Genomic DNA, 72,089 nt, shown 5'->3' on the forward strand with positions numbered 1-72,089 from the left:
GAAGAGAGTCTTCCAGAGTTGACTGTGCTGGCACCTTGATCCTGAACTTCTACACAAAACTGTGAGAAATAAGTTTCTACTGTTTATAGGCCACCAAGTCTATAGTACTTTGTTATAGGAGATAAGACTAAGGTAAAAATATCGAGATAGACTCCATATGTAATTATATTGACTCATTATTTTATTCTAGAAGTTAATGTTGATTTCTAAGATCACAATGATTAATTAAACCAAGGAATCAATGAGTAGATAAGAATGTACCTAAGACAAAACTGGCATGGTATTTAATAGATCACCAATAAGATGCCTAAGAAAAAGAGGGTAAATTATGTTTGATTTTAATACACTTCCCAATCTATGTGAAGATGTCAATTATCTTCCTACCTTTGTTCCCCATGACTACACTCAGTGGAATTTACTGACTATGTCATAAAGTCTGTATAAATGTCCATGTGCAGGATTTTTTCCTTGACACAGTTTTCAACATTTTTAAAGGAGCAAAATTATTGGAGCATATGGTAAGAGTGTGCTTAGATTTAAACAGATCTGCCAAACTGTCTTCAAAATGGCTGTGTCACATTTTCACTGTGACCAATAGTGAATGAATTTCCTGTTGCTTCACATTCCTGCAAGTGTCTGGGGTTGTAAGTATTCTGGATTTTGGCTATTTTGATAGATTTGTACAAGGACTTCATTACTGTTTTAATTCGTGTTTCCTTAATTACATGTAATGTAACATGTTATTTTATGTACTTAATGTATGTTCTTTTCTATCTATATGTTTATTGTCTTTGCTAAAGTATCGATTTAGAGCTTTTGCCCATGTTTTAATAAAATAGTTCATTGTTTCATTGTTGATTTTTAAGATTCCTTTTATTTGGATAATATTACTTGGTTGGATAATTTTTTCGAATATTATTTATCAATCTGTTGTTTGTCTTCTCATTATTTGGATTCCAATTTTTTTAAAAAAGAAATTGAACCCTTTCTGGTGACAAAATGTGATCAATATAATAAGGCAGGAGAAAGAGAAAGAATCAAGGTGGTAGAGGCTCTTGTGTGCTGGCTTGCACAATCTCAGCAATCTCAGTATCATTCCTTTTCAGTTAGAGTTGTTAAAAATGAGAAATCATTTTTCAGATTCCATTCAGCTAGAATTTGGTGTACAAAATTGTCTCATCAAAAAACTGCATTCACTTGAGATTTAAAAGCAAAAGTGAATCTGAGGCAACTTTGCCATCATTGGAATGAGCAGTGAGGTCATGATTTGTGTGTAGATTATTGACAGCAGCTGGATGCTGAATGCAAGTGGCTATTCATTGCCTTGCTGGATGGAAATGAGAGACAGTTGTGTCATGACAGACGCGAAGGCAACAACATCTTCCTGAAGGTTGGGTCTTAACTTCTAAGTGGCATTACCTGAACTCACTCTTCCAGTGGAGACCCATTGAAGACCTTACTGCAATTGTTTAAGCATCTAAGACTAATTATCAATAATTGATAATATTTAATTACTTCTATTTTAAATAACTAAAGCAATTGATTTCCTGCCCTCACAAAGATTTAATGTTTAAAAGCAACTTATGTACACAGAAAAATTGTGAACATATGTGGAAGGCAGATAGACTTGTCATATACTTTCTGCCCATACATCACCTCCTTCATTATCAATACTCCATAAGAATGGCATATTTGCTATAATTACTGAATATTTACTGAGACATTACCTATCACCCAAAGTTTATAGTTTGCAGCAGGGTTTATTCTTGGTGTTGTACATTTTATAGATTCATATAAACATGTAAGACCATGTGTATGTAAACATCTATCACATAAGAATATTTTTGTTGCCCGATAATATAGTAAAAGAATATTATATTATCATATAGGATTACTTTCATTGCCCTAAATATCTCCTGTGCTATATTCATTCCTCCTTCCCATGGCGGGGGCTTTGTTTTAAAGGAATTTAAAGTTTTCTGGAGAGATAAAGACATAATTTAAAGCGTTAAGTAATAAAGTTAAAATACGGTGACAGAATCCTAGATTAGAAAATTTGTTTAAATTTATTTAAATTCTAGATTAGAAAATTTGTTTTAACTAACTGCACAAATAGTGGTATGGTTTGGATATGAGGTGTCCCCCAAAAGCTCCTGCTAATGCATGAATATTCAGAGATAAAATGATTAGATTATGAAAGCTGTGATCTAGTCAGTTCATCCTAGTTTATATGGACTATGGGGTAAGTGTTGGCAGGTGAAGCATAAAGTGGGTCACTGGGGGTGATGCCATGGAAAGGTCCATCTTCTCCCCCTGTCTTTCTTGTCCTCACCATAAGCAGGTGAGCAGTTTTTCTTGGCTAGGCCTTTACCCCCATGATGTGCTGCCTCACCTTGGGCCCAGAGCAAGAGAGTGGGCCAACTAAAGACTAAAATCTCCCCATGAGTCCAAAATAAACTTTTATTCTCCAAGTTATTTGTCAGGTATTTTGGTCACAGTGATGCAAAAGTTGACTAAAACAAATAAGAAGGGAATATTTGTTGTAGAAAATTTAGAGCACCTAGACGATGTCTTTTATAATGGCTAGCTGTATTAGTATTCCTTCACTCTGCCTTAACCTTTGAGGGACCATGCAAAATATCAGTGGGGAATTATGGCGCCTGGTTATCAGTACCAAAAAATAAACTTCAATCTATCAGTGTTCTGCACTTAAGTTATTCAACCTCAGCTCTGATTCCCCATCTTCTACCTATCTCGGTTCTGAGTTAAATATCCTCCATTCTAAATGTTAGTTCAGTTTCAGATTAAAATTCCTGGTTAAAATGTAAATAAGTGATAAAACAATTTTCCTCTTGGCCTAGTCTGAAGGTACTTCTCCTTATTAACTGAATAAGACTATATAAAGTAAGCCTTGCACATGTTTTAGGATTCTTCTCTAAACACTACTGATGAAAAGATAGAGTTCAGAGGAAGTCTATTGATCAGCATAGGCCCTGGTGGGAGTGGAAAGGAGTAAGAGTCATTATGATACAGAGGAAAAGCAAATTACAAAGCATATTTTTATTTTATTAGTGGAACTTACTATAATAAAGTTTATTCATTCATCAATGTGATACATATTTATTTGGAAGACTCTGTTAATAAATTTAAAAAATGGATATATTCCATGTGCTGGTGAACTTTAAACTCTAGAGACAATATCTAACTACAAATGAAATAAAGATTAAAAGGGAATGAAACAGTTGAGACATTTGTAGTAGAAAATCTAACCTAGTGTAATCAATCAGAGACAGGCACACTGGGAATCTCCCAGCATTTGTATAAGCCTGGAGTCTGGAGGCAGTGCGCCCTCTTGACAAACTAAAAGATGTCCCCTGTGTATTCAACAGATGGTGTGAGGGAGTACTCAACATAAGATCAGAAAGTATGAAATTAAACCACAAATGGCTTTATAAGCCAAATGTAGGACTTTTACCCAACATTTAGATATAATTAGAAATCATGGAAAGGTATTATTCAAGGAAGTAAGATGATCAAATTTGAGATGATTTTGACATCACTTCTGGAAAAGAACACAGAAATGTCAATTAAGAAACTAAGGAATCAAGGCACATATTGAAATGGTTTTAACAAAGAGAGTGGCAACAGCTATTCAGTAATATGGAACAGATGGGAACATTTTAGGAAGTAAATGCCATAGTTTTTGGTGACTGATGATATATGTTCAGGGAGGAAGAGAAAGGAACAAGGAATCACGAGACTACCACCATAGGATTATTTGATTAAATTTTAAAAATTCAGTTAAATTTGAATTTTAAAACAATGGATTTTTATTATGTGTATGTTCATGTACTATTTAAGACCTAGTTTTGTAAAATGATTCATGTTTCTCTAAAATTCAAATTATTTTGGCAATTTGTATCTATGGAATTAGACATTCATAAAAGGCTGAGTGTTTGGCTTGATGTGACAACTTTAATATTGGAAATGTTGAGTTTGAGGTGCCAGTAGTATATTGAAGTGAAAATTCCTAACAGGTATTTTTAGGTATATGTGTCTGGATTTCATGAGAAAGGATTCCTGTTATAATTTTCTTACTATACCAAATACATCCTAAAATAGTTGAAATATGCAATCTTTTCAAAGTGTATTATATAAAGTGAGAAAAAAAAGAAATTCTGTAACAGAGAAGGAAAAACAATATCTAAAGTTTGGGTAGTATAACAATCATTGAATCCACAAAAGCTCCATATAGCCTAAGAGAAAGTAGGACAAGCTGCAGAACTGGTATCAAAAAAAGTCCAAGAAAATGCATTATTTGAGAAGCAAACTTTTTTTTAAAATATTATTTCTCCTTTACTTCTATCTGTAGGTCTGTACAAGTAGATGTTGCTTATTTCCTGTCTTATCATTCTCATTTCAGTGCAGAAGAGTTGGATTCCTAACTGCTACCATCTTCTTTGTCTATTCCTGGGCAAAGTATATGTGAATCCCCAGATTTCATTTGTTCGAGGTTCACAGAAGATCAAAAGTACTGAGGAAGAAATCCACCTTGCCCCACTTGCCACACCAAGCCTCCATCCAATGACTACTAGAGGATGGTTTGTAAACACAGTGGCACTTCCATTACTTCTGAAGCCCATATTCTTTTTGGTGTTGTTCTTCACAACACCTTTTGTATTGGTGCGTTACATTGATACAAATTAGTAGGATTTGGTATGTCATGGATCATACATTCACATAACATAATTTGATCAATCTCATTCCCCAGTATCTTCTCTCTCCCTCCCTTTCACCCTGTCCCTTTCCCACTTGTTCTACCTTACTGATTACCTTTATAGTATTATTATAATTATTATTTTAATTGGTATATCATAATTATTTATGTGCAAGTGGGATTTATTGTGGCATATTCATACATGTGCATAACTTAGTAGGTTTCATTCCCCATTGTTTTTCATGCCATTCCCTTTTCCCTCCCTCTAGATATTTTTGATCTGATCTCTTGGGCTTCTTTCTACTTTTGTGAGAACCCCCCTTTTAAAAATTCTTCATATTCATTCTCTCTCTCTCTCTCTCTCTCAGATTTCACTTGAGAGAAACACTTGAACCTTGACTTTGTGAGTCTGCTTATTTCTCTTAGCATGATGGTCTCCAGTTCTTTAACCAGAGAATGACATAATTTCATTCTTCTATTATACTAAGTAAAACTCCATTGTGTACATATATCACATTTTCTTTATTTATCTGTTTCTGGGAACCTAGGCTGGTGTACTAACTTGGTTATTGTGAATTGCACTACTATAAACATTGTTATATGTATATCACTGTAATATATTGATTATATTTAGTTCTTTTGGGTAAAAATCAAGAAATGGGATAGCTGGATTATGCAAAGTGTCCATTTCTAGTATTTTGAGTAACCATATTGCTTTTCAAAGTGGTTGTATTAATTTGAATTCCCACTAACAATGCATGAGTTTACCTTTTCCCCCATATCCTTGTCAGCATTTATTGTTATTTGTGTTCTTGATGATTGCTCTTCTAACTGAAGTGAAATGAAATCTCGGCATAGTTTTTGCACAGACTGAATTACTAAGAATGTTGAACATTTTTTTTTCACATATTTCTTGCACAGAGAACAATCCCATAGAATCCAGTGACTCATTTGTGGAAGGGCTATTAAGATCTTCTGCCCAAATCAACATGGTAAAAAATAAAAAAGTACAATCTCAGAAAATGTTAAGGATTAATTTGATGTTGGTACCTTTGGGCAAGGTTCTAAAGCATTTTTACACAACTAGATTATGTTTGTTTTTCCAAGATCAGGCAATGAGAATTATTATCTTAATAACATTTTGTCATTGTCAAGATTGTTTGATGAGGCTATTTTAAAATGAAGAGGCATAATAAGTACCTAAGCATTTCCAGACTTGTTAGTTCTATTATCTAAATGGAGTATGCTGCCCTAAAAGACAATTCAAGAGAATGTTACAAGAACAGAGTGGAGAATTCTAGTAAATACTTCTGAGAGATTCAATTAAGTAACAACAACAACAAAAAAAAATTCAGGTTTGACTCTAGGAATACTAGAAATTTCAGAGAAAGAACCAAAAAGAAACAACTAAATGTTTCCAGAGAAAAATATAGGTAAAATGAAAGGTAAATAAAACAGGGATGAGAATCCAACAGGAACGTAATAACTCATCAGCAATATTGAGTACTAGGATACAGTGGATGTTACAATATGGTCTTAGACATTCTAAGGAAAATAATTTTAATGCTTAAATTCCATAATTATAAGGTTTTTAATTAGTTTTTCTTGTATATACAGATACTCAGAGTTGTAGAATTCATCTTTTTTTAGAGAAGGTGCTTAAGTAAGTTTGGAAACAAAGCAAGTTGACAATCAAGAAAAATATAAAGATGGCACTTTTCAATTGACCTAGGAAAGAAGAGGTACAGTTTGGAACAGACAATCAGTAAATTTTCAAAATAGATATATTTAAAAAGATCATTGTGAATTTCAGTACACAAAGATAATAAGCAGGCACTAAAAATTATTGGTCATATAGAAGAGGAGGTGTATGTATAAAATATTTTTCATCATTAAAACAAAAACTGGTGAATATTTGGATGTGAGAGGGGGGACTTGGGAAAAAAGCCCTGGTACAAATATAAATAAAATATATATTTGAGCAATTAGGGGCCTATAACTAGTTAGAATATTTTCTTTGATGAATCAGATGTAGTATTGCTTGATAATTAGCACAATAAATGAGTGTAACTGTAATCAACAATATTTTTGTAATTATAACAAAGTAAATATTTTTCAAACTTTAGATTCAACCTATCAGTAGAGTGCATAAAAACTGATTATGGTCTTACAATATAAATATTAATTTTAAATGTATAAAATAATAATAATAAATAATTAGTAAAAGATATTCAAAGCTGAAAATAAGTGGAGAAATAGAAGATGTGAAGGTATAATCCTTCTTTAAAAGTAATAGAAAAGTAAGGAAATAGTGAATGCATGTATTAACAACATTTTAAGTTTAATTCTGAAAGTATTGAAAAATACTTATGAGTGCAGCTAAAAGAAGATCACTGAGGAAGGATCTTCTAAGAGTGCTTTTTATAACATTGTCCATATGAGTTACATGCTCTCTATCATCATTGATGATATCATCATTAGTCCCATTGACTATGTAGATTTATAACTTATATTTTCTTGATTTTATATAGAACTCAATTATCTAGGACTAAATTAAATATCCTTCATTTCTTACAGAAAGCTTAATATTGAACTATGTTTGGGTTCATGGATAATGATATGGTGGCTTAATATCAGATTTTCTTTACTATAGCAACATGGTAGCCACCTATTTGTCTTTCAGCAACAATCTAATTCATAATGAGGACATTACTATGTAATCCGCAACACACTTGACATGTCTCCATATTGCCTATTAGAATATATTATTGTTTTTTTCTTTGTAAAAGCAGAATAATGTCTTGATCTTTGCTAACTTGTGTTGCATTCTCTGTTCAGAAGAATGCTTGTAATATCTCAATGTTATGGTTTAGATATGAGTTGTCCTCCAAAAACTCAGGTGTAAGACAATGCAAGAATTTTCAGAAGTGAAATGATTAGATTATGAGAGGTATAATTTAATTGGTGGATTAATCCATTAATATGGATTAAATGGACAGTGACTGAAGGCAGGTAGGGTGTGGTTGGAAGAAGAAGGTCACTGAGTATGTGCCTTTGGGGATTATATTTTGTCTTTGGTGAGGGAAGTACTGTTTTCTGGTTGGCATGTCCTGAGGCACTTAAAAAATAAAAACACTAAGAAAGATGTTTTAGAGGAAAGAGGGAATTTAGTACAGTATAAAAATCAACAAATATATTTTATGTAATTGAAGGACAGAAGTAAAGTTGATATCAATTTCATTACATATATGAATTTTCTGGGCTTTGAAAGGATGCAGCTAAAATATTCTTGCATTCTAGATTTCCATCATCTGTAGGCTGATATACAACTGTGAAACACAGTAGGTCGGTTTTTCAGGGTTGTCCAAGCTGAGGTGTGGAAGAAATGTCCATATAACTAGTCTGTAATGGTTGTGTAGACTCGGTGCTCACAAGTAGGATCATAGATGAGGAAAATAAGAACCACCCGTGGCCAAATAACAAGCAGAAAGTCCACTGATGCATATGAATTCTCTTCTTAGGAGATAGAAGAAGGAATTAAATTACTTATTCCAGAGAAAGGAAATTACAGATAAAATTTATTGATCTTAAAATGCTAATCAAGGGTTATCAGAATAGAGATTGTCAGACTAGTTTAAAAATCCTCAGCTATATTCTGGTTATGAGAAATGCATAGTTGCCCTTCTAACGAATATAAATTATTCATTTGCCAGATGGTTCAATAGTTGTGTTCTATATCCAAATGTAAGAAAAATATTGGATGTAATATGATTTGAGGAAGCTATTTGGAACAGATAGGCCTAACTTAAAATATAATGGTATAGATAAAATTTTGTAAATTGTGATATAACTAATATTGCTGTTACAATCCACAGAGACACTACCCCTCAAAAAGTTTTATTTAAAATTATTCCACTTTTTTAATTATAATATTTCAGAAACATAACACACATAGGAAAAAGTGCACAAATATGCAAACAATGTTATGTATAATTTTCATGTATTATGAAATATGACTATTCTTTTTATATAATTGATATAACTTCTTTTTTAAAAAGTCAGAATTCTCCAGTGAATCCATCTCAACCTAACAGACTTTATTATGAGAAAGTTTTAAATTATGAATTCAGAATACTTAAAAGAGGCTGGGGTTGTGGCTCAATGGTCAGGTGCCCCTGAGTTTAATCCCCAGTACCAAAAAAAGAAAAGAAAGAAAGAAAGAATTGGTATGGAGGAATGAGATTTCTCAAATTATGGTATGTACATGTATGAACATGGCATAATCCATCCCACTATCATATATAATTATAATGCACCAAAAAAAATAAAATAAGTAAATGAATAAAATAGATGAAGCAATTCAAGTTATTTTTTCTATTATCTCTTTTGGGACTTTATTTTAGTAGACATGTAGACATATACATTTAATATTCACTTTTATAAATTAAATAATAAATTCATCTTTTGTCCATTTCAAAAAAATTGCCAAATAGACTGTCATAGAGTTTTTCATGTTATTTATTTGTTAATATTGAGTTGCCTGTAAGACCCGTAGGCATTACTTTTCCTTAATTCCTGATATTGATTTATCATCTTCTTTCAGTAATCAAATTTGTTGATTTTTTTTTCATGAATTTCTCTTTTGCTTAATTTCCCTTTTGAGGATCTGTGCTTTGGCTTTATTATTTCTTTCTCTTTTACTTTGACTTCAATGTCCCATTTTGATTTTTCTATTTTAAACTAAGCTTAAATAATTGATTTTAGACATTCTTCACCAGTGTAACTCATATCACTCAAAGCTATACATTCATTTCCAATAACTTCTGTGGGGATTTATCCATTTTGATAATTGTATCTTTGTTTTTCCTCAGTTTAAAATATTTTCTAATTGGCCTAGTTATGTATTCTTGATCTAAATGTTATTTAGAGAAATGTTTATGGATTTTCTAGATATCTGTCCATTTAGGATTTCTAATTTATCTCAAAATAGTTCTGTTATTTTCAAAGCACATGCTTTGAATTATTTCCATTATTTGCAATTTGTTGTTTTATGACTTAGAATATGGGCTGTATTGGTTAGTGTTTCACTAGTGCTGAAAATAAATGGCTTCTGGTACTCTTGGATGTAGCACTCTGCTGAAATGTCCATGAGGGCTACCAGCACAATCGTGTTTATTAAATTACTCTTTGAACTGATTTTCTCTCTGCACCCCAGCATTAGCACTGTTAATTGGAATTTAAATTTATGCGTTTCTCCTTTTTATTCTGTCAGTTTTTGCTTTGTGCATTCACATTTATGGTTGGTTTGGCTTTTTGATGAATTGTTGTCTTTTTTTAGAATATATTCCTTTTTTTCAGTCAGTATTGCTTGTCCTGGAGTCTATTGTATCTGGTATTAACATAGTCACAAAAGAATTCTTCATCTTGGTGGTTATCCATTTTTTTTCAATGGGTTTAACTTTAACCTTTTTATGTGTTTATATTTAAGATGCATTTCTCATAACAAGAATATAGCTGGGGATTTTTAAACTAGTCTGACAATCTGTATTCTGATAACCCCTGTCTTTTCATCTACTGACTTTCAATACTTCATATTGTTTTATGTTTTTAGATGATTATTATGTCCTCTGTCCTATTTTTTTTGATGTTAGTTAGAGTGAGCATCTGTTAGTATTTTGGATTAATTGAACATTTTCTCATTATTAGATATTTGATGTACATATTAGTTTTATTTATCCTGGTTAATCTCAGGTTTATATTATGCATCTTATCAAATTTAGCTTCAAAGTTTTATACAGTGCTTTACCTATAAATTGAGATTCCCATATTAGCAGAATTTCATTTCTTCCCCACTATCCTTCGTGTTATGTACCTTCTTACATTTTTCTTCTACAAGTTTATAAACATAAGAAAGAAATACCATTATATTTGCTTGAAAATCAATGATATTCTTTAGAAATCAAAATTTTATATATTTGCCCACACAGTCACAAATTTTAATTCCCTTCAGCGTTTTGTGCAGAGGCAAGTTTCTATCCGCACTTTTCTTTCCCCTGAAGAATTTATTATAATAGTTTCTTCAATACGGAGATGGTAATGAATTCAGTTTTTCTGTCTGAAAATTAATTTTTACTTAGCCTTTATCTCTGAATAATATTTTCGTTAAAGATACCATTCCACTGTATTTTAGCTTATTTATGCATGCAATATCTTTTATTATTCCTCTAGCTGCTTTTAAGAATTTCCTCTTAACACAAACTTTAGCAATTTAATTACAATGTGTATGAGTGTATGTGTATTGAGTCTCATTCTTGTGTAGCTATTTATCATATTTGAAATTTATTGAGATTTTTTGATCTATGATGTATATTTCCATTAAGTCTTGTAAAATTTTGTTTAATATTTTTTAAAAAACACTTCTTTGGTCTTCTCCATTACTTTTCTCTGGGATAACATATTCATATGTTAGACCACTTATTGAAAGCTTATTCTATATTACATTTCATATATATTCTATAATGATTTAATTATTTCAGGTATTATATTTTTGGTTTGGAATTTCCACTTTGTTCTTTTTATTGGTTCTACTTGTTTTTTCATTATATTTCCCTTTGAATATAAGTATGCAATCATAGTACCTATTTTAACATTCTTTTTTAGTGTTTCCATTATCTCTTTTAGTCCAGTTAGTGTTACTGTTGAATAATGTTTTCCTTTCATTTTGGGTTAGATTTCCATGTTTACTGGTAAGACTAGTAATTTTTATTTGATGCTGGAGAAAGTAGATATTTCACAAAAAGTATGGATTTTATGTCCCTTAAAATTGCTTTATTTTGTTTTGGCAGACATATATGCATTAAAAGTAATCCTTTGAGTCAAGTTTCATGCTACATGAGGATATAATTTGGCTATCCTTCACTAACTGCTAAGTCCAGATTCATCTGGGATCTTTACTGAATGATAATTTCACATTGCTGGGTTATTTTACATTTGTTTTTGTAAATGAGATTGTTATATACCTCTAATATTCTGCTTCTCTAGGATGATATTTTAGCCACTCTATATATGGAAATGTTGGTGAAATATTTCTGCAATACCATAATTTGAAAGTAGTTACATAAAAATGATCATTTTCTCTTCTTTGGGAACTTGTCAATTGTTGTCTATGAAAACTATAGGATTGGAGTGTTTATGAATACACTTTTAATATCTATGTTGATTAGTGCTATATGATTATTCTAATTTTTGTTCTACATTTATTAATACACATCTAGACAAATCTACTTTTGTGTTTAGAGATATCAACTTATACACACGTGTACTTTCTATACTCTAATTCTATCCTATTGACTTATGTTATGCCTTCTTGTTTTTATCCTACTCTCTTGATTACTGTAGCTTTAAACTATTGTTATATTGAGATTATGGATAGCTGGAGTTTTTCAACTAAGTTCTTTTCAAAATAATTTTTAAAATTCAATGTATTTACTTTTCAATTTTTGTTTTATATATAAAGTGTCATTCTATTATTTGGAAATAGGCTGATTAATGAAAAATATAGATTATACATCTTCAAACAGTCACTAAAATTTTTAATGAGGTATGAATAATAGGTCAATAAGACACCTTACATGGAACCATCCAAACACACATTAAATGCAAATCCAGGCAATGAACTTGGAAAAAAAATGTAGGCATTAAATCTCCATCTAACCATATAAAACTGCTTTAAATATTAATAACTAAAGTCATCTATTAAAAAAACAAAGAATGAAAGTTTTATATAAAGTCAATGTGTTTTGTCTGTGTAGTCAACAGAAAGCTCTCTCAAAATATATGGAGAGATTCAGGGCAAAATTATTAAGAAAAAAGAAATCATGCAAATATTAACAGGAAGAAAACTAGCAGGACTCCATTTATATTAGACCAAGCAGAATTTAGAAAAATGACTAGAACCAGGAATAAAGAAGGACATTGCAGAATGTTGACATAATTGATATATTGAGAAGAGATAATAATCTTAAATGTCTGTATACAAATAGCAAAATTCATGAAAAATTAGTTGTACTAAAAGGAAAGCTAGACACATCGACATTATTGATGGTTCTATATATTCCAAGTGTACAATATAAGGCTCCACCAGGTTACTCTATTTCTCTCTGAAGTAGTTACACACATTACTGATAATGACCAAGACCTTCACCTCATTTATCAGAGAACAAGATTCAGGGCTCTTGATAAAGGTGTTTAGTGGAAGTCCATCTAAAATTTAGACCCTAGGCAGTTGGTTTAGTTGAGAGGTATAATAGATTCCTTAAAGAACTTCTATTTCAGTTACAAAGTAGCAAACTGATCCCCCATGTATATTACTATTGCCACAGGCACTGATCAGTATAAACTCATGCCCTCAAAGGACATGCATTCTCTATACCAATGCCACACAGACTTCTCAAATGTTTTCAAGGAGTTTAAACAAGCACCTATAAAGTTCATTTTTAATGATCACTTTACCATGTTACAATCTCCCTCCTGGTCAAGTGTGTACTTCACTTCCTGGGGAGTTATTTCTCTTTTTTCTTAAAGCTGTCAATTCATTTTAAGGCAGGGAAATGTAGTGTGGTTTGAGGGTTGAATTTAAGATTCAACATTTTGTGCTGACTCCATATTTGGTAAAAATTAGGAGAGCCTTTAACTGAAGGTCACCCTCTCCATTCTGTGCCTGTCAATAAAGTCTTCTAACCAAACACCTACTCTATTTATTGTGGGGTCTAGTTCTAGTTCCTGGAGCAGCAGGCTTAAGGAGCCTATCAGTTCATAGAATTATTTGAACAAGCCAAACATCTTCCAACAGGAGCGTGAATCATTCCATCCCCTCATTACTATAGCCTACCTGATAAACATATCAAGGTCTTTCTTGAGCTAATACAGTTAATTGGCTAATACACCCTAGTTTACCATACTAATACAAATGTTTTATTTATTTCATTTTATCTTTTCTAGTTGCACCTTTTATTTTTGGCTTGATAGATATTTGTGGTTAGTAAAAATTTGACACTTTTTTTCCTGTTTTTGCTTACTTCCTCAATCCTGACTTAATAAAAAAAATCAACTTTAGTTTAGGCCATCAATTTTTTGTAACTTTTTAAAGGTATCTGACTCTTGCATGTCTGAAAAAGATATTTTATTGTCTTCTTATAAACAAAGACAGCATAAATTCTTGAATTACTGAAACTCTTCTAAGATATGTACATTTTCCTTCATTTTATTCTGAAATTTGCTATTATAAATAAATCTGAGGCCAACAGGTTTGTATATAACTATTAATCTTCCCTGAATTGAGTCTTATACATATGTAAGTTAAGCAATTTAGTCAATCTGGGAAATGATTTTTTTCTATCACACATTATTAACTCTATGAATTTATTTTATTCTTCAGAAATACCAACAATCCATAATTTGAATTTATATGACTTCTACATATGAATACTTTTCTTTCCTTTTGTATTATTTTTGACCTTTCCTTGTACTGTAAAAGCCTTCCGGAATTTGGCCTTTTATATAATAATATAATATTTAAAATGATTATGCAATTTTGAATCTAAAGACCTGAAGTACCTTATCACCTACTTTTGTTTGTTTCTTTCTTTCTTTCCTCCTTCCTTCCTTCCTTCTTTCCTTCTTTTTTCACTTTTCTTCATTGCCTTAGTCACAAAATAGTCTCATTTTTTTCCTGATGCTTCTCATCTATTTCCCTTTTTGTGACTGTTTGAATGGCTCTTTTGCTTTCTGTTCATGTCTTTTGTGGTAGTTTTACGGATTTCAAGACTTCTTGAATTGTATTATAAATTTAGAATGTCTACTTCCTAACTATGTCTGTAACATTCTCTTCAAAAACACGTTTTCTCTTCCTCACCAAGGCTGTGGTCTCTTTATTTTTAGGATATTCCATTACCTTTGTGTAGTAAGATGTTTGCTCAGCCCTGAGAGGTCTCTGTATGCACCACAGCTTTCTTTTCATTGCTTCCTTATTTGATATTGTTTCAGGGAGCTTTCATTTATGTGGAAAGGAATACTCAACTCTGTTTTTGTTGGTGATTTGTTTAATCTTCCATTTATTAGACATGATTCTATTGAAAAACTTCCTACTAAAATGTGTTACTAATCCCATAGCTAGAAAAATAAAAGCTTCCACTGTTTATAAATTAATTATCTCAAATACTGAAACATTGATCACAAATTCATCTGACAAAATTCTTCTAAAATTTGATCAAATCATTAAGCTTTAATGCCCAAACATAATTCTTATTATCAAAATATTTAAATTATAATAAATATACAGGTCATTGCAGCAATAAAACATTATATATATATATATATATATATATATATATATATATATATATATATATATGTTTTAAAATATAACAATTGTGGAATTATTTCAATTTTTTTTCTTTAGTTCCTTTCTATTCCTTGTATCTTCCTGGGAAGAGAGTAATATTATCAAACCTACAAGAAAAAACGTATATTTTTAGGCTGATAGAGACTGAAAATTTTGTCTCAGGTCATGAGGCTTAGTTACACCTTCCCCATGATTCAATTCAAAGACAATTATTAGGTTTACATCTTCTCTCTATATTACATTAACATGAAACCTTCCACTTGGTTTACTGTTTTACTTGGTTTTTGGTTTTGGTATTTGGTCAGAGTGACTGCAGCATGTTGTCATGTTATTATCCCATATTGGCCTTTTCTGTTAACCTTCTGAAATCCCATGTGTATGGAGATGGTTGGCTGACACTACAACAGTTATACAATCAGAAGGGGAAATGAAAAAGTACAGTCCTAGCCCACACAGAATAGCAGTTTTTTTTTTTTGCAATGGCTAATTTTTACCACTGCTATCACATCCACAAATACAAGGTACATACACCCATCCATTTCAATTCCAATTGCATAGCATTTATGGAAATGATATTTTGGAATTAAACAACAGATATTCCATTCTCTCCAGAAAATTAGTAAGTGGCACCTCTGTTTAATTATGGGATATAGAAGCTTCACAAACCATAATAATGTATATATAACCTCAAACTGTGCAAAAGCACATGGCTCATTTTTCACCATTGTTGCTCATTTAAAAATCATATTTATGTGATGGAAGAGTAGTGCAGTGGTAGAGTGCTTACTTAGCATGCCTGAGACCTTGGTTTGGATCCTCAGCACCATACTCACACATACAAAGAAAAATCATATTTTAGAATAACGGCTGATTAAGGTTCTAAGACCTTTAGTGTATAATAAATATAAATGTTCTAATTGAGGAAGTAATTTCCACAAATTTACAAATTTTGAAAGCTTTACTTACTTACTTTATACAGGTTCCATTCTTTCACAGAATTAGGTTGACATTCTTGCAATTGGCTTTGTAATATGCATATGCACTGAATCACTTATTAGTTCCACTAACTTTTTGCCCCTTTTTCTAAGTATTTTAGATATTCTCATGGATGCTACAAAACAGTTCAATTAATTTTAGCTAAACAATATCAGTGCTTGCTAGGAAAATGTTAAAATTTTAATTAAAATTCAATTTGATTAAAAATTGTGTTTCATATTTCCTACTATTTGCTCGAATATTTATAGTTCTTAACTATGCAAAATAATCAATAGCATTGATTTGATTAATAGTTTCACAATAACAATAGACCACGATTGTGATTGATTAGATAGCATATAGTAGATTCTAAAATTCTGTAACATGAATGCTCCTGTGAGTGTAGGGAGATACTTTATACTTCTCCAAGCTTAAGTTGCTTTCCATGTCTGATGGATGCTGTGCAAACACACACATGCATGTGTGTGCATACACAAAAACACCACAACTCTATAATATTTAGCTTAGAAAGTGAATAAAATTCAGTTACACTTTTGCTTAATATTAATTAATGTATAGTAATTCCCTAATTTTGTGGGGTGGGGTGCAGTGAAATTTATTGATACACAACAGTAAGGATTCCTAAGATTTTCTTAGTGTGTTGGGAAATGATTTGGGGGCTCCCAAGTGGATGAGAGCCTCTCTCTTCTCTTCGTGTTCTTGTTGGAGGTGGTCCATGGGCTTTTTCTTCTTGAGTAATTGGTAGCCATGATGACTTTAAGGTTTACTACGTGTTACTATAGCCAAGTTCATTGTCATACCTGGAAATGAGCTTTACAGTGTGGCTGTTGAAGGCAATGCCAGCCTTAACATCAAAGGTGGAAGGGGCAGAGTGTTAAAGTTTCAGGAGACTACCTGGACCTCCGTGTAGCCCAGGATGCACTTGGTGAGCAGCCAATACATGCTTCATCACCTTCTTAATGTCATATTAGGTAGCTTTCTACAGGTAGCAGGTCAGATCTATGACTGACACATCAGCGGTGGGACAAGAAAGGCTAGGACAGTGAGTTTCCCATTCAGGTCAGGGATGACTTTGCTTCTGGTCTTGTCAGAGCCACTGAACCACAGGGATGATGTTCTTGGCATCATGTAGCCATCATGTAGTTTTCCAGAGAGGCTTTCCACAATCTTCTGAGTGGCAGTGATGGCAAGAACTGTGGTCATGGGTCCTTCCTCTATGTCAAAATTATGGATGACCTTGGGCAGGGGGATTCAGCAGTTGAGGGCATTGCTGATGATCTTGAGGGAGTTGTACTTCTCATGGTGCACATGCATCACAAACATGCCATCAGCAGCAGAAGGGACATAAATGATTATTATTTTGGTACTTTCCTTCAAATCAGACACCAGTGGACTCCACAACATATGCACCAACTTCAGCATTGCACCATTTGTAGTTGGCATGATCTCACTCCTGGAAGATGGAAATGGAGTTTCCATTGATGACAAGCTTCCCATTTTTAGCCTTGACTGTATCATGTGTGGAATCATACTGGAACATATGGACCATGTAGTTGAGATCAATGTAGAAGTTACTGATGGCAACAATATTCACTTTGCCAGTGTTGAAAGCAGGCTGTTGACTATGGAGCCAATATGGCCAAATCTGTTCACTTCCACCTTCACCATCCTGTCTCAGTGATGTGACTGGCACTACACAAGGACTGATGAGAATATGTCGTCTGTCAAACACTAAGGAGCAGACAGCTGCATTCCCTGATTTCTTAAAAATTAAAAATATTTTACCTTGCATACATTAAATCCCTTTGCACTGCCCTGTGAGTATAGATGGGATGAATAAGCAAACAAAAGGGAAAACAAAAACCAACAAGATTATGTCAATTCCATATTTAGTGAAGCCATTGTGAAAAATTCAAAGGATATTTACAGTTTCTCTTTAGTAGATCAAGGTCAGAAGTAACATAGGTATCTGAACAACATAATTTGATGGTGAATAAACCACAAAGTACTTCATAGTTATTCTTCTGAAAATATATTTCCATTTCCACAAGGTTGGTAAGGAAATTTTACATGTTTAATTTTTATTAGCAGATTATCAAGTATCTGTAGTTTGGTTTCAAGAAATAAATAATACACGTCCATAGGGTTCCTAAGAAATTTTGACTTTTTTTTCCTAAGCCTTAGTTATTTTCTTCTAAAAAAAGTGTTTCAGTTGAGTAAATCTTTGCAAATCTGAACTGCAATTGTATTTGCTAGTTACATTGGCATCCATTAGTCTGTCAGTGTTGAAAATAAAGTCAGCAGCAGAGATTCTTGAATAAAAATACATTTGAAAAGGTTGATTTGTTTCAACTGATTTTTTCCCATGTGAAAAAATTGAAAGCATTTCAACAGAACAGCTGGACACATGATGCTCCTCCAACGCTCATTGATCACTCAGTCAAGTAGCAGGTATTGAACAGACCATCAGAGAACCTTTTGTATCTAGGAAACTGAAATGTTGATAGTGAGTTGAAATATGCTATAAGGGGAGCAAATGCAAAGCACACAACTAGCAGAGACTTTTCAAAACTTAATTGGTTGAGAAAATAACTACTGCTTGTTGGTAGTTCATTTTTTTAAACATCTAGAACATTCTTATTTGGAAATGCCAGATAAAGGGAAGATTCATTAACTTATTTTTACTATACTGTCAAATTTTTCCAAACTAGAACTCTTTTTAAAAATTAAAAAATAATTGTTCTAATGACAACGAAATGATTCAATTTTTCATTAACACACACACACACACACACACACTTTTAATTCATTTCTGAATGTCTTAAGGTTGAAAACAGGCATTTAAAGCACTCAGTAATGAGATAAGCATATTTTTCTTGTCTACTGCATATGGTGATAGTGTTGTTATGATTTGCTAATACCAAAGCAACTCAGTAATATGTTTTAGAAAAAATTGCTCAAGTCTTACATTCAGATTATAAATTAAAAACTTTTCATAGTATATTTTAAGCATTGGGTCTTTGATGGCTTTTGCATGTACTTTGCAGAAAATGAAATAGTTGGATTTTCCAATTGAGGAAAGAAAAAGTCATATGTTGTTAAATGAGAGAACAAAATAAACAACAACAAAAAATCTCAAAAGCCTACTAATTACCACAATGCAAAGAAAAGCTGATGGGATGGGGTTGTAGCTCAGTGGAAGAGTGCTTGCCTCACACACGTGAGGCCCTGGGTTCAATCCTCAGCACTTCATAAAAATAAGTAAATAAAGATATTGTGTACATCTACAATTCAAAAATATTTTTTAAAAAAGAAGAAAAACTAGGGTAACGCTATTCTTTTTTTCTCACATCTTCATACATATATTTTGTATAACAATGAGGGTCTCCTTCCACCATCCATGCAATTCCTTTTCTCCCTCCCTTTCCCTCCCCCCCCCTTCCCTATGTAGAGGTAATCTTCTTCCCATGCTCTTCCTCTCTTCCCCATTTTGAATCACCTCCCTTGTCATGTGTAACTAAGCAAAACAAATTTTAAAAAAAAGAAGAAGAAAAACTGATATAAAGAGTTCCTTAAGTGTAGAATCTCAAATAAAACCTCTCATAGGTATTGGTTAATATTATTTTCTGTGATTTAGGTCTGAAGTATGAAAAGTTGGAAAATGGAAACAAATTGACTCAGTGTGTGTTAGTTCATTTGCCACATTAAAACATTGCAATTGCACTACTTCCTACAAACATTACGTAGTTATGCTTTAATATTTTTAGTTTAGATTAAAAAAAAATCTTGGAACCAAAAAGTCCTTAACTATTAACTTTTCTATGTCTGTATACATCAAGTGGGTTTCTTTTAGATTGCATGTGTTAGGGTGTGGCTTTTATCCAATCAGATAATCTCCGCCTCTGGTGTCTTCATATCATTCACATTTAAAGTGATTATTGATATGATTGGATTTAAATCCATAATATTGCTTGCTTTAAAAATTTATTCTGATGGTGCTTTGTTTCTTTTTTTCAGATTTTTTCCTACAAATACATATCACTTTAGATCATTGTGACTGGTGTAGGTAGCTTAGCATAATATAATTCAGTTTATCCTGGATTGTTGTGGTTAAAATATGAGATGTCCCCCAAAATCTCCTGTGAGACAATGCAAAAATTTTCAGTAGTAAAATGAATATATTATGAGAGGTATATCCTAATCTGTAGATTAATTCATTCATATGGATTAAAAGCTGGGTGGTAACGGTATGCAGGTAGAGTGTGATTAGAGGAAGTAGGTCCCTGGGTGTGTGCCTTTGGGGTTTTTATTTGTCCCTAGTGAGAGCAGCTCTTTGTTTCCTGGCTCTCCTGTGTTTTAAAGCTGCTTTTCTTTGTCATGCCCTTCAGCCGTGATACTCAGCCTCACCTTGGTCCCAGAGCTACAGAGTTGACTGACTGTGGACTGAGCCAAACTGGAGTATTCCTCATCTGTGTTGTTCTTGTCAGAAATGTTGATCACAGTGATGAAACGCTGACTAAAACATTGCTGTATCAGGGATAAATAAATACTTCATTTTTTAATTACAGAATGTTATTGCATTGTAAGGATGTTTCACATATTATTTAATCATTTGTTAGTTGATATTTTGATTTTTTCTACATTTTTGCTCTTATGAAGGATACTGCTATGCATTTTGATGTATTTCCTTATGGCCGTCTGTGTCTGTTATTTTGGATATATCCCACTGTCATTCCTGGTTCATACTGTTGACTCTCTATTTGACTTTCTGAGGAACTACCAATCTGCATTCCAAAGTGGCTGCACCATTTTTTATTTCCACCATCTATCTATAAAGGTTCCAATTTCTCCATATTCTAGCCAGCATTTGTTACTCTCTCTTTGTTTTCTGTCACAACCATTCTAGGGGGTATGAAACGGAATCTCTTTGTGGTTTTGATTACGTTTCCTTAATGACTAATGATGTTGAACATCTTTTAATGGGCTTTTGGCTATGTGTATTATTTTCTTTTGAGAAATCTCTGCTCAAATCTGTTGTCCACTTTTTATCAGTTTGTCTTATTAATGATTTTTAAAAGTTCTTTATTCTGGAAATAAATTTTCATCACAAATTTGGGCAAATATTTTCTCCCATTTTGAAGAATGTCTATTGGCTTTGTTGTGTTTGCAGAAGTTTTTAAATTTGAAGTTCAATCTATGTCTTTTTCCTTCTTGTTGCGGTGTTTTGCTTTCATATAGGAGGAATTGTTATTTAATCCAACATCATAGAGATATAGTCCTATGTTTCCTTTGAAGAGAGTTATAGTTTTAGCTTTATTGTTTGGATGTAAGATTCATTTTGAATTATTTTTTATTCGACTTAAAGAAGCAGTTCAACTTTAAATTTTTTATATGAATATTGTGTTGTCTGAGCACAGTTTGTTGAAAGATTAGTTTTCCCCATTGTGTTAACTTGGCACCTTTGTCAATATATATTAACCATTAATATAAAGATTCTTTTCTAGACTTTAAAATCTATTTATTTCATTGACACATACATCTATCCTTTTGCCATTACCACACTTAATTAATTAATATAGCTTTGTAGTAACAAAATTTTTTATTAAAATTACAAGGATTTTTTTTCACAGAAGAAATCATCTTAAATTTCAGATAATTTTTTCTCAACTCAGTCACTTGTCTTAAGGCTCTACATTATGTATAATACAAAAAGTATAATTTATTTTGATTCATTGTTTTCTTTAGGCACTAGTAATATAAAACCTAATTCTGTTACCCACAACCAACAACTTTGTAGAAAATTTGGGTTTTAAGTGCATAGGAATTTTCTTTTTTATATTCAAATAATTTAATGTATAAATTTTGTGTCCATGTTGTGTATATTTTTGTTGTTTGAAAATACAGTACTATTATTTTGTGAAATGATTTAACAGCATTTAAATTCAAGTTAATTTTATGACTCTGTTAATGAGTCTGATTCTTTCTTCATATTAATTAAACAACAATAAAAAAATGAACAACCAAGGAGTAAACACACCATCGATTTCAAAATGTACATTAGTGACTAATATACAGCATTTTTAGGAACAATTATGCTTTCTGATCAGAAGAGGTCCTTCTGTAATACGCTTAGCGATTATAGAAGCCACTTAATCTCTGTAACTGGTGTATCCATCAATCCATGCATTCAAAACAACAAGCATTTACTAAGCATTGCCTCCAACATGAAATAGATATCCAATAGATATGGTTAGAAACAATTTACACTCAAGTATGGACACCCATAATTAAACAGGTATTCTTTGTGGACATAAGTGCTAAGATATAGAAAACCAAAGAGAAGAGGCTCCTATACCAGTTGAGAGAGTCAGTAAAGGCTGTAAGAAGCAAAATTTAAATAAATTCATCAAAAATAAGTAGAGCTAGTATGATGGAACCTTCTGGAGAGTTCTGCTGCCAAGCGAACTTTAAAATTCCTATCTGCTTCAGTAAAATAATGTGTTTCTGTTCCTGGAATCATATTTTAATGGTATCTGAGAACAGAGTGATATTTATGAAAGAAGAGGTTGTGACAAAAGTAGAGATTATGGAAATCAGTAGAGATATTGAGACAAAAACATTTTAAATATAATATTTAATAATATTTAAGATTAATCTTAAATATTAGCTGTGAAATTTTTGTTGAAGAAATCAACAAAATAGATAATTCATTAAGTTGTAAGATCTCTTTTTGATGACATTGCTTTGAAGACTGTTGGCGAGTCCTTTTTTTATATATTTATTTTTTAGGTTTTTTTTTTTTGGTGGACACATATCTTTATTTTTTATTTTTATGTGATGCTGAGAATCAAACCCAGTGCCTCATGCCAGGTGAGCGCGCTACCACTTGAGTCACATCCCTAACCAAGAGTCATTCTTGGAGAAGATCAATGTTGCTGTTATCTTCTACTCAAATCCTATGCTATATTTTGGGAAGAATGAAAGTAGATATAGCTGTTTCTCTAATTCCTAAATTATGTTGTTATATTGTCTATATTTGCAAATACATGATGAAAATTCTACCATTTGTATAATTATAATACACTAATTTATAAAATAAAATAAAACATAAAATTTTACAAAAGCACTTTCAACAATAGTTTGAGAATGAAAGTCTACGGACTGAGGTGAGTCTAGGACATTCTGAGATCTACATGACTTCTGAGATCTATGGTTCTTCTCTTCTAGACCAGGTTATATAATGTACCTACATACAATTCTGCTTTGTAACAGTGTGATCTCTCCTTATACAAAGTAATCTAATCTAACTCTAGAAAATTTCAGTTGATGTAATTGAATACCAATTCTCACTATGTGAGAACATAATCTGAATATATTTTTAAAAGAAAATTCTCATAATAAAAGTCGTATATTTATTTGTTTAAAAATTGTGAAACAGAACTAAATTAATCACTCTTCTACCAGTAGCAGTATATTTTTCTTTATGAAAAATGAGGTCATACCAATATCTGAAAGAAAGTAATACAATAGCACTAAATTCCATATTAATTCTGTTATTACCTAATACCTTGGAGAAAATCAACTACTGTCAGAAAATAAAATACTTTGATTTGAAAATAAATTTCCATATGGGGTCTGAGTTAAATATTATGTTCCAGTGAGATTGGCAAACAATGATAGCAACAATGAAGAAAAAGCCACTGAAATTTTTAAGAGGAAACAATCTGCCATTCTATATTTCTGTATCTGAACATTATCTGCTCCAGGTATGAGGGAAGTGCTGTCAATCAGCTCTATGCAGGAGTGAAGGAGTAGATAGTGTGGTTTAATTTTATTATGGAAATTGATTTGCATCTTTTATATTTCTTGATTGAAATCTTTCCAGGTAATGGCATTGAAGAATACTCATAAAACTGCCATGACTGGGGTAATAACTATTATTATGATCAAATTTAATAAAAAAAAAAACTTGCCTGCAATATGGGAACTATGAATAATTCATGTAAATTGTTGCTTAAAATGTGATATAGAGGAAAAGACTTGTACAAAAAATCTTAATGTATCTAGACAGGGATGATAATTGGTTTTTGCAAATAATGAATACTTCATGTACAAGCCAAGACTAACAAGGATAGAGAAAACTCCACACACAGCAGACAGTTCAATGTATGTGATTTTTGAAGGATAAATAGGATAGATAAATATTTTAAAAAGAACTGTCAGAAAATACATATTCCAAAATTATATTTAGAACACTACAATGCTTTTTTAAAAAAAAATAAAGACTAGAGGAATATTTTAAATAAGTATGTATTCATATATTTGTGAGTGATGTATAAAAAAGGGAACATTGACTCAAATGCTCACATATATTATTCTACTGTCTAGTTTTAGAGGCCTAGAATTTCAAGCTAATCAAAGAATTTGCACAAGTTTCAATATGAGAGCAATATTTTTCTTGAAAGTTTAAGTTTTATTTATCTGACGTGTAAAATTTTTCTGTGATAGTTATTTCTGTAGCTATAATCAATTTTTTTGTTCAAGTTTTGTTTCAATTTAATTTATTTCTTTTAACTCTGTTAATCTCTTTGCTTCCTGCTTTTATTGGCTACCATCTGGTGGAAAAAAATTGCAATAGCAGAGGAAGGTTGACATATATGTAGTAAGGCAAAGGTTTTTAATTGTAAATATGATCATCACATTATGCTGCTGACACAGATAGCAAGTCTGATGCTAAAATCTTGGTCCTATCAATCAGGTTCCATATCTTGGTTCTTAAGCAATTTGAAAGTGCATATTTTTAATGTACAAAATAGCTATTATACAATAAGAATTTCAAAGAAAGTAGAGGCCAGTTTGATGTAATTATTTCAATGTAACTAGGATGTCTGGTTGCCCTGTATAGACTTGTTTTATATCCATTGTTTCAATATAATTATAAGTAGTTCCTATTTTCACTTTTAAACTATATCAGACAATGAATCGTACAACCATTATATATAAAGTCAACAATTAGCATCATGCATGTGGACACAATATACATTAAATATTTTTAATTATTTCGGTATTATTATTAAGATTTCCCCATTTACATTGGATAGACTCTCATATTTTGGGATTCTTTTTGAACAAAGCATCAAGAAAGTAAATCTTTAACTATGGATCAAAAATGTTAATAGTTGACTGGTCACTTCAAACATCCTTATTTTAGAAAAATATTTAATGGCCCATTGCTTACAAAAACTGTATTTTCTAAGTAGTTAATAAGTGCCATATGAAAAAACAAAATTCTTTGGTGATTTTATTCTGGTGTCTTAATATTGACCTTCTGCACTTTGAGTCAGTGGGCTGAGACAATGACTAGGTAATGCACTGCTGTAGCTTATTACATTATACAGTGCATTAGTACATATAATATACCTCACAATCAAGTGAAGGCAAAAAAGGTATATAACATACCCATATGTGGTGTGTATATCATCTGAGTACAATTAACACATTATCATTTTGATAACTAATTGATTCTTAACATCCATGCATGCAAAACTATTTAATATTCTTCTATATTTTTCAAAGGTCATTTTGTATTTAAACTGTTCTGAATTTTACCTTTAATCTTTAAAAATAACTTTGACAATGTTACTTTATTGTCATTTTATTTAACATATCTTAATGTTCCTAGAAACTGTATAACCAAATTTCTTGATTAAAATCAATAATAGTCATATTGAACACTTTTGTATACATATTTCCTTTTAATGTATAGTAAATATCTTTAAATATTTTAAAGTAATATGGCAACAAAAATAAACAAAATGCAGTATTAAAATCTGTTACAGCTTGAAGTAAGCATTAAGGTACACCTGAATCACAAATCTGTTGTTCAGATAGGATTAGTAATTTTCAATTTTTCCTTAAGTGAATTGTTACCTTTGATTGTCAAGTGATAGATTAATGTGGGGATCCTTACAAGAGTTTAATTCTTTTCTGTATTTTGGAGTTTGAAACCAAGAATCAACCTAATAGAAAAATATCTATAAAATATTCTTGTTTTTGAATAAATAAATATTTACTTAATGATGCTAAATGGTAAAGATAAAATGTGTTTCTTTTTGTTCACACATATAAACATTTCTTCCTTGTAATATAAATTCTAAATATTTTATATTTGTTATTAAGATTTATATTAATATGTAATGTTTGTAGTTGTTATATATATACATATATATATATATATATTTCAGATTCCACATATTTTTTGTAATATGCATTCAAGTATTGTTCTAGTATTGTCTTTTAACATTTTTTTAAATAAAAAGTGTCATATTTTTCAACGTAAATATTTATGTATTTGGTAGGAAGGTTTTGCAAAATAATATTTGATGCAAGAAAATTAAAATTATATTAAAAATCAATTGCAAAACTCATAAAACTCTACATAATAGTTTATCAAAAGGAAAAACACAGGGTCTTACCCATTCATAATTGAGTTCCCAAAAGAATGTCTTAGATTGATACTTAAATATTCTTTAAATCTCTTATATGACTGTAATAGCTTATAATAATAAGCTATTATTAAGATATAAATTTGTGAAGCACTTTGAACATGAAAGATATAAATAATAGCTACGGTTTAATGTTAAATATTTGTATATATATATACACACAAGCACACAGAGTTATTAGTTTTCTTTGAGGGTACTAGGAAAATGATTTATTATTTTGAAACAATTTAAAAAAATCAAACATTTATTCCTTCTTTCCTATGTAAACTGTATTCTTCATTAATCACATAGTTCATAAGAAAAACTTTCTTTTATGGAAATGTCCCTATCAATGGAACAAATAAGGAGCTAGAATTAAAATGTCACTAATTTGCAAATGTAAATTAATTAATGTATATAGATAGTTATCTTCAATGCCTTCTATGATAGTATAACCAGAAGAAGTGTTCTTATGTCCTCCTAAAGCAATTATTTCCGTGAATAACTGACATTATTTCAGTGAATAACTGAAAATTAGGAAAATTCATTGGGCATTTGATGATATCAAGGATATAATGTTAACACTTTAATATAGCTTTTGATATTGTGATTATATTTATGAAAGATTGTTTATGTCTAGATATTAATATATACAGACTGATATAATGTCTTGAGTTTAGCTCCCTACTGTGAGCTGGGGTTGTGTGGTTGAGATATAAGTAAAGGAAAATTGGTTTTGAATTTTTATTCATTAAATCTGAGTGATAGATACATGGTGTGTAATTCTCTTTCTCTCCCTTTATGTCTCTGAATGTGCACATATACATCTATATTCATATAAGTATGTAAGCACATGTATATATCTTTCACACAAATACATGTGTATGCAATGTATATGGAACTATACACACACACACACATATAAATGTATGTATCTTGCATAGATATTCTTTCCTGTATGATTTTCTTCAATGTTGAGTACATGTGTTTTACTATAAACTTAGTAATCTTATATTAAAATAGAAATGATGCTTTCTTTGGATTATAATTTTTATGTCTTGATGTCACTAATTCAAGCATAGGAAAAGAATTTATGAAAAAGCATTTTATGTTCAATATTGACTCAGAAGTTTCTCCTAATGGCTTATATATGAAATCTTTGAATGACAAAATAGTTCATTGACAGGATCTCTAATATTTGCACAGAACACTCTGCTTAGTTGTTTCAAGGTTCCAATTATATCCTTCTCTATTCCTCAGAAATTACATTTTAAATCCTTAAGATGATGCAGTTCAGTGAATCCCAATGTTGGATTTTGCAAATCTTTTCATTCCCCAAATTATTACTGTGAGGTAATGATGGGAATAGCTAAAGATCAGAGGCAAGAGCAACTCAATTGCTCAGGATGTCATATTGATATATTATTTCATCTGGAATGACATGGGATGATGGAATTCTTTCCTTATTAAAGAACTACTGAATATCATTCCTCAAAGCACATCCTTTATCTACTCATTTCAGTTTTATATATGCATTTTGGTTTGATTTCAAAGAAGATATGGCTCATCAGATAAAATATAGAACAATAATGAAAGTTGTGGTAAACATATATAATTAGGCTCCTTTCTAAACTTTAGTACATTAATCATTTATGCGTTAAATGTGTTGCATTAACATGCCTGCTACAATCAGTTTCTATGACAACTGAGAAGCTGGCAGATTCATACAGGATGGTTTCCTAGGTTATGACCAATTTATTAGACTTAATTATTGTATTAAAATGACTGGCAATAGTAGCTGTAAAAGTGATAGTTCGCCATTTAAAATATCCTTACATTTCAAAGGATATTAACATGTTTAAATAATCTTTATGCTAATAATTGGGGAAAGTGAAGTTGAAGAGTGAAGTACATACTAACTAATGAAACTAGAAAAATATAATTATAATTTAAGTTGGAGATAACAGATTTATTTTTATCTAAGGGACAGAAGTATATTTTTACTCATATAAATAATATTGAAAATCGTTTCAATTCCCTTCAGATAGAGGCAGCCTAAAATAAATACTTTTGTAATGTTGTTACTAGTAATGCCTAATAATTTGTAATATCTTTAACATAAGTGATTATTATTTTCTTAATTTAATTACTATCATAATTTTTTTAATTTCTTATTTTTTCCAGAGTTTTGTCAATATTGTCAGTTTTTTTAAAATCAGAGAACATCTTATGGATTTGTTGATCTTATCTATTTAAGGTAGGGTTCCTGTTTTATTCATTTCTTCTATTAAGTGTTTCCTTCATGGGCTGGGGTTGTGGCTCAGTGGTAGAGTGCTTGCCTCACATTTGTGAGTCACTGGGTTCAATTCTCAGCATCACATATAAATAAATGAATAAAATAAAGGCCCATCAACACTAAAAAATATTTTTTAAAAAGTGTTTCCTTCCCTTTCATGTTGGTGCACTGTTCCTATTATCAAATCAGTATTAAAATTTGATAATTAGCCATATTTATAGAACTTTATTCCCTGTTATAAAGATATTTAGCACTTACATTTTTTTCTGAGTATTTCCATAACCATGCAGTATTAAATAATTGGTTTTGAAATTATAATTTTAGAACATATATTTGCTTATGTATTTTTACTGTACTAAGAACACTTGACATACACTATTTCACCAGTTTTTTAAATGCACAATACAGTATTGTTAAGTACTGTACCGTGGGGTATAGCAGATCTCAATAACTTAATAATCTTACATAAATGAAACATCACATCCATTTGATGAGGCAACACCCTCAACATCTTCCTCTCGTATCCAGTTCGACAACCAGAGTTCCGCTCACTATTTCATTGAGTTTGACCATTTTTTGATACTTCATATAAATGGTATCATGGTGTAAGGAAAATAAAAAGGAGACACAGAGACAAGATGCAGAGTCAGGAAAGAAAGATGGCAGAGTGGCAGAGCGGCCAAGCTGCCAGCTTTATTTATATCAATAGGTTACTTTAGGTCATTGGCATAATTAGTATATAATTTGTTCATTGTATTACTAGGCAGGTTACAGAATGCAACATTATGCAGCTTATTCCTCAATTACTTACTAAGTTACAGTGTGCAACGTTAGGAGTTTTGTGTAGCTCTTAAGAAAGTCCATTGCATAAAGTTACTGTTATGTGGACAGATTTAGGCTCAGTGAAATATTGTGGTTGTCTAACAGGAGAGTTCCTTTATTCCCAGGAGCTGTGTGCCTCAGATCAAGGTCTAGGCTGATAAGACTCTAGAAGCTTGCCACAGCATCTATACATAGCACATGCATTAGTTATCTTACTAGTTCCTAGGAGAAAGTGCAGGCCATTCTAAGGGTGGGAGACAGTGTGCCAGTTACCCATCGGGAGTTTGCTCACCAGAGGAACACTTCCCTGTATATTTCTATGGTCAGAATCCCTACATCATTGTGGTTTTATTCCTCTGTAACTAGCTTATTTCACTTAATGTAAAGTCCTCCAGGTTCAGCAACATTATCACAAATGGCAGAATTTTCTCATTTTTAAAGGGTAAATAACATCCCATTGTATGTATATACAGAGTTTTCTTCATGCATTTATCCATTATTTAAGTTTTGTCCCTATCCTGGAAATTGTGCATAATGCTGTGATGAGTGTAAAACAATACACCATTTTAGCATTTTAATTTTAGTTCTTTTGGATTATTTATCCAGAAACGCTAAGTAACATGGTAATTGTTTTTAATTTTTTGAGCAATATTCATACTGTTTTCCATAGCGGTGGCACCAATTTGCATTTGAACCAAACACATATAAAGTAATTTATTGATATTCTGACCAATACTTGTTCTTTTGCTGTTGTACTTATTTAAATTTTTAAAATAGCCATTCTAACAGGTGAGAGATGATATCTCATTGTGGGTTTGATGTGTGTTTCCCTGATGAACATTTTATATACTTGTTAGTCTTCTCTGAGAAATGTTTACTCAATTTCCAATTTCTTTGCCCATTTTTTAATCACTTTTTTTTTTTTTTTTGCAAATATTTTCTCCCATTCTACTGCATACCTTATCGCACCATGAATGCAGTCTTAGCTATATAGAACCTTTCAGTATGATGCAGGTCCACTTGTCTATTTTTGCTTGTGCTTTTGGTGTCACATCCACGTAGTCATCACAAAGAACAGTATCATAAAGATTTTCTACTATGTTTTCTTCTAGTTTTATTATATTACATTCTGTGTAGGATACTAGCTTCCAGTTTCATTCTGTTGCACGTGGTCCTCTAGTCTCTAGTTTTGTCAACAACATTTGTTGAAGAGAATGTCATTTCCCTACTGTGTATTCTTGCTTTTGACCCATAGGTATGGATTTATTGGGGGGGGGGGTTTCTATTTTGTTTCATTGGTCTATATGTCTGTTCTTATGACAGAACTTTGCTGAGTTTTTAAAATTTCCCTTTGCAATAGATTCTCAAATCTGGTTGGGCAGTCCATCCAGATTGGCTCTTTCTCAATATTGCTTTGGCTATTGTTTTGTTTGTTTGTTTTGTCATTTTGTATGACTTTTAAATTGTTTTTATCTATCCCTACAAGATATATCACTGGTATTTTGATGGAAATTACACTGAATCTGTACATCATTCTGTATAGTATGAACATATCACTGATACTTTCATTAAGAACATGGAATAGCTTTCCCTTTATTTCTGTCTTCATTATTTTCTTGCATCAGTGTTTTGTCATTTATATTCTATGACTCTTTCACCTTCCTATTTGTTTATTCTGAAATATTTTTCTTTAAAATCATTTTATCTTCAATAAAGTGGCAATAATTCAAAATATGAAAAAACCTGTTCCCTTTAAAGAGGATGCCTCCATGAGGTCTCCATACAAGTATTATCCAAGGTAAGGAGGAGACTGGGTTCCAAAAGGCATGGGGTAAGAAGGCTTCACATGGCACAAATTGGTGCATTGGTTGTTTGGTTACGGATTCTCTGAAATGGAGAAGGCGACTGAAGAGACCTGAAATTTCAGGTACTCTCAGAGAACAGGGTGTGGCTTCTGGGTCTTGAGTACCTTGAAGCATTTCCTGATGGTGATTTGGAGTCCTCGGTAATTGTAGTCTGGGGAGAACCCAGCAGGATGGGCTGATCAGGTCTGTTGTCTCAAAGGGTCAAATTTCTTTTAGAAATTTTCTATAGACCCTCTCTTCTTGTTAGTTGAGGTAATGCTGGAGAAACATGACCACACTTAAACCTGAGGCTCCAAGTCTGAAATATTTTCTTGATATTATTAAAATGTGATTACTTTCTTTAGGATAGTTTGTGGCTAGTGTACAGAAACAGAACAAATCATATATCAATTTTGTGCCCTGCAGCTTCATTGGATTTAATAGTTCTAACCATTTTTCTTTTGTAGGGTCATTAGGGTTTGTTACTTAGTAAGATCATATTGCCAATAAGCAGAGATCATTTTCCTTCCTGTTTGAATGTCTGTTCTTCCATCCCTCATATCTTCTCTCTTACCCTCCTTTCTCCTTCCCTCCCCCTCTCCCTCTCCCTCGCCCTCTCCCTCTCCCTCTCCCTCGCCCTCTCCCTCTCCCTCTCCCTCTTCCTCTTCCTCTCTCTCTCCCTCTCTTCCTCTTCATCTCCCTTGCTCCTGATCTTAGTGGAAACACATTCAGTTGTTCTTTCTTGAGTAGTTGGTAGCTATGGGCTTTTCATTTATGGACTTTATCTTGTTGCTGTACATTTCTTTTATACCTGTTGGGTTGAAATTGTTTGACATTATCAAAGTTTCTTCCTCTACCTATTGAGGTGATCACATTATTTACATCCTTCATTCTGTTAATGTGGTGTATCACATTAATTGATTTGTACATACATGTTGAACCATCCTTGTGTCCTAGAGATAAATCCTATTTGTTCATGGTATATGATCCTTTTAGGTGCTATTGATTTTCATTTGATTGCATTTTGTTCAGATTTTTGTATCTATGAATTCATATTTATCAGAGATATTGGTCTGTAGTTTTTATGTCTTTTACTATGGTGTCTCTGTCTGGCTTTGGTATCAGGATAAGTTTGTCTCATAAAATGAATTTGGAAGTATTACCCTTTGAAAATTTTGGAATTATTGGTATTGATTCTCTTTAAATATTTGATAGGGTAACTAAGAGGTACAAAGAGAAGCTAGTTACTCTAGCTGACAACTTTTCAATTTTATTACCCTTTCAGAAAAGCTACTCTTGTTTTCATTATTTTTTTTCCACTGTTTTATTCTCTACTTTTCTTATTTCTGATCTTTGTTATTTTCTTCCTTTGTTAAATTCAGGATTAGTTTGTTCTTTGTTTGTATTCTCTTTACATGAGAAGTTAGATTTGTTCAGTTGAGATCTTTCTTCTTTTTTGACATAGGTACTTATTGCTATAAACTTTATTCTTAGTACAGCTTCTCCTGAATCTCATATATATTAGTATGTTCTGTTTTCATTTTCATTTGTCTTGAGATATTTTGTAATTTCTTTGTTTATTTCTTCTTTGACTAAGTGGTTATTCAGAAGTGTCTTGTCAATTTCCTTTTATTTGTGAATTTTCAGTTTTCCTTTGTAATTAGTTTGTAATTTTCTTTCATTTTATTCAGAAAAAGATACTTAGTATGATTTCTTTCTCTTAAAATCAATAAAACTGATTTGTGATCTAATGTGTAATATGTTCTGGAAAATGTTCTCTGTGCACTTGAGAAGGGTGCATATTCTGCTGCCATTGGGTGGGATGTTTATATACACATGTTAAGTCCATTTGATCTACAGTCTTGACAGTATTCACTATTAACATTGATTTTTATGTCTAGATTTTCTCTCCATTATTGAGGGTGAGCTATTGAAGTTTCCTATTATTATTATACTACTATCTAGTACTACCTTTGGATATGTCAATATTTGCTTCAGGTATTTATGTGTTCTGATAGTAAGTACATATATATTTATAATTGCTAGGTTTTCCAGTGAATTGACCCCTTTATCATTATATTATTACCTTTTTTGTCTTCTGTTATTGCAATTGTTCTGTATTTGTCTGCGCATTTACCTGCATCAGTAGTTTGACACTTACATAAACCTTTGAGTTGATTTTTGCCTCCTTCTGTTTCAACTTGAAGAACTCTGTTTAGTATGTCTTATAAGGTAGGTCTAGTAGAGATAACTCCCTAAAAGTTTGTTTGAGCAAGTCTTTATCTTTCCTTCACTTCTGCAAGACAGTTTTGCCACATATAGTATTTTTGGTAAGCCAGAATATTTTTGTTTTTCTGGGGTTTTTTTTTTGGTTTGGTTTTGTGTTTATTTGGTTATTTCCCCCCTTTACTTTAAATAATGTATCATTCCATTCTCTTATGGCCTGAAAGGTTTCTGTTGAGAAACTTGCAGATTTCTTATCAAAGTTACATTACACATGATAAATCACTTATTTTATACTTTTGAAATTATGCTTATTTTTGATAATTTGAATGTTTTCTTAATTTAACTCTTTGCTTTCTGACTTAAGAATAGTTATGTATCAAATTTATGCACATTTTTACTAGTTTACCAATTGGATTTTTACTTTAAGTATCTTTTGGCCACAGAACATAGTTAGTATGAACCTAATCCTTTATATTGGTTGAGATTTTTTATTACTTATATGTGTTGTTCTTAGGAATCTTAGGAATCCATGACTGTTTGAGAAGAATATTTATTCTCATCTAGTTTGATGCAATAGTTTTTGAACATTAGTTGGATGTTAATAATTTTATTTTCAATTATTCTCTATATTTAATGATTTATAAATTATTAAAAGAAGTATGACAATCTGTCCCTGTTTCTTTTCCACCTGATGTTTGTTTTCTCTATTCAATTCTGTGAATATCTGAGGTTTTGACATCAGAGGTATGTAATTCTTTGTTCTCTTACTTAAGAATAATTATAGTGAGAGATAGGGATTTAATTTTATTTTGTTGCATATGGGTTTCCAGTTTTCCCAGCACCATTTGTTGAAGAGGCTATCTTTTCTCCATTGCATGTTTTTGGCACCTTGCCTAATATAAAATAATTGTAATTTTGTGGGTTAGTCTCTGTGCCCTCTATTCTGTACCATTGATCTACCAGTCTGTTTTGGTGCCAAATACCATGCTGTTTTTGCTACAATTGCACTGTAGCATAGTTTAAGGTCTTGTATAGTGATGCCACCTGCTTCACTCTTCCTGCTAAGGATTGCATAAGCTTCTGGGTCTCTTATTTTTCCAGATGAATTCCATGATTGCTTTTTCTATTTCTATGAGAAATGCCATTGGGATTTTGATCAGAATTGCATTAAATCTGTATGGTGCTTTTGGTAGTATGGTTATTTTGATAATATTAATTTTGCATATCTAAGAACAAGGTAGATCTTTCTATCTTCTAAGGTTTTCTTTGATTTAGCAAATGTTTACTCTCCATACCTCAGATAGAGCAATAATCTCTATGGTATATAAAGAACTAAAAAAGCTAAACACCATAAAAACAAATAACCCAATCAATAAATGGGCCAAGGAACTGAACAGACACTTCTCAGAAGAGGATATACAACCAACAAACAAATATATGAAAAAATGTTCATCATTTCTAGCAATTAGAGAAATGCAAATCAAAACTACTCTAAGATTTTATGTCACTCCTATTAGAATGGCAGCTATTATGATGACAAACAACAATAAGTGGTGGTGAGGATGTGGGGAAAAAAGAACACTCACACATTGCTGCTGGGCCTGAAAATTGGTGCAGCCAAAATGGAAATCAGTATGGAGATTCCTTGGAAAACAGGGAATAAAACCACCATTTGACCCAACTATCCCACTCCTCAGTCTATATCCAAAAAAGTTAAAAATATACCACTTATATTTTTTTGTTTACTTTTATGATCCATGCTTTGAAGTTTTGCTTGGTGGGTTTTCATGGCTACCACCTTTACATATTTATTGCAAATACAATCTCTTTCATTTTATTACATAAACTTTAAAACTTGATTTTAACATGCTTTCTTTAAATTTCTCTGGTGTTCCTCTGAGGAATTAAAGAATTAGTTTTTACTTTTCCCAATAGTGAAACATTTTACCCTTGAAATTTAGGGACAATATTTCATTTTAACCTTAATGTTGACTGTAGTATTTATCTCTTATTAACTTCTTCGTATAAGTATATAAACCTTTCTTTGGTGTTTCAATTTTGTCTCATTAATATGTTTTTGTGTTATTGAGAAAGCACTTGTAATTTTGATCTCTATGGCTGTGCACTATGTCTGGAATGGATTTCAGTGTTAGGAAGACTCAGTCTTCTTTTGCTTCACATTTGTTTATACACAGGACCCACAAGTAATTGCATTAGGCTTTTTATCAACATGGAATTTTAAATTTCTGAGCTTGCTGCTTCAATGCAACTCCTACTATGTTTGAGACTATTCTGTTCCTGTACTCTGTTAGTTAGCAAGATAAGAATAGTGAGATATATTAAGCAAGGTACAAATCCATCCTAGCTATGATGTTGGCATGAATTATCAAAGGACTTCATGCTCAATATAATACAGGTCCAGATATGTTACATTATATTTCTATGTAGCTGGAAAAATAAAAATTATTTCATTAAAAGTCACCAGTTATTAAGTCTACCAGGAAATGTGCTAATTATCTATTGTCTAATTATTTGTTTCATTAATTCTTTTGGCAAGTGTTATACCCCCATTTTACCAAGTTGGAAATTGAAGCTTAGAGAAATTATTTAATTTTAATATCAACACAATTATTTTGTGGCAAATTTGGGATTCATAGACACATCTATCTGACATCAAAGCCATTATGATATGATGAACTCTAATTATATATGAAAGTAGGCAATTAAGAGATTCTCTTAAAAATTAGAGTATTGGAAGTAAATCAGGTTTCCTAAGAGACACATGTCATGGTTTTCACTCTGTTCATGACATATTTTAAAAAGGCAATCAAGTAAAATAGGAATGTGTATCCTGAAGAAAGTCTTAGGGGAAAATAAACTGTCTTTAAATCATTTAACAGTCTACAATATTGACAAGGCAACACCCTTCATTATTCTTTACCAGCTCAAGAATAAAAAATCGGGAAACAAGATCAACAGATTTTTGTTACAAGGAAGTTGTGTTTTGGTGTTGTTGTTTGATTTTTGTAATTCTGAGCTATCTACTGATAAAACCAATAACATCTCTGTCATCTCTAACTTCACCAGAAATATGTAAACTCTGTTGTATAGAGTTTTCCTGTGTCATATTAATGCATGGTTGGTCTAAATGCATTGGCATATTTCTATGGTGAGATTAATCGTGTCTTCCAAAGCAATATGTGGAAATTCTAGCCATCTTTATCCATGAGTGTGACCTTATGTGAACACAGGATTTTTGCCAATGAGAGTGCACTAGAATAGACGGGCCTTAAGTCCAACGACTGGTGTTCTAACAGGAAGAGAGAGTTTTGGAGTCACACAAATACACAGAGGAAAGACAACCATAGGAAAACACAGGTAGAAATTGTACTGATAGAGCAACAAGTCAAAGAATGCTAAGAATTTACAGCAATTAGCACAAGTTGGGAAGGATGAAAAAAGGATTCTTCAGTGGAGCCATTAGAAGATGCATTTTGAAGTCCACATGTTAATTTCAGACTTCTGGTCTCAAGAACAGAAAATTCAAATTCATCTGATATATTGTTCTTTATTATAGTAATCCTGAGAAAGTAGTACAGAACCTTTTAAACCTGGAATTCTAGTCTGCTTGGGCAAGACTGAAGGCCTTGGGCTGGTGTTGTGGCTCAGCGATACAGTCTAGCACATGCGATACGCTGGGTTGGATCCTCAGCACCACATTAAAATAAATAAAGGCATTGTGCTCAACTACAACTTAAAAAAAAAAAAAAGACTGTAGGCCTCAGAGAAGACAGTCCTGAGATGGAGAAGAATGTAAGGAGTCAGCAATCTTAGGTTGATTCATTAAAAAAAGAAAAAAAAAGAAGTGATATTTTATATTATGTAGAAAGGAAAAATGTGGGCCCATGCCGAAAGATAGAATAGCATAGAATACAAACAAATAAGCTATGATAGGGTCTTGCATCTAAGAACTGTGAGAGCTAGTGTGTATTTATTTTGAACTAAGCTTGGGATGATTAATTGTGGAAGACTATAGCATTGTACAGTCCACCACAGGGAATTTGGAGGACAGAACAGAGAATTAGAACAAAAATTGTGTACAGGATGAGTCTAGAGATGCCTGGAAATTTGACTAAGGAACAGTCAGTCAGTCAGTCATCTAAGATTTTTCTGTTACCATCAAGGCTTTGGGAATGGTGTGGTAGGGGAGACTAGAAGTATTCAGGAGAAGGGAAATGACAAGAAGCATTAATTAAAAAAATAAACTGAAAGAGGCAGAGGAGAAGTGGGAGGAGAACAGGATTAAAGAAAGAATACATACAGAATGCAAGTGCCAACATATATATGTTCTGAATTTTCTAAGACAAAACAGTGAGATTTCTGTTTAGATATGTTGCCTCTATGAAAGTTTTGAGAACTAAATATTCTAGGTTGTATAGCATCTCTTCACAAATTCTTTCCTCTACAATTATATACAATGGCAAAGAAATCTGGGTTTTCAGCTTTAATTTCTCTGGATGACCTGGTAATTTTCCATTTCTTTGTGGAAGTAGAATTTACAGATCCACATTTGATGTCCAAAAATCTTGAAGTAAATAGTGTTGATTTGCCATTATTCCAATTTTTTCAAATATTTTTATACCCAAATAAAATTTCATTTTATCTCACTGTGTTATTATGGTATTTTGGTAAGTGATAAATCACATTTTGAGGAGTTATCATATATTAATGTAAATAGAGGAGAACATTCTTTCTGTCTTTTTTTTTTTTTTTTTTAAGAAAATGTAACCGTTTCATGGAGGAGAATGTCAAACTGTGTAAGTCAGAGAGAATGTGTCTGTTCCTCCCATTCAGTAATAGGTTTGCATTTTTAACACCTTTTACATGATTCAGTGTCATCTCATTGCAGATGATTGCTTATATGCAAGCACTTCTGATTTAATCTAGATCATTTCTGATGCAGGGCATTGTGAAGGACTCAATTAAGAATGAAACTGTGCTATTCTATTTTCACATTTTCCATACTAAATTTAAATCCAACTTTATAACTACCTGCTGGGTCCATAATGTATTATTGTTCACTTAACATTTTTCTCAAGAATAGTATGTAATGTCTATTATGATGTGTGTTTATTAATGATTCGTGTATAGTATTAAGATCACCATACTCTTTTTTATATAAGAACATTAGAAAATTCTCTTCCCCAGTCTAATAAATGCTCTTTATTCTTTATTATGGTTTAAATAGATAATGTTTCAAAAATATTTTACTTTGTAACTTTGTAGAAAGGTTATATTACTTGGTAATTCAAAAGCAAATGAATATGAACAGTCTGCTAATAAAGAATTATAAAACACAGGCTATAAATAATTCACCATTTGAATTACTGTATTTATATTTAATTTCAAAATCTTCTTCCAGGCTAGTAACAAGAGACTCAATGAAGTTGTGAGAAAGGGATATGTCTAGATCTCCTACATCATTATACATATTTGACAAAACATTTGGAAACTTCATTAATTTATGTCAACTTTGTAGAGAGGATTTAACTGGATTAGTGTACACTTCAACTTGAAGTTGAATTCAAGTGTATCAAGTTGACTCTTTCTCTTGGCAAGAAATTACACTGTTAATGAAGCTGAGAAGGGAAGAATTCCACTGTATTCTCTGCTATAAATGTAAGGATTAAAAATGTGAAAAAGGCTTTTGAGAATTAAATGACAAATATGAATTGTTTGGAGTATACAGCAGTATTCTAAAATAATTAGATAAACCAATCATTGGTTTAAAATTACTTTTTTCTCACATTGAGAAAGGGTATATTTAAATTATTATTATTTTTAAAGTAGAATAGTTGATATTTGACTTTGTTGCTTTGTCCGAATACCTGATTTTCATTATATCAAAATAAATATCATTCTAGCTCTATGATGGGGAAGATTCTGGACTGTGTTCTTCATCTTTCCATTGCTATAGCAAAGTACCTGAGAGAGTCAATTTATCTAGGTTTGTTTTTGCCCAAGTTTTGGAGCTTTCACTTTATACTTGGTTGGCACCATTGTTTTTGGTCTGGGATAAGGAAACGCAACAGGGAGGGAATGCAGTGTAGAGCAAATTCACTTATATCATGGCCAGGAAGCAAAGAAAGGAAAGGGAAGGGATGGGGGTTCCCTAGTCTCCTTCTAAGTTATGCTCCCAGTGGCCTTTAAGAGGTGATGGCCTCCTAAAAGTTCCACCACCTCCTGATAACACCACCCTAGGGATCAAGCCTTTAACACATGGGCATTTGGGGGACATTCAAGTTCTAAACTATAGCACGGATCTTGAATTAAACAATGGAATTATAGGAGTTAGGGTTGTTTCATAAAACATGTTAAAATGACTGGGGTGCAAGTACATCATTTCCCTGACCAAAAATATTTTCTTGTAAATTCCGCATCCACTGTACATGTGACTGAAGATATCATGTATTTTATTGGATTAAGAAGAGAACCTGATATCTTCTAGATATGCTCTATGATGGTCATTCTGAGCTTCAAATTTCAAAGTCATTAATCCAAAATACAGGATCACTTAAATGGAAACACATGTAGTTTTAGTCTAGTGTTACGTGAAAGATACAAGCAAGTGATCAAAGGTCTTTATTTTTCCTTCATTCAACTAGACATTAAGTGTTAATTTATTAATTAACCAAATATTTATGGAGTGTTCATTATATGTTGTAGATTGCCATGGAAATGACAACAGAAGCAAAAAAATCTTTGATAGCAAGGATCATGTAGACTAGTTAAGACACAGATGCATAATTGGGTCATTACAAACCAACACAGTGCTTCGATGGAAAGAAGCAGAGGACATTGGATGTTACATCAGAGCTGGTTCTGGGAATATTTTCATTTCACCATTTTTTTAAAGGAAGTATTTATTTTGCTCAGAGAGGAGCATAGGGAGATCACCATGAAACCAATTACTCAAGTTCAGCACCAAATTCTTGGAAATAAAATCATTTAGCTTTCTTGCTAAGATGGATGTTTTCTTTTCTTTTTTTGTTTTTTAGTTGTAGATGGACCCAATACCTTCATTTTATTTTTATGTGGTACTGAAGATCAAACGCAGTGCCATACACAGGTGAGGAGAGCACTCTACCACTGAGCTACAACCCCAGTTCATTTCACCACAGCTTTAATTATCTTTTCATGACACAAATGGGTTATGCTATTTTCTGTAATGTAACATTCCCAGCTACCATATTTTCCATCATTAATCCCAAGCTCTGCTCTAGGACCCAAAGACCTGTTTTGCTGGCAATTTGCAGTAAGAGAAAGAAAATAGGCAATATATACTTAATTAAAAATGTAATTTCTACAGATAATAACTTAGTCTAGGCCCCATCAAAGGATAAAGGAATAATATGCAGTTAGTGGCAGTTTAAGAAAGAAACAGAGGGAGGTTTCTGTATAGAATCCTTCCTTGAGATCCTCACAATACCGCTGGAAGAACCATTAACTTCCCTAAATGAAGGAATGACCCAGTGTTTCAGTTTCCTTGACAATTTCAACTTATAATGTACCTGTAAGGAGACATTATCCCAGGGATTTTGAGGCACTTCATTTTGAAGTTCATTTTATCCAGCTTTCTCCTTACATGCACTGCTCTGGTAGCTTTCTATTGTCTTATTAAAATACCAGTAATTAGGAAAATAAGCAATAGAAAAACATGTACATTATTTTAAATATATTAGAAAGCCACCCATACATAATCAATAGTATTATAGGAGAAAAAGAATGAACAATCATTTCTAAATAATGTTGTAGTAAAAAGTATACCTAATAGTGGCACTTAATCAGTCCAAATTGGATCATAAACACTAATTCTCTTGATTTTTGTTTGTATCATGAGCTTAAATTTCCAGATAAAATTTAGTTTGAGGATTGGAAATATGTAAAAATTCATCCTTTTTAATTTCACTGAGTGCAGAGAGCATATTGTAAAAGGAAGATTTCATAAGATGTTGTCTCCAGAGATTAGTGATAATTTTTTTTGTGATTATGGATCAGACAGTGTAGGGAAATCAGATTGACAATCTAAATGGTATCACTTCATTTTATGATCTATGAGGGGTGCAAATTATGGCTTGCCATTTCTCATTCAAGAGACCAACAATTTAGAATTTTAGATCTTCATAGATCCCTGGAATTCCTGGAATGACTAGTGTGTTCACTAAAGCCCCTAAATACTGTAATTTGTCAAAGGTCAAAACTTACTATGACTTCTACAATGTTAATTGTCACAATAAACAAAAATCTTGTGACCAATTATTGTCCACAGTATAAACAGTAATTTTGCAAAAGGATTTACAATTTTGAATGGTAAACAGGGATAAAACAGAAGGGATGTAGGATATGATGATTATGAGGAGGGAGGATAGAAAATAGAAGTAAAAAATTAAAGGAAGAGTGAAAGAACAATAGAGATTGACTGTTAGCAGATGAAATGAGAAAGAGAATCAAGGAAAACAGAAATGAGATAAAAGATACATAAAGTAAAAATTTTAAAATTAGAAATTAAAATTAAAATAAGAAAGTACAAAACAAAATGGATATATATTAATCAAACATCCTAGTCCTTAAAACACTTATCCATGAAAAATAACTGGCTTCAAACATGCCAGAAATGAGAAAAAATATGAATATGTATAAATGTCCATGAACCAGTTAGGTTATGATTAAATAGAGAAAAGATAAAAAAAAAAAGTTTTTTTAAAGTTCTTGATGAAAATCTAAAGAATTGTTTCTGTTGAAGTTCAAAACATTCTCAGCTTCCCTTCTTAGCAGTGTTGGGTGGGGTGGGGTGGACTAGCTGGGTTGCATACTCCACCCTCATGGTAGGATTGTTGGAATGTGAGGGGAAATCACATAGGCACAACCACCCAAGGCAGGGTTTAGGCTTAGCTAAGCTCAAGGTTCTTTGTGGAACTGTCACTGGCCTAAAGATTTTAAATCTGTGTACCTCTAAGACCCAGCAGTTGCTGGTCTACACTGGAAGACCTCATTAAAGGACCTTCCCTGAGTTCTACTCTTGCAGTGAAAGAGCCAATTTTTAGTCCTCTCCATGAGATGTGGCTTCTTTCTAGCACAAGGATATTGTACAGCACATATCAGTTTAGTTAGGTAGTATCCTTGAACTCTGATCTTTCCATAACCCCTGTCCTCCTAAAAATGTAGATTCCTTTAATTACCTTATCCCTCCACTTTGCTCTTGGAAGGACCACTCTGGCTGGTGCCTCCAGTGGTGGAAGTGGCATTGGGGATTTCTTACTTATTTTATTATACTCAACCTCCTGAGTCCCTGATCTGCTTTGAATGCCCCTCACTCTTTCCCCACCCACATTACAGAGAAGCCACCTATCTGCTTTCTTGGTTTCACAGCATAAAGCAGCCAAAAAAGCAACCCTCTCTCTTTTGCCGTCTTGAAACTTTCCTAACTAAGGTCAAAAACAGCAGTTGGGCTGAGACAAATTCCTAATTCCTGAGCCCAATTTGTGCTTTTAGAAATGCATCAATCAATCTACTTTATATGATTACATTTAACTGGCTGAAAAGTCACCTCTCCTATTTTTTCAATACAGAGAAGCATCTCTTTCCTTGGTGCTGGGTTTTAACATTGGCTGTGAAAGAGACATAACTGTCTTTCTTTTTATAGAGCATATGAAAGATGGCAATGTTCAAAAAATTTAGATAACTTCTTGAATCTACCTTGGGCAACAAATCCTATGAACAGCTAGAAGAAAGTTTGGAACCCTCTAAAACCTAGTTTCCACATATGTTTTGATAATTCATTGAAAGACTAATACTTCCATATCCGAATCCAAAATTTCAGGGAGAGGACATTCAATGTGAGAAAAGGGAAATATCTAGAAAAGATAAAGTAGAAATTATATTTGGAAAAGCAAAGCAAAATTTACTCCTCACTGAAAATAACCTTGGGTGATGATAGGCTTCAAATATTTTAAAAGCTCATTGTAATTGCATGCAAATATCACCTACACTTATATGTGTCCAATTACAGAGTTTTACAATTTTTGTACAGTTTTCCTTTATATAAAGTGCAGGAATCTTTTAAGGAGACAGGAAATACACTTAATTAACATTCTCAGCATTGTAAAATACAGGCATTTTAGACAGCTGTGATTAATTTCAATGGTGTTATAAAGAAAACATCTGTGAGGGACAATCATATTCTGATGAAGAGTGAAAGGGTTAAATGCCCTTTAATTTCTTGAATTTGGCAAATCTCCCAAGGCTTTTACTAGGAGACTGTTTATGTTTTCTGCCAGGTGGATGCAAATTCACTCCATAAAAAGGAATTAATTTACCAAGGTATGATGCATCTTTTCTCTTTTCTATTCTGGTAATTGAATATTCATCACATAACAAGTGCTGCTAATTAGCCGATTATTCCATTTGCTGGCAAAAAATGAACTTGCTATTCCTATCAAATGAAGCAAGAGTTTTAAAAAATCAAATTTTTATTTAGTTACTACTGCTTCAATAATTTAAAAAATCTTCAAATCATACAATGCATTTCCTTGTGATGAATCCTTAATTAGTAACTACAGGATTTAAGCTTTAATATTTTCAAGAAATACAAGTTTTAGGTTAATAAATAGTGTAACAAAAATCTCTGATCTTGATTAAGTGTGTGTGTTGGCCTGAATTTAATAGTTCATCAAAACTAACAACAAGTTATTTCCTCAAATTTTAAACTTATTTAAGTTGCTTCTTTTTTGGGAGTTGTTTTAGCATTTTAAGATTTTTAATTATTTACATTGATATTTTCCAATGGGGCTATTTAAATAATCTTTTGAAAGGCTAAGTGGTAAAGTGATGTACATACATATTAAAATATTTCTTATTTGATGTAATTATGTATTCTTTATTACTTTATGTTCTATGTTGAATAATATTTCTGTCAAAAATTCATGACATGATTGACAACAAAGAGCATCTTTTTGAACATCCTTTTGACAAAATTTGCCCTTTACAGATCCTCAGCATGCTCAAAGAGAGAGGGGTTGGGACTCAGTCCTATAAACAGGTAGATTAAGTAAAATTCTGGATGTTTAACAGTGAGACCACAATTTCCATCACTCTTTGGTCTCGAACTTTTCTTCTGAGGCAAGAAATTGGAAAGTATGAAGGCTTGGCCTAAGATAAAAGTTTTTTCAATTCCCTCATTTCAAAACGTGTGAATAAAATGATCAGTCCCATGGACATGTCCTTTAGTGAGGTTCATCACAAAAAAACAAGATTAGCAAGGGCTTCCAGCCACTAATTTCATGACCATAAACAGAGACTACAGGGTAACCAAAAAGCAAAGAAATAATCTAAAATTATAAATGAAGATAAAACCAATAAAGAATAAGAATGATACAGGGAAGAAACAGAAAAAAAATAAAAGATACAGTAGATGATAGCAAAGGCAGGTGACATGTATGTATCTGTTTGATTGGGGGTGGTGTTTAAGAGAAGGTCAAGTTCTTAGAATGCTAAATTCTAATTGTCCATATAGGATATACATTATTGATATTTAAAAATTAAAAAAAAAAACAGTAAGAAACTTTATAAGTATATTCTTCAGAAATATGAGTGCAAATATTAGAAAAATAAATAAAGCAAGTTAGGATATTTGAGAGTGAATATTTTAGAAAGATAGGCCAGGAACTAAAGGTGTGTGTGTGGGGGGGGCATACTTATTAATATAAAAAGAAATTCTTATAATTAGATAACTTATACACTCTCTAATGGAAAATGGTAAGAATGAATCATTCAAATAAAGTCTTAGAAACAGATCAGTTGTTGTAGATGTATTTTGTTGGTTTTCGGGTTGTATGGGGGACATTGTCTGACAGTCACTTTGTTCTATGAGGAAGGCTGGACTGGGAGAGAAATCTGCACAACTAGCTTGCTAAGTGTCACAGGAGACTGTCATTGAAAGCCGGAACACTACACTGAAAGAGCAATCGAATAGTACTCTTAGAACAGTGTCATCTATCCAAGGCTGAATTCATCACCAGCAAAGTGAATGGAGTCATGGGACAGATAAAATGTAGGCTACCCAAAACTTGCTGCTGTGGCTAGGAGGGAAGCTGTCTTTTCCAGAAAGAGGTGTTTTGCACTGAAGAAAGGATGGAGCTTTGAAAAGAGTCTGCTCCTCTTCCATATGTAAATTGTTACAAGTTTGTCTCCCACTTTTATTTATTTAGTTACTATGATCACATGAAACTGGGTTAAATATTTAGGACTCTATTAGAAAATAGTAGAGATATTACCGGTATTTCTGCTTCTTATTTCTGAACATGAGATATCTATTTGAGGTTAGTATTTTTCCCATTGAAAGCAATAAATTATAATGTTTTTCTTAATAAGCATTATTTCAAGTTAATATTAGTATTGAATTTCATTATTATTTTACTTGTCACATTACTTTGCAAGTTTTCTACTCTATGACTTGTTTTTGTTCTAATGGTATGAAAGGACTATAGATATATTTCATTGAGACAGTCTAATCCTTATTGGACAATTATTTATCAGTCATGATGTATTATTTTATGCACCTAAGTTACTATAATGTTATATCTATGATTTAGGGTTTATATTGATACAAAAGAAGGGTTAGAACTTTTTTTAAGATACATAGTTTATGGGTTTTTTTAGTATTGAAGTGATCCTAGTTTTACAAAATAATAATTATTCTATGTATGAAAAAGTTTTTATGACAAAAGACTCAAAAAAGATGAGTGTTACTATAAGCTGTTCAAAGTTCCAACAGCTCTTATGCAGACTTTTGAGCTATTTCTCTGAAAATTTCAATGATTTCTTTTATAATTACTATCTTATTGATGTTAATTTTTATTGAATTATGCTATTATGCAGTCTCCTACAATAAGACATTTTATCTAGATTTTAATGTATCCATGTGAGTTTATTGCTACAGCTGTTTGTACTCAACTTTTCAGGATGGGGCTGTGAGAGGACTTTGCACTCCACCTGATCAGATTCCCTTGAAGTCTGATTATCCTCCCTCTTGCTCTAAGTGAGTGCAGCAGGTCCACCATTTGCCGTTTCTTTCATCCATAATGACTGACTTGCTTTTGGAAATCTGAACGACAAAAAAAATTTTAAAATGCAGTGAAGAATCTCATGTATATTTTGTAACCTAAAAAATAAAATTATGATAGCCTAATCATTAAGCAATATACAAGTTGTATTATACTAGAATCATCAAAATTAAATTGTATAATTTTTAATGACTGGACTAATTTAGTACACTAAAATAATATCACTACATTCTTTATTTCTTTGACATACATAATTTATAACAGAGTAGCAGGAAAGCAGCAAAAAATATATCAAATTTTAGAGATCATGAAAAAATAAGGAAAGTGTGAGAAATTCACAATCTAGAGGCTTCTAAGAAGAAATGTCAAATAAATGTAATGTGGTGTGCTAGATGGAATCCTGAAACAGAAAAGGGTGTTAAGAAAGGCTAATGAGGTCTGAATAAAGTACAGCATTTAATTAATAAGAAACTTCCAATACTGTTTCATGAGTTGTGACAAATATTCCTTTAGGTTCACAGTCGAAGAAACTAAAAATGAGATGTTTGTGAATTCCTTGTAATATTCTGGAAATGTTTTTATAAATTAAAAAATATTCTATACTATATTAAAATTTTATTGAGAGAGGCATCGTTCAATTTTTCTTCCAGATATGATACAATAATGAAGAGTTGACATATTCTGCATTAGCAGGTACAAAATTAGAAAAAAATACATGACAAAACTCTCATCAAACATTCAAAATAGGTGGTCCCCCAAAGGGCGGCAACCAAGGAAAACCGTGGTTCCCTCACTTTTCTGCCTCTAAGCAACTTCTGAACTCCAGGCTCATGAAGAACATCAACAGAGCCCTGTGGCCTCACTGAAGTGAGCTTGAACTTTGGGGAAATCCAAGCAGCAGATTTACGGGATATTGTGACAGAACAGAGAAATCTCTGCAGAAAATCAAGGCCTAGAAAACAAAGCAGGTTCCTCTTTTAGTCATTCTTCTAAAAGGTGTAAAAAGCAAAAGTCCAAATAGTCAAAAAACGATTCCATTCTCCAGTGGGTGGAGAAGTAAACTCAGTTCTCAGAGTTCACCACGTGCAGGAAATATTTGAGCTGCAATCAGCTAGAGCAGAGAATCCTCACTGATCACTGATCACCTAGAATTGAGAAGAAGCTCCAAGGGGATTGAACCTTAGGGGTAGTGTCAAAAATTCCTGGAGTGGAGGCTGCTCCAGGATCTCCCTAAGTGCTTGTAAAACAGACCTGAACAGAATCAAACTCATCTGCCAACCACCACCTGCCAAAATAATGCTGAATATCCTAAAATGGAAGTCAGATTTTAAAAAGACACTCAACAGTACACTGTTCACAAAGTTTAGCACCCAATGAAAAACTCTAACCATTATAAGCAAGAAATTTTAACTCAAAACCAGGCATTTTTTTTTTTAAAGAGCCAGCATGCCCTAAAATGTTGCATTTGATGGAACTAGCAAACAAGAATTTAAAAATTGCTGTATTACTTTTGTACAGATATTTAAATTTTAAAAAATGAACATAGAAAATAAAAAGTGGAATTTAACAAAAGAACTGATTTATTCCCCTCTATTATTGAGAAAAAAGGCAAAGTTTTTACTTTTTTAAAAATTTCTATTCAATATTGAACTGAAAATTTTAGCTAGTATAATAGAAATCCAGGCATACAGCTGGAAAAGAAAGAAACATACTGCCTTTATTTTCAAAATCCATAATTGTATTTGTAGAAATTCTAAAGAATCTAATAAAAGTTACTTAAATTCATTACTGTCTAGCAAGACCTCGGAACTCAGGGTCAATTAAAAAAAAATCACTTTCATGACTTATATACCAGCTATAACTACCTTTTTCAAAATTAAACATTTTCAAAAGCTTCATACACAAAGTATTTTAGGATATCTTTAATAAAATATGTTTAACAGTTTTAGAATGCGAACTATATAACATTATTCAGAGTCAGATAAAGAAAATCTTAACTAAATATTTACTAAATAGATATTTTTACCATGCCTCTCTGTTGGAAGACTCAATATTTTTAAATGTGACAATTTGACACAAGTTGGATCTGTAGAACCAACACAATTAAAATCAATACCTAAGCAAGTATTTTGTTTATTTGTAGAAATGAATAAACAGACTCTAAAATATATGTGACACAGCAAACTGCTTTAGAAGAGCCAAATCCATTTTAAAATAAACAAATAAAAATGACAGACCAGATTTGTAAGACATAAATTACCTGATTTCACTTCCAGAAAGCTACTTGATGGAAAGAAAAATATAAAGAAAACATCAATTATAAAGAATTTTTCATAAATGTTCATTGCAGCTTATTTATAATACCCAAGAATTGGAAATGACCCAAACCTTCATCAGTAGTGAATGGTTAAACAAATTGTGTCACACAATGAAATTCATAATTAGAAGCAATGAATTACAAACACATGAAAAGATATGATTGAGTCATAAAAATAAGGTAAAAAGTAAAAAAAAATCATACAAATCGGAACAAAAATAATCTCTATGAAATTTTTGAAAAGACACGTCTAATCTATATTTACGAAAAGCAGACCAGTGATTGCCTACAGCCAAGGATGTAGGCGTTTAAAGTATGTTTTTAGGTAATGAAAATGTTCTGTATCTTGATTATACTGGTGATTACCAATGCACCTAAACTTGTCAAACTTATGAAAATATACACATAACTCAGTGAATATTAGCATGTATTAAGCACCAATAAGTTTTTTTTTTTCCAAACATAGAGTCAAATAATAGCAAAGACTTATGTTAGTAACTATTGTGGAAGGTAATGTGACAATGTGTACTAGGATCTGAACTGTCTTCATGCACATTTATGCAGTAAGTAAAATTCTAGGAAAGTACCTTAAGGAAGTAAAGTGAATGCAATAGAAGGCCACTTATTATTCTATTAACGAAATGAAAAAAAAATGCACATACATATGTGTGTATGTGTATATCTATTCATGAAAACCCAATTTTGATATATTTTAATGAAGACTAATTTAAATATGGAATGATATATTTTAAAATATTGTGTATTTATAATTTCATTATTATATTAAAAAGTACTTATTTGAGGAAATTGGCAAGATTAAAAATTACCTATAATACCATCATGTGGATAGTAAGATTGCTAATAATTTTGTGAGGTTTCTTTCAGCAGTTTATATAAATGATACAATATATGTATGTTGTGTATGTATGATTCTCATACTACATATCTTGAGCTATAAATAATACTATGAAAAATCACTAAGGTGCATCTTTGGGAGATGGGAATCTAGGAGATTCTTAGAAATTTTCTATTTCTTTTCATTAAAAACCACAAAATATGTGTATAGTAATTTAGAAAAATTGAGACAAATTAAATTTAACCTTTTCATTAAAGAATAGCATAGAACAATTTTATCAGTTATATATGGTTCATATTTTGGGTGGTATTGTAAATGGTATTTCTTATTAATTTCTAATTTGAGTTGTTCATTTTTGCAAAATGAGAATATGATTGACTTATTCATATTGGCCTTTTATACTATGTTCCTTTTAAGCAAATTTATATAGTTCTAGGAACTTTCTTATAGCTGCCTGGTGATGTTCTTCCTGGAAAATCTCATCATATTTGAATGGGGAAGTTCTATTTTGTTCTTTTCAGTACTGATGCAAATGACATCTATGCTTGGAGAAGAAGGAGTGTACCATTCCTCCTGCTAGGTCTTTATTTTCTTAGCCATTTAGGTGTGTTGGTCCAGTGAATATCCTTGGTGCAGCACAGTATTCAAGTTCCTTTTCTGGATACTTTGTGTTTAGGGTGTGACCTGGTTTTTCAGAGGTCATTTTCACAATCCTCCCTGGGTTCAGAACTTCCCTGTTTCCTAGAGTCGATCCATTTCTTCCAACTCTCCTAGCTATATTCTGTTACTATTTTTACACCATTGCTTGTTGGCCCAATGGTGGGACCAAGTCAGAGGGTGTACTTTTCTGCTCTGATTAAGTGTCAGTGTTAGGTACTGTGTCTCTGGAACGGAGGACATACTCACAAAAGTCCCCCATCCCAACCTTTGCACTAGTAATATTAAATATTCCTGACCCTCCCTAAGGTAGGTGATTTTTTTTTTCACTTTCCTTTTCCCACTACAGTTATTTTCTGTCTATGCCTCAAGGTTTTACACACATATACACATTCCTTCCCCCTGCAGGTGAAGTCATGTGGTCCATAGAAGAACCAGGGGAGGCAGGTCTCCGATGGCTAATGTACTCATTGCTCTTCCCTCCTTCAACTAACCCTAAGAGTATCTGGTGAGGCTATGGGGAAAACCTTGGAAGGAGGTGGAGTCCTCCTCCTAGCTGTGGCCACCAGGGGCTCTATACTCATTATTTACCCATTTAAAAAAGAAATTCCATCGTGTGTGTGTATGTGTGTGTGTTTGTGTCGCCTGCGCACACCTGTGCAAGGCAAGTGATCTACAATTGAGCTTTTTTAAAAAGTTATTTTAAGGCAGATCTCTGTAAGTGGCCCACGTTGGTCTCAAATTTGCAATCCTCCTGCCTCATTCTCTCAAGACACTGGGATTACCAGCGTGCACTACCATACACTGATACATACCATATCAGTCATTTGGAGTTTCTCAAGGTTTTTCCTGTGATAAAATAGGACCAACATTCTACACTCTTTGTATCTCTGAAATTCATTTCCTTTTTTGTTGTTGTTATGTTCATTGTCGGGAGCCATTCTGGACAGAAGCTATGTGCACACCTTTAAGTCCTGAGTAAAGGGGTACTGAACAGTTATTGCACCCCACAATACATTGGACTTTACCCTATGCTCAGATAAGGAAGGTGAGGCTCCAGGAGTGGGTGTCACCTGATGGGGTTTAATTATACCCACCTGTTCCTTTGTAATCCTACCCCTTTGCCCTTTTGAGATAGAATGTTCCATGAGACCTCCCCATGTGTGTCCCTTATATAAGAATAAAGAAATCCAGTGGCTTGCTCTCTTTCCATAGATCCTTAAGGTCATGGAGCCATCCTGATTTTGAAAAGGTGCTTCTGTGCGTTTGCATGTTTTCTTTGGCGTTTTCTTTCTTTTTTTTTTTTTTTTAATTTTTATTGTTGGTTGTTCAAAACATTACATAGTTCTTGATATATCATATTTCACATTTTGATTCAAGTGGGTTATGAACTCCCATTTTTCCCCGTATACAGATTGCAGAATCACATTGGTTACACATCCAGTGATTTACATATTGCCATACTAGTGTCTGTTGTATTCTGCTGCCTTTCCTATCCTCTACTATCCCCCCTCCCCTCCCCTCCCCTCCCCTCTTCTCTCTCTACCCCATCTACTGCAATTCATTTCTTCCCCTTGTTATTTTGTTTCCCTTTCCCCTCACTTCCTCTTGTATGTAATTTTGTATAACCCTGAGGGTCTCCTTCCATTTCCATGCAATTTCCCTTCTCTCTCCCTTTCCCTCCCACCTCTCATCCCTGTTTAATGTTAATCTTCTTCTCATGCTCTTCCTCCCTACTCTGTTCTTAGTTACTCTCCTTATATCAAAGAAGACATTTGGCATTTGTTTTTTAGGGTTTGGCTAGCTTCACTTAGCATAATCTGCTTTAATGCCATCCATTTCCCTGCAAATTCTATGATTTTGTCATTATTTAATGCAGAGTAATACTCCATTGTGTATAAATGCCACATTTTTTTATCCATTCGTCTATTGAAGGGCATCTAGGTTGGTTCCACAGTCTTGCTATTGTGAATTATGCTGCTATGAACATCGATGTAGCAGTGTCCCTGTAGTATGTTCTTTTTAGGTCTTTAGGGAATAGACCGAGAAGGGGAATAGCTGGGTCAAATGGTGGTTCCATTCCCAGCTTTCCAAGAAATCTCCATACTGCTTTCCAAATCGGCCACACCAATTTGCAGTCCCACCAGCAATGTACAAGAGTACCCTTTTCCCCACATCCTCGCCAGCACTTGTTGTTGTTTGACTTCATAATGGCTGCCAATCTTACTGGAGTGAGATGGTATCTTAGGGTGGTTTTGATTTGCATTTCTATGACTGCTAGAGATGGTGAGCATTTTTTCATGTACTTATTGATTGATTTTATGTCCTCCTCTGAGAAGTGTCTGTTCAGGTCCTTGGCCCATTTGTTGATTGGGTTATTTGTTTTCTTATTGTTTAATTTTTTGAGTTATTCGTATACTCTGGATATTAGGGCTCTATCTGAAGTGTGAGGAGTAAAGATTTGTTCCCAGGATGTAGGCTCCCTATTTACCTCTCTTATTGTTTCTTTTGCTGAGAAAAAGCTTTTTAGTTTGAGTAAGTCCCGTTTGTTGATTCTAGCTATTAACTCTTGTGCTATGGGTGTCCTATTGAGGAATTTGGAGCCCGACCCCACAGTATGTAGATCATAGCCAACTTTTTCTTCTATCAGACACCGTGTCTCTGATTTGATATCAAGCTCCTTGATCCATTTTGAGTTAACTTTTGTGCATGGCGAGAGAAAGGGATTCACTTTCATTTTGTTGCAAACGGATTTCCAGTTTTCCCAGAACCATTTGTTGAAGATGCTATCCTCCTCCATTGCATGCTTTTAGCCCCTTTATCAAATATAAGATAGTTGTAATATTGTGGATTGGTTTCTGTGTCCTCTATTCTGTACCATTGGTCCACACGCCTGTTTTGGTACCAGTACCATGCTGTTTTTGTTACTATTGCTCTGTAGTATAGTTTGAAGTCTGATATTGCTATACCGCCTGATTCACACTTCCTGCTTAGAGTTATTTTTGCTATTCTGGGTATTTTATTTTTCCATATGAATTTCATGATTGCTTTATCTATTTCTACAAGAAATGCCATTGGGATTTTGATTGGCATTGCATTAAACCTATAGAGAACTTTTGGTAATATCGCCATTTTGATGATGTTAGTTCTGCCTATCTATGAACAGGGAATATTTTTCCATCTTCTAAGGTCTTCTTCTATTTCTCTCTTTAGGGTTCTGTAGTTTTCATTGTATAAGTCTTTCACCTCTTTTGTTAGGTTGATTCCCAAGCATTTTATATTTTTTGAGGATATTGTGAATAGAGTGGTTGTCCTCATTTCCATTTCAGAGGATTTGTCACTGATATACAGGAATGCCTTTGATTTATGCATGTTGATTTTATATCCTGCCACTTTGCTGAATTCATTTATTAGCTCTAATAGTTTCTTTGTAGACCCTTTTGGGTCTGCTAGGTATAGAATCATGTCATCTGCAAATAGTGATAATTTAAGTTCTTCTTTTCCTATTTTTATGCCTTTAATTTCTTTCGTCTGTCTAATTGCTCTGGCCAGTGTTTCGAGAACTATGTTGAACAGAAGTGGTGAGAGAGGGCATCCCTGTCTTGTTCCAGATTTTATAGGGAATGTCTTCAATTTTTCTCCTTTCAGAATGATGCTAGCCTGAGGCTTAGCATAGATTGCTTTTACAATATTGAGGTATGTTCCTGTTATCCCTAGTTTTTCTAGAGATTTGAACATAAAGGGATGCTGTACTTTGTCGAATGCTTTTTCCGCATCTATCGAGATGATCATATGGTTCTTATCTTTAAGTCTATTGATGTGGTGAATAACATTTATTGATTTCCGTATATTGAACCAGCCTTGCATCCCAGGGATGAATCCTACTTGATCATGGTGCACAATTTTTTTGATATGTTTTTGTATCTGATTCGCCAGAATTTTATTGAGGCTTTTTGCATCTAGATTCATTACAGATATTGGTCTGTAGTTTTCTTTCTTTGAAGTATCTTTGTCTGGTTTAGGAATCAGGGTGATGTTGGCCTCGTAGAATTAATTTGGAAGTGCTCCCTCTTTTTCTATTTCCTGTAATAGCTTGAAAAGTATTGGTATTAGTTCTTCTTTAAAAGTTTTGTAAAACTCTGCTGTATACCCATCCGGTCCTGGGCTTTTCTTAGTTGGTAGTCTTTTGATGGTTTCTTCTATTTCCTCAATTGATATTGGTCTGTTTAGGTTGTCTATATCCTCCTGACTCAATCCGGGTAGATCATATGACTTAAGAAATTTATCGATGCCTTCACTATCTTCTATTTTATTGGAGTATAAGACTTCAAAATAATTTCTAATTATCTTCTGTATTTCTGAAGGTTCTTGTGATATTGCCTTTTTCATCCCATATACTAGTAATTTGAGTTCTCTCTCTTCTTCTCTTCTCTTCATTAGCATGGCTAAGGGTCTGTCGATCTTATTTATTTTTTCAAAGAACCAACTTTTAGTTTTGTCAATTTTTTCAATTGTTTCTTTTATTTTGATTTCATTAATTTCAGCTCTGTTTTTCATTATTTCTTGCCTTCTACTTCTTTTGCTGTTGTTTTGCTCTTCTTTTTCTAGGATTTTGAGATGAAGTGTGAGATTATTTATTTGTTGGGTTTTCCTTTTTTTAAGGAATGAACTCCAGGCAATGAATTTTCCTCTTAGAACTGCTTTCATTGTGTCCCATAGATTCTGATATGTTGTGTCTGTGTTTTCATTTATCTCTAAGAATTGTTTAATTTCCTCCTTGATGTCTTCTATAACCCATTGATCATTCAGTAACGTATTGTTCATTCTCCAAGTGATGCATGATTTTTCCTTCCTTCTTTTATCGTTGATTTCCAGTTTCATTCCATTATGATCAGATAAGATGCATGTATTATCTCTACTCCTTTATAATGTCTAAGAGTTGCCCTGTGACATAATATATGATCTATTTTGGAGAAGGATCCATGTGCTTCTGAGAAAAAAGTGTAACTGCTTGATGTTGGGTGGTATATTCTATATATGTCAATTAAGTCTAGGTTATTAATTGTATTATTGGGTTCTATAGTTTCTTTATTCACCTTTTGTTTGGAAGATCTGTCCAGTGGTGAGAGAGGTGTGTTGAAATCTTCCATAATTATTGTATGGTGGTCTATTAGACTCTTGAACTTGAGAAGAGTTTGTTTGATGAAGATAGCTGCACCATTGTTTGGAGCATATATATTTATGATTGTTATGTCTTGTTGGTGTATGGTTCCCTTGAGCAGTGTAGTGTCCTTCTTTATCCCTTTTGATTAACTTTGGCTTGAAATCTATTTTATTTGATTTGAGTATGGAAACTCCTGCTTGTTTCCAAAGACCATATGAGAGATATGATTTTTCCCAACCTTTCACCTTCAGTCTATGTATGTCTTTTCCTATCAAATGTGTCTCCTGTAGGCAGCATATTGTTGGATCTTTTTTTTTTTTTTTTATCCATTCTACTAGCCTGTGTCTCTTAATTGGTGAATTTAAGCCATTAACATTTAGGGTTATTATTGAGATATGGATTGTTCTTCCAGCCATATTGTTTATTTATGTTACTTAACATGGTTTTTTTTCCTCTTTGATTATTTTTTCCCTTTACTGTACTACCTCCCACTGTTGGTTTTCATTGTTATTTTCCATTTCCTCTTCCTGTAATGTTTTGCCAAGGGTGTTTTGAAGAGATGGTTTTCTAGCTGCAAGTTCTTTTAGCTTTTGTTTATCATGGAAGGTTTTAATTTCATCTTCCATCCTGAAGCTTAATTTCGCTGGATACACAATTCTTGGTTGGAACCCATTTTCTTTCAGAGTTTGAAATATGTTGTTCCAGGATCTTCTAGCTTTCAGAGTCTGTATTGAAAGATCAGCTGTTATCCTGATTGGTTTACTCCTAAATGTAATCTGCTTCCTTTCTCTTGAAGCTTTTAGAATTCTCTCCTTATTCTGTATGTTGGGCATCTTCATTATAATGTGTCTAGGTGTGGATCTCTTATGATTTTGCATGTTCGGCGTCCTGTAGGCTTCTAGGATTTGGGATTCTGTCTCATTCTTCAAGTCTGGGAAGTTTTCTCATATTATTTCGTTGAACAGATTGCTCATTCCTTTGGTTTGGACCTCTATACCTTCCTGTATCCCAATGACTCTTAAGTTTGGTCTCTTTATGTTATCCCATATTTCTTGGATGTTCTGCTCATGGTTTCTTAACAGTCTCTCTGAGCTGTCTATGTTCTTTTCAAGTTGAAATACTTTGTCTTCATTGTCTGATGTTCTATCTTCTAAGTGTTCTACTCTGCTGGTAGTATTCTCCATTGAGTTTTTAAGTTGGTTTATTGCTTTCTGCATTTCTAGGATTTCTCTTTGTTTGTTTTTTATAACCTCTATCTCCCTGTATAGTTGATCTTTGCTTCTTGGATTTGTTTATGTAATTCATTGTCAAAGTGATCTTTCATTGTCTGATTTTGCTATCTAATGTCTTCCTTGAGACTCCAGATCATCTGAAGCATGTAAATCCTGAATTCTTTATCTGACATTCCATCTGCTGCAGCTATTACCTCTTCTAAGGTTGAGTTGAGCTGCATTGCTTGTGGTCCTTTCTTTCCTGTCTTTTCATACTGCTCGTCTTTCTTTCTGCTTGGTGAAACTGTTGTGTTCTTGAATTTTCCCCCTATATATTTATATTGCTCTTGTATAGTGGCAAAGTCTCCCTTGCAGGGGCAGGCGGCGGCTGTGCTCCTCCTCCAATTGGCGTAATCTGTCTATATCGCTAGCGGGCCGCTGGGCCCCTTCCCCAGGTCGCGTGGTCTGCCTACCTTGTGGGCAACGGCTGAGCCCCTCCTCCAATAGGGGTGATCTGTCTACCACGCCGGCGGGCAACTGGGCCTGTTGTCCAGGTTGTAGGTCTGCCTACCTTGCAGGCGTGGGCGGCAGCTCTGCCCCTCCTCCAATTGGGGTGATGTGTCTACCACGCCTGTGGGCCGCTGGGCCTGTTCTGCTGGTCAGTCACAGGTCTGCCTCTTCTTTGGCGTTTTCTTAAGTTATTGGAATACTCAGATTTTGTGAACCCAGCATAGGTCACTTAGCTTGGATAGATGCCAATAGTTCATGAACAGTCTTCTAAAAAAATTGCAGTACTTCCTAAGTTGATACATTACTAACAAAAATTATTTAGAGAACCAAATAAACAAGAAAAAGGAAAAGAAAAATAAAAAGAAATTATGGTGCTTTGTGGAGTCTGGAAAAAGAAATAAAGATTAAAATATAAATTAAACTTTCTCTATAATTCTGAATGAATAAAATTTCTACTAATGTCTGTAAAATATTTTGTCCCCTTCCATGTTATTCTGAATTATAATAATTGTTGGCAATGTCACTATTTATTACTGGTAACCTCAGATTGTCAGTAAAGGTTAACTGATGGTTTTTGTTCTCTTTTATAATTGAAAAAAAGGACTGAATGAGTCATGAGCTTGAGAGATAAATTTCTCATCCACATAGCTCACTTAGCATCCTTCTTCTCTCACAGGATCCTGTATTTAGAAACAGAGACCCTGTCACCTTGAGAGACAATGTTGGATGCTTTTATTATTATCCCAAGGCAGTTTCTATTTTTACAGTTCTACCAAACATTCATCTGACTTTAAACTGGGACACTAGCCCTCTGATCATCTTGCTCAGCATCCAGATTTCCCTTTCCTGAGTACCAAAGGACAATTGTAACTTTAGCCATCCAGGGCTTATACATTACCATCACACTAAGTGATCAAACACAGAGATCTTGATAATTTTTCAACTATGGTCTCATTTAATTTCAAGCAATATAAAATTTTCATTAAATTAAGATATAGTCTGTGTAAATTATGTTTCATAAAATTTAGAACTAGACACCCCCTGGATTTTGTTAATATCCAGGGAGTAAATTCTCAGTTGAAGATGGCAGGTGTCAGGTTTTCAGCCTTAGAAGTGGCATTTAGAGTACTGGAGTAATACATCAGAGGTCACCTCATATCCCATTTTTTCTTCTTTTTGGCTCTCTATCTTTTTCTATTTTCTGGACAAATCTTAACCTCTAAATTTCACTATGGTGAAACTTAGCTCTATAATGGACCTGACATAATGTAATTTCTTTTATGATAATTTAATCTAGCAAGCTTATTGAATTGATGTTTATTAGTAAAGACATCCCGTCTTAGATCTCTTCCAGCCAAGTGTGTTTGTGTGCAATATTTGTGTTTTAGTTTACTTTCAATTTACCATGGAATGGAAAGTATATCTAAAGGCACATAATCTCGAGAGGGTAAAACAAAGCCTTAAAACATCAATGTCACTGATTCTGTATGCATAATTAGACTGGTTTCTATGCTAGCCTCTTCAAACATGTTGTGATAGCAAACTCCCTCTCTGGTGGATTTCTGAGTATTTTAACATATTTAACATCTTGTACTTATATTTTTATGGTCATATAAAAATAATTATGCCAATTGAGATTAGATTTTCTTATCCTTAAATATTTTATTTATACTCTGTTGTTGAGCAACTTCATTTCTCTACTGTAGATATAAAGGCCATGGCTCATGCATATAGTCATTTTTATTACATTACTATCTCTTCCAGAACAGTGAGTCATTTGATAATTTAACAAGTGCTAAGTTAATTAAAGTCTCAGACTTTCATAGGTATGTAAAATAATTCAGTTTGGTATAATGTTTAATATCATATCTGATCTCTTATCAAATGGCTATTTTTAGTACATTAAAATTAATATGATATAAAGGTAAATTCTTACAGTACATGTGATAATGAGATGATTAAGTGAATATAGGTCTTAGTACAAGAAGACGTATATTTAAGTATCAGTTTCACTTCTATATCTATGTGAATTTGATAGTCATATATCTTTTCAGGAGTCATGGTTTTCTCACCTGTAAAATAATTAGTAACAGCATTGCCCTTCTATGTCAGAGAATTTTGTGACAATTGCCTCATAAAACATATGTGAAAAATTAAGTACCTTAAACTTACATATTTTCATTATTTAATCCATGTGGGTAGGTGAATAAGTAGATACATATAGAAGTAGCCACATAGATAGATTACAGGTTTTATAAATAAAGGGTAGCTTTATTACATCACCATGTCTGGAAAAGCATGAATAGCACTGAAGATATTCCTGTTTTTGTTGAATTATATTCTACCAGAGGCAATAACTTTATAAACAAGGTACTTCAAAAATTGTGATTTGAAAAATAAATATGAAGTGAAAATAAATAAACAGGATGGGGTAGAAGCTACTTTGGACAGAGGAGTAGGAAAAATCTTGTAAAGGGAGTGACATTTGAGTAAAATACTAGAATACAAGTAAAGAACCAGATGGCAAAATGTCAAGTGAAATAGTTTTAAGATGGGAACAAAGGTAGTATTGTCCAGGAACAGAAGTGACAGTGAGTTGGCATCACAGTGAGTTTGAAGGATGGTTGAATTAGGGTCTGAATCAACAGGATTATGTATGTTTCTGCAGACATATGTATCCACATACATACATATATGAATATAAGAGGAAATTTATTAGATTATCTCACATGTTAAGAAGCTAGAGAGTTCCAAAATGGCCCTTTGCAAGTTAAGAAAACAGAGAAACCATTAGCTGCTCTGTCTAATATGGTACAACTTCAGAATAAGGAACCAATGATGCAGCCTGGTTTAAGATTAAAGGACTAGAAACTCCCTGGAGAATCAAATAGGTCACAGTCCACCGTGGAAGAGTAAAGGAACTGGAAGAATCCAACGTACATGGGCAATGACAACAGCAATATTCAAACTTGCATTCTCCTTCTCTGCCTTTTCATTCTATTTTGGCTTCTGGCCTATTGGGCAGTGCTGCCCCCATTGAGCTCAGTTCTTCCCCCAATGATGTCCCACCTGTCAATTGTCTCTGGAAACTTCCTCAGAGACACATTCAGGAGTCTCCTAACAGAGACTCCTAGGAACTAGGCTGTTCCTAGCTGTCTCAGTCAAGTAGAGTTGACAGTCTCTTTTAACTATCAAAATGGTGGCATAAGGAAATAGAAAGTAAGCAGGATTAACAAGAATACTGGGTATAATGGGCCAATTTATATACATAAATACTTCTAACCTCTATAAAGATTTTGAATTTTATCCTAAATATTGTAGGAAACATTTTAAATTCTCATCCAGATTTAATGGAGAAAAACAGAATAAGGAGAGAAGATAGGAGGCTATTGCAAAATCCACATAAGGCAAAATGGGAGCAATGTATTGGAAAAGGATCAGATTACATATGTGTTTGTCATTGAAGAAACAAAGAACATCAAAAGTTACTCCTAGCTTTTTGATATGAGCAGCATAAAAAAGAGTTTTATTTTGGTGAAAATATTTATATTAAATTACCAATTTTAAATAGATTTTACTCTGAGTTAAAATTTTAATGTATTATTCCTAGAAAACTTTTATACTCTGTAGACAATGCCACACATTTGTTTTTACATTTATAACTCTTGCTACTAGAAACATTCAGTATGGGAACCAGTGCCCCCACCTAAGGGATCCACAGAGAATTCTGGTTATTGACACTCAAGTTGCTCTAATTGTCAGAAAAGTCTAATAAGTGCTAGGAGGATTCTATTAAGTGCCTTTAAAGTACATAAAATTACATGTGTAAATATATATATACAAAAATACATAATTACTAACATAAAAAATGTTGTTGATATCAAAATGAATAAAGCAAATATTCAATCCTTTAAAAAATTAAAAATTAATAAAACCTTGAATGTGAATAAAATAATTTTTCTCAAACTTGTTGGATATATCAGCACCTGAAAAACATAACATTCATTAATTAATATCAAGATGACAGTTCTAAACAACCAGGTAATCATACTCAATAGTTTAAAGTGATTTAATTGGGGTTTAAAAATCCAATTAAATAGCAATATTTTAGATTGCATTAAGAAAAGTACCAAATACATACTGCACAAAAAAAGTAAATAAAAAGGTACAAATGGATTAAAAAATTAAAGAATGAAAAGATATAATATACTAATAGTACACTGTTTAAATAAAGATGATTATCTAAATATCAAATTTATTTTAAAATAAAGCTGATTGAATAAATATTAAATAGAACAAAACATTATGTCGAGGTTCAAGAGTATCATTTCATAATGACTTCAATTTATCTAGAAGACATTAAAATCCTAAAATTTCATTCATCTAATAAACTGAGAATACATCAAGTAAAAATAATGGAACTGAAAAGAGAAAGAGAAATGGATGAGTTCACAAATTGTTTAAAAAATTTGTTTTCCAATTATTGATGGAACAGGAATTCAGAAGAAAAGAAAATGTATAGAAATTTGAACAATAGTGACACCCACATGTACTATTACTATTTATAGAAATTCACACTTAACAACTGCAGAATATACAATCTTATCAAATGTATGCAAAGTATTTATCAAGATAAATTCTATTCTGGATAATAAAAAGTTCCACTAAATGTAAAATTAATCATATGTGAAATGTATTTCCTGATCAAAAGGGAATATAATTGGAAATCAAAATAAAAGAAGTGTAGGAAAATTTTTAAATATTTGGAAGTTCAATAACACATTTCAAAATAGGAACCCTTATTTTTGGTCCAACTTTTGTTTTTTAAAAAATAAAACTCCATAATGGACATACAGTAAAGTACAAATAAATGTGAAAATTATGGAGTATTTAACCAAAGTTTTAAAAATGACATATTTCTTTTGATCATAGGGAAATAAAACAAGATACTATTAACAATTAGATCAATTAGATCAACAGTGAGATCCCTTCACTCTTGAAAAGTAAATAACCCATTTCTAAAAAAATTGTTCGTTCAAAAGAAAGGAAACTGGAAAACATTTTGAATTGAACAATGATGAATGGACAACATAATCCAAGTTGTGAGATGGTTCTAAGGTGGAGCTCAGAGAAAAATATTACAGCTTTATATTCTATGTTAGATAAGGAGACTTGTTAAATCCAATGAAATACCAGTGAAATGTAAGAAAATAGAAAAGTCAGGCAGTTAAAATTAATTAGATTTCAAAATTAAAGGATCCTTCATAAGGAGCTTTCAGTCTTAGCAGAGCCAACTAGTAGGAGAAAAATCCACAATAAGTGGATTTAAGGAGAAATAATTTGAAATTTAATAGTCTTTTAATTGACATGCTTGAGTTCACATGACACAATTGTATCCTCCAAACAGTCATACAAAATCTGCACACACTGGGTAATTCCTTCCCATAGGCTTTCGCTGTGCACATAGTTCTCTTTTGAGAACTATGGCATGATGGCCCAATATCAGAGAAATCTGCCTGAGGAACTAGGGCATTGGTGAAGACAGGGTTTGACATGGGGAAAGGGGAGATCTCTAAAATATACCAGACCTTAAATGTTGTACTTCATACTGAAGATAGAGGTAAGTAAAGAGAGCTGAGATGAAGAAATAAATTTCTTGATAATACTATGAACACTTACTGTTTCTGAAAGCCGCAAGAAATAGCTTGGAAACACTCTGCTATCCTTAAGCAAAGTGAAACCATTATAGAATTCTGGGGAAAGGGCAGCAGAGATAGGAAAAATTGACGAGGAACTTCAGAACCCTACTACAATGGTCCTCTGAAGATTTGAAGGTTTGCAGGTGAAGAGAGACTGTCTAAAGAATAGAGCATGGGACTAGAACTGGAAATCAAAGAGAACTCCTTTGAGATTATGAAACAAAAGCAAGACAAACATCTGTCCGATCTTTTACTCTAATAATGGAAGCCAGTGGAAAACTGAATCCAAGTGAAGTTTAAACTTAAACTCTAATACTATGACTTGATAAAAGGAAACGTGTTGTTTTCTGCCAGTAAATATTTTTATTATAGATCTAAGTGTTCTTTTACACAAATTTTCATGTTTGCAATATAGCATGAAAAGAAAAATGAAAAAGCATTGAAAGTCAATCCATGCTCAAATGACAAAATTGTCAATTAAAGCAAACATAAAAATGATCTAGTTAGTGAAATACTCAGAAAAATATTATAATAACAATGATAATGATTTCAAAGGATCTAATGTAAAAAATAGGTGATATTCATGAAGAGACAAGGAATGTAAGCAAATAGATGGAAAATATGAAAAAAAAAAGTTGAATAGAAATTGTCTTAGTCAGTTTTTCTGCTGCTGTGACTAAAAGGACCCAACTAGCACAATTGCAAAGGAGGAAGAGTTTATTTGAGGGCTCCAGGTTTCAGAAGTCTCAATCCATAGACAGTCAACTTCATCCCTCAGGGCTTGAAATGAGGCTGAGCCTCATGGTGAAAGAGTGTGGTGAAGGGAAGCAGCTCACATGATCAGTAAGCAGAGAGAGAATTCACTCCCTGATACAAATATATACCCAAAGCCATGCCCCAATTCCCACCTCCTCTAGCCACACCCTACCACTTCAGTTACCACTTAGTTAATCCCTATCAGGGGATTAAACTACTGATTAGATTAAGATTCTCACAGCCCAATCATTTCTCCTCTGAACTTTCTTACACTGTTTCACAGGTGAGTTTTTGGGGGAACACCTCACATCCAAACCACAACAGAAATCTAAAAAAAAAAAAAAAAAAACAAATGCAAAAGAAATGGAAAATAATTCATATGCTTGATAGACACAGCAGATACAAAGTATAGCACACTTGAATGTGGATGACAATAAAATTACCCAAAATAAAATAACAAGGCAAAAGGGAATTTAAAAATAAAATGTCCAAGATAAGCGAGATTATATCCAATAGGAAAGCATATGTGTCATTAGAATCACATAAAATGCAAATAAAGAAAATAGATTAAATTAAATTGAAGTGAAAATGTCCCCCAAACAGTTAAAAATATCAATCTAAAAATTTATGTTTGGTGTACTCCAGGTAACACAAAATAAAGACAAAACAAAAGCTACTAGGAATATCATAGTGTAACTGTTGAAAATCAAGCACAATCAGTACTGAAAGCTGACAGAGGTTTTAAAAACACACCATACAAAGCAGGGCAATGGCTACCTTCTCATTCAAAATATATGGCATTTATAAAGTGCCAGAGAATTTTTTAACTCAAATAATGAAAACCAGTGGAAGACTGAATCCAAGTAAAGTTTAAACTCAAACTCAGCCAGCCTACCTTAGTCCTCGAAAAAGATTTGATGTCCATGGACAATGACCTTTAAAAATGAAGAGAAAACATATCTGATGAAGGACTGCTATCGCAAGTACAAAAACTCTTAAATCTCAACAAAGAGAAAGAAAATTACCCTATTGAGAAATCTGAACAGATGACTCACAATATATAAAAGATAATATACAGAATGTAAGTTGGTATATGAAACATGTGCAAAGAGTTGCAAATTAAAACAATGATATACTACTACACATCTATTAGAATGGTTAGAATCCAAAGAACTGACCATACTAAACACGGATAAGGTTATGGAATAATAAGAACTGTCATTCATTGCTGGAATGGATGGAAACTTGTGCAGACATTTTATAAGATCTTTCAACAGTTTCATATAGACATAAAAAGACTCTTACCATATAATTCAGCAGTTATTTACTCTTTGGCATTTTCAAAGGAATTGAAAATTTCTACCCATACAAAAGCATATACATTGTTAGTGATAGCTTTATTTATAATTGTTAAAATTGGAAGCAAATAAGATTTTCTTTAGTAGGTGAATGGATAAAACAACTGGTACATTAGACAATAGAATAGTATTCAGTGCTAAAAAACAAAACAAACAATTAAACCATAAAAAAAAAAAACATGAAGGAATCTTAATTACAGAGGACTGTGAAAGAAGCCAATCTGGAAAAAACTACATATTATATAATTTCAATTAGATGCCATTTCAAAAAAGTACTTGTATGGAGACAACAAAAAATTCAGTAAATACCAGGGATTCAGGAAGGAGGGAGGAAAGAATGACTAGCCGGAGCACAGGGGAGATTCAGTGTAGTGAAACTGTTCTCCATGTTAATCTAATGGAATCACCACACAGAGTGAGTCCTAAGGTCAAGTAGCATCTTCAGTTGTATCAATATTTGCTCATCAATTGTAACAAGTTTACCACACTAGTAATATGCTAATAATAAGGGAAACTTTGGTAGGGACTTTATAAAATTTGGGCATCTAGATACTCTGTACTTCCTGTTCATTGTTTCTACAAATCTGAAATTGCTCTCAATTTAAAAAAGTCAAGTCAAATAAATGACAGGAATTTTTAAAAAATTTTCATAAAAAATAAACTTGTAGAGATTAATCTCCAACTAGCCCTAAAATACATGTTAAAAGAAATTCTTGAGGTTGTTTGGAACTTATATATGAAAGCTCAGATTTGTAAGAAAGAATAAAGTACACTTAGAAAAATAAATATGAGTGTTTGTGTCACAGAAGGAAATAAGATCATGTTGTGCTAACAGTAAGCATAAAAAGTAAAAATAATATATTCCCTGGTAATGATAATATTAAATCAGAAGTCATTTATAATAAGGAATTGATATATTCCACAAACATATGAAAATTGAAAAATATGCTTACAAAAACCAATGACAAAGAATGGGAGGGTTTAGAAAACACCTAAGGGAAACAGATGTAAATTTGTGGGTTTAAGTTAAGGAATGGTTAATGGAAATTTATAGCATTAAAAACTAACTTTTAATGTAATGCTTTTTATTAGAAAATAGATGATTTATCTAAGATTCCAATATAAGAATCTAGGGACAAAATCAAATTAAGTATGAGAGAGGCCATCATTAAAATTGGGGTGGAAATACATGGTATGCAAAATTAAAAATATAATTTTTAAAAATTAGGTCAACTTTGATCATGGCAAGATTAATGAAATTGATAACTGTATAGTAAAACTGCTCATCATGGCAATAGTAAAAGACACAGATATCAGGATCAAAAGATACTACAGACATTAAAAGGAGTTAAAGAGAATATTACAAGTACTAAGCTTCCCATAGATCCAACTACAATCTGCTACAAATATCAAATACATTTTATTGTATGAAAGAAGCCAGACACAAAAGAATATGTATCACGTGATTACATTTAGACAAATTATACCAATGGGCAAAGTTAATCTATGCTAATATTATCAGAAAGTTGTCATCTCTGAGTGAGGAATTTACTGGAACATGGAGGTTTCCCATGATTTTTTAAATATTTTTTTAAGTTGTGGATGGACACAATATCTTTATTTGTTTATTTTTATGTGGTGCTGAGGATCGAACCCAGTACCTCATGCATGCTAGGCAAGCGCTCTACCACTGAGCCACAACCCCAGCCCTCGCCATGATTTTATGTGGTAATTGGAACATGTTCTATAATATTTTGGGTGACACATATGAGTGCTAATTCAAGTGTTAAACCTCTTAGACTAGACAGACTCAGAAGGAAAAATATTATGTTTTAACTCACATGTGGAATCTGGATGGGGGGATGGGTAGGTGACATGGATTAAACATGGGGACTCTCAGAGAAGAGAAAGGGGACCAGGGAAAGGTTGAGAGGAAGGCCAGGGAGGGTATGGGGATGTGGTCAAAGTATGTAATTTGCATATACAAATATGCACGATGAAACCATTATTCTATGTGATAAAAATGCACTAATAGAAAAAAATCTCTCTAATGAAAGATTTGTGTTTTTATGGTAAATTTTATTTCAGCTAAAATAAAGGATAATTTTAGTTTTTGCCACCTCACCTCTACCACCAGACATCATTACTCAGGAGATTTCACTGTTGATAATATTTTTATACCGTATTTTTCCATTACCATTTCTCAGTTGTATGTATTATAGAGTATGTGTGTGTGCGTGTGTATGCGTGTGTGAGAGTGTGTGTGTGTTTTAAACAAAGATGAGGTTGAGGCAATGGAAAGAAGAGTATTTCTTGGTTAAGCACCCCCAAATTGTGCTCTTTTCTCTTAGCTTTACTTAATTTTTCTTGACATAGTATTTATTGGAAACCAACATGACTTTTTTTAGATAAACATTGATACTGTTTGAAAAAGACATTTCTGTAAGACATCTAGGTATCAGAATTCATGCATGCTTGATTTTTTCTTTATTCATTAAAATTACCCCAGTGTTACAATAATATTAGATGGCCCTATTAAATAAATTAGAATTAATTAATTGTATATGCATATAGACATCCAAGTCTCCGGTTGGTTAATGGCTTTTTATTCAATAAGTAGAGAGAAAATGGAGAATAAACATATCTAGCCCTGTTGTTAACAGTTTTAAAGGTCCTGTTTTCCTACATGAATGATAATGATCCCACTGAACTGAGTAACTATTGTTCTCATTCTCCTCACAGCTGGCAGATGATATAGTAGAGACAGTCCTAATTACCTGATGGTGTATGAATAAGCAAGGGAAAGATCAGTAGTTTGGTGATTTAATCACTGAATAAAATTAGTGTGAGACCCATTAATTTCCTTTTATATACAAACTACCATAAAAAGGCTCTTTAAACTGATTTCAGCATTATTACTACTATTTAGAAATTTTAAATAATATTATCTCTTAGCATTTTTTTTTCCTCAATAACAAAACTGTTGAACACTTTCTCTGCTGGAAATGTTATTGAGGACCTGTTTAAATTACTGAAGCATTTAGAAAATCAACTTAATGGAAGTATAATGTACCACTCTTAAATATATATCTTGATGAGTTGTGACAAATTTCTACACACATATTACAACCACAGAATGGAGAAACAGAGTTGTTCAGTCACCCCTGTGCCTGTACAGTTAATTTATCTTCCTCCACCCCCAGACCCAGACATCCACTGATGTGCCTTCTGTTCTAATAGATTTTGTCCCTTTAGATTATTTTGCTGTTTTTCCATCTATTCTCTCTCACCTAGTAAGACACTCTTGCAAAGATAAAGTTATATCTGAGGTCTAAATAGACTAAATTTTCTATGTGTTTTCTTATTAGAAATTATTGAATTCTGACTGTTTTGCCGCTGGTCATCTATCAGCCTCAAGGAGTTTATTATAGCATGGTGATTGAGTTGATAAATATGGAGTTACAAAATAGATTAACTTGTAATTCAAATAATAATCATTTGACAATTTATCTATTAAGAGTACACATGTTTTAGTGCAATGTTTTAGTACATCTACCAGATGCAGTATAGAAACTTTGGAAAGATAAACATCTGCTAAAGGATGTCTAGTGGCCAAAATGACACAGGGACGAGAGCGAGTTTGGGGATTTATGGGCGTGCAAGCAAGAATATTCAGTACACTTTGGTGGCTCATAGAAAAAATTTGAAATGAGTCATATCTCATCAGAAACTTGAAAAATAACAAGAATTTTTAAGAGAAGATGGAAGGAAAACAATTTTGGTCAGAATACAGAACTTAAGCAATAGCCACAAGCAAGCACTGAGGAAGAGCAAAGCTCTAGAAACTCATCTTAAGGGATTTGTATGGTGGGTAACAGAAGATTGAGGGTGGTGACATCATTGTATTTGATAATTTGGCAAGACAATTCTTTCACAGAGGAAATTGATCAAAGTTGTGTAAGAAATATTTTTCAAAGATGATGTTTACTACAAAGCATGGTATAAGTTTGGAGAAGAAGAGACAATATATTTGAGGGCTAAAAATCAGAAACAACTTGGGGCTCTACATATGTGTGTGAAAAGAAAAAAATACTGTTTCTCAATTTGATGAATGAGTGAGGATAAATCATTTCATGAGTTAGGAAACTGAGTAGACATATCAACTTTGAGATGCCTTTGGAATTTGTTTCTTGAGTGAAAAGAACATTAGATCTACCAATTTAATTTCTTATTTTTCATCTTGGTCTCTAGGCACCAACACATGCATGCAAATCATATACATACACATATTTGCAAGTAAGTTATAGGCATCATGACACTTCAACATGTATCCCACAGGAAAGAATTTTAATATAGAAATATAATTATCAGATTATTCAAACAATGCAATATTTGGATATTACTTTTATCAAATATGCTATAGTCAGTATCAAATTTACTCAATTGTTATAAATATACCTCTTAAAACAATTAAATTCCTCTTCTATGAACACACACTGCACATACATAATTTCTTATTCACATACAGGCAATCAAAATTCTTGTATTTCCCAGTTCTTGTGAAGTCCATAATTTTCTCAGGAAACAAATTTTAGTCCACATTTAAAGGTAAGGGTAACAGTGTAATTCATAGATAATACAAATAGGATGAACTGGACCCAAAAATCTCATAAAATGTTAAAAATATTAAAAATCAACCTAAAGAATGTGCAGATATAGAGACAGAGTCGTGTTATGGAAAAGGGAAGGAAATATAGAATTAATTTTAAAAATTCCTGTTATGTGCATATACCACAGGGAATTTCACCTTTATGTATAAGTAAAAAGAACTGATCAAAAATGAATAAATAGGTGAGTGAAAACAGTTTTGTAGAGTAAAGAAAGGTGAAAGTGGGAAGAGGGTGCTGTGGGGAGAGGAGGGCAGAAGGAAAAAGGGGAGGATGGTGCACTGAAACCAAATTCTATGCATGGATGACTTTGTAAGGATAAAACCAACTACTATGTATCACCACAATGCTCTAATTAAAAAGTCCATATATAAAATTTCATAAGTTTTCTTCTGCTTAGACAATTTTCCCTTATATTAGGACTCTGTCTTTGAATCTGACATTGGGATGGTTACTGCTCTTTTTTACAATTTGCTGCCTTCAACATAATTCTTTCAGCTTTAAAAAGATTTCCCTTCAAACACATAGAGTTTTCACCCCTATTTTTATTTTTTTTCTGTTTCAACAATCAAAGTTGTATAGTAGTCTGTGGTATTTTTACACACCTACATGGGCGTGCGAACGCGTGTACACACACACACACACACACACACACCAAGATTCAGGAGTTGGGGAGAAATTAGTAGTATTCAACCTCATATCACTTGATTTTGCATGGAAGTTGTACATTTGAGTACCATTATACTTATTATTTTGTTTACAGATTGTTCCTTATGTATGGAGGACCTTTAGAGGTAAAGGATAGAATCTAACTTTCAACAAATTACCTGTATTTGAAGTTCCCGGGTGAATTGAAAAGTAGTTATTCTCAAGGATTTTAATGGTTTGGGAGCTAGGGAATCACGAACTGGAAAGTACCCCAGAGTACAGGAAAATACTAGTTTGTAGAACAGAATCTGACCCTATGGTAAGCTCATGGACATTTTTACCTGCTAAATTAGGAGTAGTAATAAGTAATCTTATTTCAAAAAAAGACAAAATTGCACCTCTAAATCTCAATGTATTTCATTGTTACATGTTCAACCAAGTCCAGTGAATTCTTAGAATCACACAGTTGCAAATGTAGAAAAATCTCAAAGTATTCAAGTTCATTCTCTGAATAAAATTTGGACACATGTTCTCATGTTTTATCTTCCAAAGGCAGCACCAGAATCTCTCTATTGTAATCCCACTGCTTCTAATCTGATTTATGTAGCATTTTTTTCATGATAAAATTTAACAAAGTGAAAAATAAATGGAGAATGATTTGATCAGAAACTCCTTGCTTGAAATATTCAGAAATGACAGACAAAATATAAATCACCATTTGAAAATCAGAATCTAAATCAAGTGAAAACAAAGAGACTATACAGATGAAGTGCAAAGGACTCACAGTGGGAATGGAACACTTGGGGATTGTTTAGGAAATGATCTGGATAATGGAGTGAAGTTGGAATTACTATGTTTTCAGTGATATGTGGAGGCGAATCACAATAAAGGGGAGGGAGGGGAGGAAAAGTTTAGTAGATTAGACAAAAGAGAATGAAAGGAAGGGAGGGGGTAAGAATAGGATAGACGGTAGAACAAATCTAACATAATTTTCCTAGTACACATATGAAATTACCTAAGTGAACCTCACCATCATGCCCTCCCACTAGAATAGGGTCCTAACTGGAATAATATAGATTATATGCTTGTATAAGTTTATGAAAATGTATTCTACTGTTGAGTGTAACTTAAGAAGAACCAATAAAATAAAATAGAGAATGGGATTTTAATAAGGAATAGGTTACAGTGTTATCCCTTAAGTGCTGAGACTATAACCCCTTCACAAAGGAATACCCCTCATTTAAAGAAACGGAAAGGGATGAAAAAAAAATCTGTCTTCCTTGGACTCTGAGAGATGTTTGAGGTCTGGAAGCAGAAAGTGTTTATCTCCAATAAGTT

At 32.6% G+C, this 72,089-nt stretch overlaps 2 pseudogenes; both read right to left on the bottom strand.

Moving 5' to 3' along the window:
* Positions 1 to 16,881: 16,881 nt before the first annotated feature.
* LOC114095262 (glyceraldehyde-3-phosphate dehydrogenase-like) lies at positions 16,882 to 17,783 on the bottom strand (annotated as a pseudogene).
* Positions 17,784 to 31,650: 13,867 nt separating this feature from the next.
* On the bottom strand, positions 31,651 to 31,852 carry LOC114095249 (H/ACA ribonucleoprotein complex subunit 3 pseudogene; annotated as a pseudogene).
* Positions 31,853 to 72,089: the final 40,237 nt, after the last annotated feature.

Source organism: Marmota flaviventris, chromosome 6 (genome assembly GCF_047511675.1).
Source record: "Marmota flaviventris isolate mMarFla1 chromosome 6, mMarFla1.hap1, whole genome shotgun sequence".
Lineage (NCBI taxonomy): Eukaryota > Metazoa > Chordata > Mammalia > Rodentia > Sciuridae > Marmota > Marmota flaviventris.